Source organism: Micrasema longulum, unplaced genomic scaffold (genome assembly GCF_059751315.1).
Source record: "Micrasema longulum isolate JH-2025_06_02 unplaced genomic scaffold, ASM5975131v1 h1tg000575l, whole genome shotgun sequence".
Classification (NCBI taxonomy): domain Eukaryota; kingdom Metazoa; phylum Arthropoda; class Insecta; order Trichoptera; family Brachycentridae; genus Micrasema; species Micrasema longulum.
The window spans coordinates 1-53,677 of NW_028277771.1; the positions used below are offsets into that span (position 1 = coordinate 1).

Genomic DNA, 53,677 nt, shown 5'->3' on the forward strand with positions numbered 1-53,677 from the left:
TATGCGTTGGCACTGCCCGGAATATGTACATTATCTTCTCTCTCTTACGCACAATTCATCGGTATGAAGCATTGTCTGTCTCACTCAAATGACGATTTTAGGAGATATGATATATTTCTTACAAATTCTGGGAAAAGATTGTGCAAAACAGAATATGCACTGGGACGATTGCGCATGCGTAGAAAAAATGAGAAAATCGTCTGCTAGAATCGATCTCGCTAGATCTTTTGGCGCTAGTATTGAATATTACGATGTTTACGTGTATAATATTGCAACGAATCCCTGTTTCTTTCTGCCTACTTATAACATTTTTTTACTATCAATAAAATTACTAGTTTATTTACACAATTTTTTACTTGGAAGTCCACTGCACTTATGCACATACTAAGGAACCGCCTCTGTTAGCAACTAACAAAGCAATAGTTGTCTATGTCATATATTATTTTCATAATGCGTATGCCGTGCAATACGCGTATTTACAGATACTACGCAAAGCGTTTGTGTAAGTTTTGCGAACGCGCCAGAATTAGATAATCGACCAATACCAACCTTGTATTATAAGCAAGGTCAATAATATTGCAACTCCCATATAATTTTTTTTAAATTTATATTGTCAAGAATAAAAAAATGTCATACGTAAATATGAGAGTTAACGTGTCGGCAGAATAGTGATCACTTAAGCCAGATAACAGATCATAAACTCTGTAAATGCCTAGACTTTCGTATGCTTAACAGCTTCATTTCGATTGAAAAAACTTCTAATAGTTGAAAACATAGACTTAAGAATAGTCCAGAAACCGCATATACGCACATCAAACAGAAGGCGACTAAACTATTCATAAATTAGTAGGTTTACGTTTTGACCCATTCGTTTCTTTGCAGACGTCGCTCAGTACGCAACTCCTGATTTGAATTCAACTATGCCGTGTTGTGTCTTTTTAAAGTGTAGAAATACTGCTAGGATCTTAAAGAAACAGGATGCAATCACATTTCATGTGTAATTAGCAAATGAATGTGTATTTAACAAATGCATTACTTAAAAATTGAATTATTTTTCCATCTGTCAGATTTTCGAAGAAACAAAATGCACATTTCGTTAGTGTTGCCAGGGTAGTAAATTCTTTTGCCCTCCTTTGCTCTTCTAATGAGAGAACTAATGAAAATTGGATATCGGATTAAACAAGTCTATCGTTGACATTTGAACGACATTATCTTTGAAACATCAAATATTATTTAACATGAAATAAAATTATCCGTTTTATGTAAAATAAATTTTTTTTGTATTATTTTTAGTATTAAGTTTAAAGTTCAATAATTCAATTACTCTCATTAAATGACCCTTTACTTATCTACTCTGTTGTGTCAATTAATATTTCCGCGTGCACAATAAAATTTTAGAGAAATTAACAGTTTGCTTTTTTTTTCCTTACATTTGTGTTATAATTATATTTTTTCCCATCGTGCAACATTACGCGGCGGCATCACGAAAGCGCGCGGCGAAAGTGAGGCATAGTGGGGGAATTATTGGACACAGTCCGATGTATTTAAATATGATTCTACGCTCCTTCTGGACTATTCTTAATTCTATGGTTGAAAACTTTAAAATGGAAATATTTTGATAAATTGTAAGAACCCAAATATTTATTATTGAACATTTGTTAGTTTTGGTGTCAGCTCCGAGGGAATGATATTTTTTCAGAATAAAAAGTAAGCTTTGATACTTTTTAGTTCTCCAGCTATCCCTATGCAGAAAATCACATTGATCGGTTGCTCCGTTGCGACGTGAACGAAACACAAACAATCAGACAAACACGCTTTCACATTTACAGTATTTTCGTATGAATTGCTGGCTATCTTACTAGGTGTAAATTACATGTTCTGGGGTGATATTCCAAACGCTCTCGCGGCCGAAGAAAACACTTTTATCTCGCGTATTTTGTACGTAAATACGCGAGATAAAAGTGTTTTCTACGGCCGCGAGAGCGTTTGGAATATCACCCCTGAGATAGCTAGCGATGATTTCTTAGCTGTTATTTTTAAGTATTTTATTTTTATTTTGATGTATTTAAGTACAAAATACGCGAGATAAAAGTGTTTTCTACGGCCGCGAGAGCGTTTGGAATATCGACCCTGAGATAGCTAGCGATGATTTCTTAGCTGTTATTTTTAAGTATTTTATTTTTATTTTGAAGTATTTAAGTACAAAATACGCGAGATAAAAGTGTTTTCTACGGCCGCGAGAGCGTTTGGCATATCGACCCTAAGATAGCTAGCGATGATTTCTAAGCTGTTATTTTTAATATAATATATATACGAGTACATACATTTTTTAAATTCAGGTATAAATACACAATACACATTTTGTTTGTTCAATAAAACGTAAATATCTTGTCAATAAAAATATGTGGGTTACTTTATTCTTGTCTATGATTACTGATTACTAATAACATTTAACCTTATAACTATGAATATACTCGTAGGACATCTACATTCGCAACATCGATCTACTTGTATATATAATCTATGAATAGATTCTTTATTACCTATGTGACTTCCATACTCTTCTTGTTCCGTATTGATCTTGGCCACTAAATGTTTATTCGGTATTTAATTCATAATTAGGAAATACATAATTAGAATAATAATAATTAGGAAATAGATAATTAGTGAATTTATAATTAAGAAATTAAAAATCAGGAAATTGAAAATTAATAAATTAGTAAATAGATGAAAATAAATAAACAAATTGTCTCGAAAGTGTCGCAAAAGCTATGAAATCACCCGTCTTTCAAATAATCACAAATAAATCGTCACGCCGTTTCCCCGTGGGGTAGGCAGAGAGGTTAGAACCCAATAAAGTTGTCATTGCACACATACCTAGCTTTTCTCATTCATACATATTTTCATGCACGCGCGCTGATTTTTACGACTTTTGACATGTCCATCTTCATTTGTTGGATTTGGTCATGCCACGACCTTTCTCGGTCTTCCTTGTTTCCTGCATCCATAAATATTCGCATCTTAAATCCTTTTAGCCGTTCATTCCCTGTCTATTTGCTCCACATGTACAAATTAACGCAGCGCTGCTGTCTTGATTTTGTCGAAAATGGTCGTCTCAGCCTTACATAATGCACGTATCTAGACATTTGTGCATCTATCATACAAACATATTTTCGCCTGAGAGATCGCATTTGGACAGCGTTCAGCCTACTTTCACGCGTCCATCATTGTTTTTTCAATGACGAAGTTCAGATAATATATCATTGATCCCAAACTTTCAAAATTTGCCTTCTTTTAAAAAACACGCACTATCCTGGATTTAAACTAAAGATATTAACTATTGTTTTCTGTGATATATTTTGTTGTCCTTTAATAATAATAGGAATATTTTTGTTTTTTTTTCGTATTTTCTATTTCCTTTTTTATTTTATTTTTAATTTAGACCTCCGAATGCGCATTACTCGATGTTACGTCTTCTCAATACTTTTTTACGGCGTCGAAACGTGGACACTCACCCAAAACACTTCAAAAAAGATCGAAGCTTTTGAAATGTGGTGCTACAGGAGGATATTAAAAATCTTCTGGGTGGATAGAGTCCGAAACGATGATGTTCTCCGACGGATGGAAAAGATAAAGAGGTACTGAAGACCACAAGGAAAAGAAAACTTGGGTACTTTGGGCATGTGATGAGAGGAGAAAAATATAAAATTTTACAAGTCATTTTACAGGGAAGGATTGAAGGGAGACGCAGTGCAGGTAGAAGGCGCATCTCTTGGCTTAAGAACTTGCGCGACTGGTTCCATTGCAGCACTCAGTCCTTGTTCAGGGCAGCTGCCAATAAAATAAGAATCGCAATGATGATTTCCAACCTCCATCGGGGAGAGGAACCACAAGAAAAAGAAGAATATTTATAAAATAAAAAAGTACCTTATAATCTTTTACAGAATATTTTATTTTCTCTTTCTTATACTACACAAAAATATTATTCCCGTCTATTTATGATCGGATCAAAACTTCATAAACATGTCTTGTATACCCACGAACAAGCCATGCCTTTGTGGAATTTTTTCGTTTACTATTTTTACTGTTAATATGTATTTCATTGCTGTTTTTTTTACTCTGTCTTACCTCTTATGTATATTGTAAAAAACAAAAAAATAAATAAAAAGGTCGCAGGTCACGCGTGTGAGTCACGAGCCATAGAATGCACCCGAGTACAGCCGAAGGTAATTCGACACATCCCGACCATAGATTTCGGCTAATTTCGGCCGAAACAGAAACCGAAACTTAGGTCGGTGACTAGTATTATGTCTGCTTGTACCGCCAACGCAGTTTTGGTTGAATAAGAACCAGCATATGATATATTGTTGTACGAGTGGAAAGTTCCGATGTTTTTCCTGCTATTTTCTGCACACAAACAATTCGAACCCGTGTGAGTTTGTTTTTTTTTTGTTTATTTCTATTTTTATTCTGTTAATGAATCACGTGTTTTCAGTAGTAATGGTTGCTACCATAGCATTCTCATTGTGAATGTTTTGAATGAATGAATCGACAATAATAATTTTAAATGTAAAAAAAACTTTTTTTAGAAGCTTTTCAGTGAAATTTCATAATATTGTAATTTATTGGCATTTGTGAACTTCTTGAAATCTGTAGATAAAGTCCGGACACAGCAAAAAATAAAGACGCGAGAAAATATTGCATCACATGTTATTGTAATTGAATTAATTTTACTATGTATTTTTTATTGTTAATTATTATGGATTAGCACGGGCACAGCCTCAAAAACCTTAATAAGCTTGTGAATGTGTAAACGAATGTAATTTTGAATGAATTAATAAATTTTATTTGCTACAACTTTTATATGCTATTGATAAAATTATTATCGGTTACAATGTTGATTAGTTATTCCCGAAAATCTTTTAATAATTTTAAAAGGGGGCATTAGAAAAATCCGATTGAATAAAATGAACTAATTAAAATTGAAAGAAAAAAATCAGAATGCATCATTCTGAAAGATTCTGAAAATTTTCAAGGATTTTTACTCTATACGTACATAAATTATAACACAAATATATTGTATTTTTGTTTGTATTGAGATTACACTCCCATCTTCTTGGTTTAAATCGGTTGTTAAGCGAGTTTATTTATCGCCCCAATAAAATAATCATTTAAATTTTATTATTTTAAAATCAATAAAATTTTTAAATTTACAATAATTATAAAAATGTATGGGTCTTCTCGTCTTTGAAAAAAAAATTAGCTTTTTATCTAAAAAAAAAATATTTTTTTTTAAATCACTGAACTTCCTCATTATTTTTTTTTAATTAATAAAAAACTCATATTTAACATTTTTATTTAAATTATGTAGGAATTACGACAATACAATACGAAAATATGAAAAAAAAAAAATTAAAAAAACTTTAATTGGCTCATCTGTTAAGTTGACTACGTTTCGATTAGTAATTTTTGCTTTTCCACCGTCGATACAGAGTACAAAAATATATAAAGCAATTAATTCAATTCTGCAAAGGTTAACGCAATTTTTCTCTTGATTAATAGACAAGTTGTTATCTTTTCGGTAGTCTCGATAACGTTGTTTACATTTATCTATCTCTAATCCTAGAAAAAGTAATACGATAATCAATTTACACAATTTACGACCATCTTATCGACGTCCACCCACATTCGTTACAGCAATATCAAGGTTGAACGAGTCGATATAATGAAAAAGGTGTCTCAAGAATCGTGGGTTTTATATTATTTACTATCTGACGGAAATGACATCACGCGTTATGTATTTATTTATTAAAAGACTGTGCTAAAAAATCCCTTTGCAGAAGGTGGCGTTGCTCTAACGTCGTGTTACATAAGCAAAATACGGGACATTTTGAATTACAGATATTTACTTAAAAATAAAAATTTAACACGTTTGTAAAACCCCTTGCGGGGGTGGTTTCGGATCCTGGCTCTGCCTCTGATCGCCCAGGGAGTCCTTTCATTTCTCTTCTTTTTAACATTCTATTCTTTTTCATTTCTTGTCTTGAGTGTTAACATTTTTTTGGTGTGTGCATGGGTGTCCTACACTAATATACAAAAAAATGTCATTATATTTTGTACATACTGTTTGTTTACCCAATTAAATAAATCCATAAAAGCCACCTTGGCCATTAATAATAGATAAAGTTTGCATGCTGAGACCCTGTGTGATCATTCATGTGCTCTATCAGGTAATGTAAGTATTATATTGCCTTGTTTATTCAATTGCCTAACTGTTATATTTACAAGTCTATCAGCTACTTCCGTAGTCAAAGACGACTCTTTCATAAATCATGATCATCTTAGAGAAACAGGAATCAACAATACTATTTATTTTTGGTGAAGAAATCTACAGCTTTATAAGCATGTCGAAGACTTAGTTCCATAGATTAACAAAAAGTGGAAATTTTGGGTTATATTTTTTAATATATTAAAAAAAACAGTCGTTTTCAATTCTACAAAGGTATAACTATTTTTTTTATAAATATTGTAATTTTTAAATGTGCACAGTTCATTTGAATTCGGTTCCATAATATGGAATCCTATTTACGATTGTCACACAAAAAGAATTGAAAATATACCAAACAAATTTATTAAACATTTAAATAAAAAACTAAAAATATTTTTCCCAATAATGATGCAGCAAAGCATTAAAAAATCTTAAATTTACTGTATCGGTACGTTTGGCGTTGTTAAAAAATAGTCGTCATACCGTTCGTCTGACAGAATGATTGTATACGTTATATTATCTTTAATCTTTGCGAATTCGACCACATAACCGAATATCGCACACTACACTGGCTCAGTATTAGGCACAGAAAAAACATTCACATTCTATCACTTCTTCACAATATGTTGAATAATCCCACTTCGCCTGTTTATCTGAGAGAGCTTTTCCAACCTCTACCATAACACGGACTATCTCTTCGTTATAGTAACAAGAGAACCCTTTTAATACCCTTTCATCGCTCGAATTTTCTTGTCTCCTCTTTCACTGTAGTAGCGGCTCGGTTGTGGAATCATTTACCCACTAATATTAGAACGCACCTTCTTTATTTACATTTAAATCAATATTGAAATGTCACCATGTAAATATTTGAAATGTTCCTTTCTTCTTCTTCTTTCCTTCCTATCTCCTCTCTTCTCTTTATAGTATAGTGTTAATTTTTAATTTTCTTTAGTTAATTTTTGTTTTAAATTTCGAATATAAGATAAAGTATAATTCCTTAGAATATGTCCATGTATCTACTTATTATTTTTTGTCAAACTGAACGGTTTGGGTAGGTAGGAAGAAATTGCCTTAAGGCAATATGCCCGCCCTTATATGTATAATTATTGTATACGTATATAAAGTGTAAAATAAATTAATGAATAAGACAGCAGCTAAAACTGGATGCTTTTTTTTTGGTAAAGTAAGAAATATTGGCGTTCTTATGATTAAACCGAATACTCAATTTAAAGGGCCATTTTCAACGAGTCGTAAATAACTCACTATTAGAAAATAGGAAAAAAGTTGGGGTAGGGTGGGATTCTAACCACGGACCTTTGAGCCGTGAGTCTGAGGCACTAGCCACGGGACCACAACTCGATTCTTGGATGGTTCTTGTTATAAAATCATAAGCATCCAGGGAGAAAATACGGAAATGCGTTTGTCACCAGTCTACCGCTGCTGTCTTCTACGGGATCTGGTTTAGTGCGCTGTATCTTTTAATTTTTGAAGCACCTAAACTATCGTAAAAATTGTCATTTTAATAACTTTGAAGAAGCTGCAGTACATCACAAAAACGATTCCTTGCAATCTAGAAGAAACATCAGTGATACCTTCTTCCTTTACAAAATAGTCAATAACAACTTAGATCGCTCATAACTGCTTGAGAAAATTAACACAATAAATAGATAGGTAAACTATTTTTGTGGGATATAAGAAAAAGAAAAGAAAATATTCTGTAAATGATTATAAGGTACTTTTTTTTATATTTTATAGTAATTAAAAAGGAAATAAAAAAATACAAAAAAAACATAAAAATGTTATTAAAAAAATATCACAGAAAAAAATAGTTAATATCTTTAGTTTGAATCCAGGATTGTGCGTGTTTTTTAAAAGAAGGAAAATTTTGAAGTTTGGGATCAATGAAATATAATATATCATCTTATAACTTCAAATCACGATTTTGATAAGGATAAAGGAGTAAAAAAAATACATTTAAAAAGTAAGGAAGGACTTAAATGAAATAATTTGAAGATTTTTCACATTAAAAAAGCTTTATAAAATTATATTCCCTTAGTAAATAATCATTTAACTTTTCAGTACAGCCCTCTTTTTGTATTAAAAATTAGCCAATCGGGTAACCCCACCTCTACCTCCCCCCGCTCAATTCCCTACCAATTCTTCAATATAAGATGAAAAAATATACAGGGTGTTCATTAAACCCTGTCACATCCAAAACCACGATGATCAGTATGAGCAAGAAGACGTATTGGCACATTAAAATAATTTTTTGGAACGAATAAAATTTAAAAAAATAAAATTTCAAAAAAAGCAAATGGTTGCTTACTTCTGCAGGGGAGGAACAAGGGGGGAGGGGGGAGTCTGATACACCGACAACCGAGCTCCCCTCACTTCTCCCCTGCAGAAGTAACCAACCATTTGTTTTTTTATATTTAAAAAAAAATCTTTGTTCTAAATATTTTTTTAAATATGCTAATATGTCTTCTTGTCCATACTGATCATCGTGGTTTCGGATGTGACAGGGTTTAAAGAACACCCTGTATATTTTTTTTGTTTTATATTGTTTTTTTTTTAATAAATAAATTCAGCATTCTTCAAAACTCCATTTCTTAATTCCAATAAACTTTTCCATACTTTTTATTACGTAATCAGACATGTTGTATTAATATTTTCCGAGTAATTATGAAGTAGGAAACTTTGGCACATGTGATTTACCCGTGATATGACATGTCATTCGAATTTATGATCGTATTATTCAATTACGGAAAATTAATTTCCAGGCGCCCATCTTGACCGCAATTATGTACTTCCAATAATATTGTATAATGTCAATATTATTATTTTGAAGTCAATATTTGTCGTTTTGTGTCACGATAAAATAATTGGTTTGTGTATGAGTGAAGGAAGATATTAGCTACTATTGTTAATGATCAGCATTTTTATTTCTGCGCCCAGTAGTGCATAACCCACTGCATTGGTAAACCAAAGGCAGCGTATTTCGATCATGTGTTAAATAAAGGTTAGGTGCCAGTCCAAGAACGATGAAATATTGCAGCTAAAACGACCTTTAAAGTCAACATTTCTTGCCCGCCCTGCCAGGAATTGGACTCAGGGTCTCAAGATCTCCAAGACCGGAGGACTCCAATGTTTTTAGCATTAATAGAATCTGAATTTATTTATTTAATGCACAAAATACACAATTTTACATAGACACTATTATATGTTTGTTATGTCCCGACTTGTTAGAAAATTCCGTGTCAAGTCGGGACTCTTCGATATATAAATCAAAAATATTTATTTGCATATTAAAACAATACACAAGTAATCAAAACATTATGCAAAATAATCAAAACAGTATACAAAATAATTATAAAAAAATATAAATAATAAAAATTCATACATGTCGAAACATGGAATATAGAAAAGTAATATAATAATACGTATGACAGTGATGATATACACATCTACGTATATGGATAATAATGAAGACAGCAGCGATGTTATATATTTATTCCCGAAGCAATCTCATACAGTGGTCTTTACCCCTCGATACGATCCAATTATGGATCTTCTTCTTAAATAAAGACGTTGTTTTGGAGAACTTAATATGTTCATCCAAGACGTTGAACACTCTTAGAGCCATATATAAAAAGTGTCTCCGAGCAAACATCGTACGCGTTCTCAGTATTAAGAAGCTTAGGTTACGCGTAAATATATGAACAAAATGACATTCATAACAAAATTTCGCAAAAAATGTGACTTATCTTGCAATTTTAAGGAGCTTGTTTAAAAAATAATTGTAAAACAAACTTTATCTTTAAAAATGAGGTTTTACTCTATTAGAGAGGTAGAAACACTATTATTAATTATGTATCTACACACCGTACGTAATTCTCTTCTTATTTTGGAAAACAATTTTTATCCACACATATATTTTTAATTTTTTTAAATGTAGTTAAAGATATATTTTTTTAACATCTTTTATAAAATGAATGCTCACAGCCGGTTTCCAAGGCGCAATGACGATTATATTAGTCTCTAAAATGTTCTTCATCTCTATTGTAACTTAAAATTTCCACTGCTTGTTTTTTTATTTACGCTTTGTTTGTTTGGCAGCAAATTTATCCGAGTAATTTATTTTTTTGTTTTTTACGAGTAATTTCACTCCGAGCAAAGACCTTTACGAAGCCACCTCTGCATGTGCATTCTGGTTAAATATAAATGATAATTGTCATTTACAATCTCTTAATTTAATTACGGTTCACATAATCATTAAATTGATAACGTTGCAAATTGAATGATAAGTTAATAATACATCAATAATTATAATATTATCAAATGAAGTTGTTATTGTAGGTCGCTCATTGAGAAGAAACGCGGTCTGACATTTTTGTAAATTAGGTTGATGCAAAAGTTATGATCGTTTTTTATGATCCTAGGTAAAAAAAAATTTTCTTCAGAAATTATGTATAGTATCTTCTTTTACATGATTCCATTGTATTAAGGATGCTTTCCCTCTACTTTCTATTCAGTTTTGGCCTGGCCAGAGTACAGTGAAGAGCCCTTGTATTTTTTCAAAATGTCGGTCGATAAAGTGCATTTACGTCATTGTTTACTTTATGAATTCCGTAAAGGCAATACCTGAGAAAATCCTGCATGTCGACAAACATTTGGATATACTCAAATTAAGTTATTAAAAAAAACATTTATTTTTTATTGTGGTTTAATTAGTATTTGTTTTTGTTTTCAGTAATCTACTGTGACTATTTCCGGTCGGGAAGATCCCTCCACTTCATAGAAGACTTTGTGCAGAACCAAATACTAAATGACTATGGAGCCGCAAAGCTCTCCGTGTCCCATACTTCTCATCAGTCTAATATTTACAGGTGAGTAATCGAAAGGCATAACTTTGATGTCCCTAGAACGGGCATTATTTGCCTATTTGAAATCCTACTGTTATTTTAATCTTAATGTTTATATCTTTAAAAAAAGTATTTATTTTTTACATACCGATAATCGGTGTATAAAAGTGATTTCAACCATGTTTATCACTCGGTGACTAATTTATTATATTGTATGCACACTAGCCATTATAATTTATTTTAAAAATCGCCACCAGGGTAAAAACTTTTCTGTAAAAGTTGAAACAAAAAGTCAGTTACACGTATTATGCAAAAAGCGTAATTTAGATAAAGTTCAAATGGTGATTTCTTTGTTTTTTTTTAAAAGATTTCATTATATTGTATTAAAAAAAAAAATCATTTGTAAATAGAACCTGCAATATGTGTAATCAGAAATAAAATTGTATTGATATTGATAACATATCTTTAACTTCCTTTAAAAGTGAAATTTCCAAAAAAAATTCAAGTTATGATGTTGCGCCTTGAATCCGCAACCTATATTATGCAGGTTATGTGCAGTTCTGTTTGTAGGCACATAATAAATGAACACTGTATGGCCAACTATAGTTGTATTATATATTATATTGTGCAACTGTGTGACCAATATTCAAAAGTAGATATATTTAGAATAATATGTATTACATTTACATTTACATTTCTAGTAATATTATAAGTTTTGTATGCTTAGTTAGTTTATGTTATGTATAATTATTATGTGACAACATTTACAATAACAATATTATGTGGAAGCCTCTAATTGGACTTTATGATATGTATTTATTGTATAGTTGTATCTTATAAATTTTTAAATGTCTGTTGGCTTTCCAATGAAATAAAATAAAATAACCTTTTAATGCCCGATGTAGCATTGTCCACATATCTAGAAAATGCAATTAAAACTAAAAAAATGAAACTATTTTTTTTCCCAGTATCAAAAAACAAACATAAAAATACATTTTTAGATAGAATTAGAAAATCGGGCATTGAAGGGTTAAAATATAGGAACGGGACGTGCGGGAAAATATCACAATAGGGAGATGAGCGGAAAATGCGACATTGACTGTCTTTTATATTTGATCTTGGAAAGGTTTTATAAAAGTTTTATTTTTCTGGTTTGAAAAAAAAAATATATGTAACTAACCCAAGTGTCAAAGGACTTATGCTAAGTATACTTTTGAACTTATCGAGTTGTGACATTGAGTGTTTAAAAATTAAACCGCTCTTATGAAAAGTTGAAGAAAATCACATGCGTCGTTGTTCTACGATCATGACTAAATAGAAATGGCACATCCATTGAATTAAAAATAGTCCAGAAGGAGCGTAGAATCATATTTGAATACATCAGACTGTGTCCAATAATTCCCCCACTATGCCCTACTTTCGCCGCGCGCAATCGTGATGTCGCCGCGAAATGTTGCTTGATAGGAAAAAAAAAATCATAACACAAATGTAAGGTAAAAAAAACCAACCTGTTCATTTCTCTAAAATTTTATTGTGCACGCGGAAACATTGATTGACACAACATAGTAGATAAGTAAAGGGTCATTTAATAAGATTCAACTTAAAATATAAAACAAATTTTATTTTACATAAAACGGATATTTTTATATCATGTTAAATAATATTTGATGTTTTAAAGATAATGTCGTTCAAATGTCCCCCACGGCGTTGTTTCATCTGAGGTCTAATTTTCATTAATTCTTTTATCAGATGAGCGAAGTAGACGACTAATGAAATTTCCATTTTGTTTCTTCGACAATCTGAGAGATGGAAAAATAATTCCATTTTTAAGTAATGCATTTGCTACTTAAACATTCGTTTGCTAATTACACATGGAATGTGATACCATCCTGTTTCTTTAAGATCCCAGCAGTATTTTTACACTTTAAAAGGACACAACACGGCATAGTTGAATTCAAATCAGGAGTTGCGTACTGAGCGACGTCTACAAAGAAACTAATGGGTCAAAACGTAAACCTACTCATTTATGAGTAGTTTAGTCGCCTTCTGTTTGATGTGCGTATGCGGTTTCTGGACTATTCTTAATTCTATGGGCACATAATATATTTAAGCCATCTGAATGCCTAGACTTCCATATTCCCTTATATAAAATGATCTTCATCTCTGTCGTAATATAATCATATGAATTACTTCCAAGGGGGTTTTATCCAGTCCTTGTCTGAAAAATTTGGCTGGTCCAAGAAGTATGAAAATTGAAAATATTTTCAGGCGTTGCCTAGTATGTAGGTGAAATAATTCAATTAGATGAACGTCATCCGCATCAATAAAAGTTTCAGCTCTTTGACTTCACAAAGATTAACAGATGGAATAATTGAAGGAACACAGATGTTTAAACATGGGCAAAATGATGAATGGTGAACTTTGATATCCTCTTCTATAAAATGTTCTTTAATTCTGTTGTAATATATTCATCATCATCATAATTACCTTTCTGCACCTAATATGCATAGGGTACTGCATTGTTACACCAATCTCAGTAAATCTTGATAATTTTTGTAACATGAAGGTAAAATGAGTCAGTCTTACGCTTCAGGCACCAGTCCAGGGACTATTTGTTTATTTCAAAGTTTTAAATTGTACAGAGGTACTTAGTTTCAGGTCCTGAAATTCCTGCGTTTAGGCAGGACCTTCTATTTAAATGTGTTTTTTTTTCATTAAACATTAAAAAATAATCATAATATCAAAAACGAAAACTAAAAATAATTAAATATAAACAATTTTAGTTAGTTATTATATTGACTATGAAATATTCTAGTGTAAACATACATTTTTAAGTAAATATTTTATTTCAACTATGTCGGGAATCGAACTCGAGACCTCTTGCGTGGTAGGCAAACGCGGTGCCCACGAGGCCGATGTAATATTTTTTTCCAAATATGAAAATAAATTAAAATGTTATTTTTAAATAAGACGAAACAACGAAATTGCTCCTTGTGAATCGTCTAATGAAAAATAATAACGCATATTTTCATGTTAAATAATAAACGTGGATTTTCTCATTAACTAGTAAAAATGCCATTTTTAGTATAGAAATGAAAATGTATCTCTGATTTTCCTTATTTCCAATATTTATTGTTTTGTTTCGTTCCAGAGAGGAGGCGCGCTCGATCGTGCACGAGGCGTGCCGGTGCGTGGGCACCGACCGCGTCGTGCTCGGCGCCGGGCTGGCCCTGATAGCGGGCGCGCTGGCGGGCGCGCGCGTCGTGTTCGTGGGCGCCAGCGACGCGCGCGCGGCGGTGGACCCCTGGAGGCGGCCGGGAACAGAGGTAATGATCAAATTCGATCGTCAAATCATCAAATTAGTTTAATACGAGTGAGATGTATTTTTTATCGGCCGCGTAGTGTAATGATCAGCGCGTTTGCCTACCATGCAAGAGGCCTCGGGTTCGATTCCCAGCATGGTTGACATGAAATATTTATTTAAAAAGGGTTTTTTTACACTAAAATATTTCATTTATAATGGACTTAGTATTGATGTAGACATTTTTATCTGCACGTTGCATTTGTACAGATTTTTTTTTCATGGGTCGATTATTTGGGATAGTTGCTGAATGTGCATCTTGAGTGGTTTATGCTATGTATATGTGCCGCGTGTAATGTATATGTTTGTGTATGTTTTATATGTGCGTTCATGTGTGTGCGTGGATGGCTCGGAGTGTACATTCGGTATTTTTATTTATTTTAATTTATTACCTCCATGGAAAACGCAAATATTAACAATTATTCTTTTCTCACTTGAAATTCTATTTATTTATTTTTTTGTCACATTAAATGTTTATATCTTTTGCATAATTTATGAAAACTAAATTGGTCTTTTTATGTTAAAAAATTGTTGTTTTTAATACTTTTTATGTATGACTGTATGTTTTCTGAATAAAATAAAATAAAAAATAGTCTCTAGACTGGTACCTGAAGCGTAAAACTGATCACCTTACCTTCATATAACAAAATTGAAGAAGATATTTATTTTGATTTATTTCAACTTTTTATATACGTATACAATATTAATAAATATAAGGGCGGGTATATTGCCATAAGGCAATTTCTTCCTACCTACCCAAACCGTTCAGTTTGAAAAAATTACGAGGAACATGGACGTATTGAATCTTATAACTTATAAATTACAAAATTAAAAACAAAGATTAACTAAAAAAAATATTAACACTATACTATGAAGAGAAGAGAGGGAATGGGAAGGAAAGAAGAAGGATAAAGGAACAACTTCAATATTTAGATAGTGAAATTTCAATCTTGACTCAAATGTAAATAAAGAAGGGGCGTCTCTAACATTGGTGGGTAGATTATTCCACAATCGAGCAGCTACTACTGTGAAAGAGGAGACAAGAAAATTAAAACGATGAAAGGGTATTGAAATACGATACGATACGCTTTGATTGGTGAACCAATCCTGTGCCCTATGCACCATTAGGTGCGGAAAGAGAATGATAGTGAGATGTATTAAATATCATTAAGAACATAGGTCTCAATACCTCAAACTTATTTCGCCCAAAAAATATTTCCTTTAAATCAGTTGCAACAGAGGGAAAACATTTTTGAGAACGGAATATGGAAGTCTCGGCATTCACAGGGCTTATGACCTGTCATTGGCTGTTTTAAGTGGCCCTTTTACTTCACAAAAATCAACAGGGGGGAAGAGTTGAGGAAATTAGGATGTTCAAACATGGGCAGAATGGTGAATGTTACACAGTGTTTTTATTTTTAGTTTTATTTATTCACAATGTATTCATTTGACTTTTATTGAGACACAAGTCCCAACTCCATGGAACCAAAGTCCTGGACGAATATATGTATAAAACTTTGAAAGTCAATATCACCATATTTACTATGTATAACAAAAACATCATTAAAAATACACAGCATATCAAACATATAAAAAACATGAAATACAAAAGCATTTAAAATATACGAAAAAATAAAATTGTAATAAAACCAATTCAAATATTTGAAAAACCATCAAGGAGTTTCTCGCTCAAGTTGCTTCTTTATCCCGGTAGGTGCAAGATTAAATCCATTTTAAAGTTCTTGTATTTTTATATATATATATATATATATTAATATATATATATATATATACACAAGAGTATACAAGGGTTACGTGGGTCCTACTACGAAGGCCGGTAGTAAAATCTTTATAGTATCACCGTCTGTCTGTGTTGTGTTCTTAAATTAAGTACAGCCGTACAAATAGAACAATTAACCTTTACATGAGGGGCACAGGTCGATAGCACTTAGGTGAATTGACCTCCTAGTAACCTCACATAGCCTAGAACTTAAACCTAGACAAGGCATACCATGTTATTCATAGTAGTTAGGGGTCAAATTTCAATTCATCAATTGCTATATTCACTTTATTTTTGACACTCGAGATAATTATGGTGATCAGGCCCCATTACAAGATCCAGGGCTCTTAGGAGTCGGGGGCCCGTCCTTGGTTTTTTTTGGCCAGGGCCCTCACCTTTGATTGGAGCTTCTAAGTAAATAAAGCATTTAATACTAAATACGGCATTTTCGCTTTTTTTAATAACGTTTTTTTAACTAAAAACCTTTCGAGCTCGAGCCCATCGAAGATTCGGAGCTTTTGTCAGACATATTCGCTATAATAATATGTTAATAACTTAAAAAAAAAACTTAGACAAATAAATGTCTCTCAACCTTAAAATAAAATTCGGTAAATTTTCTGCATTAAAAAACCTTAAAAATATTTATATCTTATTTTTTCAAACATTTAAAGAAACTTTGCAGAACAATTTTTTTTTTTAGTAAAAAGAAATATTTGCGTTCTTATGATTTACCCAAATATTACATTTTTAGGGCCATTTTCAACGAGTTGTAAATAACTCACTATTAGAAAATGGAATCAAGTTGGGGTAGAGTGGGATTCGAACCACGGACCTTCGGTCCGTGAGTCCGAGACACTAGCCACAGGACCACAACCCGATTAAAGCTTAAGCATTGGGAATTGCTGGTCTAGATCATATAGAAACCCATACATTCATACATACATAAACAAACCGGCATTTTTTTCTTATTGATATAATGGCGCTTTTATGAATTGACCCCCAATAACCTCAAACAACCTAGAATTTGTACCTATAGGGAGACGAGGTGTTCCGTATTCGCAGTAGTTAGGGGTCAGATTCCAATTCATCTATATTATTGCTATATCCAGGTTATTTTAGAGAGTCAAGATCATTATTGAAATTTGATTTATTTTAGAAATAAATGACGAGAGATTTTAACTTAAATCCACAAATTTGGAATATCCAGTGACAGGTTTCATTGCTTTTGTGAGGTTTTCAAGACTATCGCTATTTAGTAAAATTACTATTCATATCATCATCATCTCTATCCGCACCCGTTGTGCCCAAAGCCCGTATCACAATGGGAAATTAACAGCTATTTTAAAATTTATCCATAAAGTAAAATTAAATTTTCGGTATTAAAAATAGGATATGCACACAATTTGGGAATAACTTTAAAAGCATAGTTTATATTAAGAGCGGATTTTTACGATTCTAATGATATAACTATTAATGTATTCAAAACAAGTTCTCATTTTTAATTTTCGGGTTTAAAATGAGCATATACAAATGGCCGCGATTACAAATGCTATCTTCACCATCAACATCGATATTTATGTACGAAAATGTGCATATTTGTATGAAAATTCAAAGTATCTTCGTCGGTTACCTGAATTGTTTAGAAAAAATCGTAAACATATTCTAATTTTCAAATAATGCTACATACCATACACCTATGGCCCGCATGTGTCGGGAATATAATATATACCGCCGAAACAATAAAATTGACATTTTTCATGATACTCTCTCAGCTTTTGCGAATTATCTCTTAGGAATAAATCTTATTCAATAAGTTCACACGTACAACTAATTTTTTATTGCATTGTATCCTGTATAAAAAAATATGTATTTCAACTTAAAATAATGTAATTTCAAAAAACTAAATTTTTAAGTGTCCTCGGCACGGGAAACCCCAGTGAGGTCACATTTTTTTTATTATTAATTATAGTTTGTAAGTGAAAAATATGAATAAATAAATAAATAAATATATATCTATTTTGTGTAATTCTATAATTGAAGATATATATGCATGGAAAATTGTATCGACAAATGCTTTCAAATTGTATGTTTTCTAGTATGTATCTTTGTTGAATTACCTATTAAAATAAAATAAAATAAATAATAAAAATTCATACGGAAAACTTAATTTTACTCTGTAGATAAAATTATAGATAAATTTATTATAACTTCCTATTAGAATACGGACCCTGGGATAACGGAAAATGGTCTGCCCTTCATTGACAATGAATTTGGGAGATTCCTCAGCCTTTTCAAAGGTCGGTCGGCGTTTCAAAGCCATTGTATTGTATATTCACCATAGCTCTAATTACAAAATCCGTCTTCTAACACAATCTATATTTAATTTTTCACCCCCAAAAAAAAAACAGGTAATAATAGGCTAGATCATCGACCTTAGAGCCCCCTCTTCTGTTTGACCCTTTTGGATATTTTAGTCATCGTGATGAGATTTGTGAGGTGTAATGTAGAAATATGTATTTTTATTTAATAAATTAATGTGTGACTAATAATGTCGTACTAAAAAGTAGCCCTATAGGCTGAATACCGAATCATCATCATCATTCCCTCACCGCACCTAATGGTGGATAGGGCACTGCATTGGTACACCTTGATTTTTTCTGTAACATGAATGCAAGATGATCAGTCTTACGCTTCAGGTACCAGTCCTGGGACCATGAAACATTCTGGTGTAAAAACACCCTTTTAAATTTATTTATTTATTTTTTATTTCACGTTTTACATGACCCTTTTGTTTTTAAATATCATATTTAAACATCATCCACAATTCCTCTTTCTTCTCTTACCCATATAGTGTCCATGCGGCTCAACTGTGGAATCATCTCCCATCAACCATCAAAGATGTTACTACATTATCTCTGTTTAAATCACGTCTGAAGAAACATCTCCTTTCTCTTCCTTAATCTCTCCTCCTTTCCTTTTTCCTCTTTTTTCCTTTTTCCCATTGACTAATAGTTTTGATTTAAGTTAATTTATAAACAAATACGTTTATTTCTATTTTTATACATCTTTAGTTTTTTTTTCTCTATTGAATATGTTCTGTAACTTGAATTATAAAAATAAAACTCTTATTTTATTGGTTGGTTGGAATAAATTGCCATTTGGCAATAAGCCCGCCAATGTACACATAACATTATGTACAAAAAGTTAAATAAATAAATAAAACCTCACTGGGCATGACCCGTGTCGAGGAATTCATTACACGATTTAATAAATACTTATGGTGTCTAAAAAATATATTAAAAATACTACATATTCATGTTTAAATCCACACAGATATATTATACATAAATAATAGTAAGAAAAAAAAACAATATTTCATATCAACCATGTCAGAAATCGAACCCAGGCCTCTAGCTTGGTTGGAAAACGCGCTGACTATAACACTACGAGGCCGACTGAATACCGAATACTAGCCAAATATTTGTGGCATCTCTAGTTATAATATATAGGTGCGCCCTTGAGGTGATTTTCCAAAAAATGGCGGTACACAAATTATCTATATTAATGTCCATGTAAAAGCCCCATGGGCGTTTATAAATTTAATGATAGGATTACGATTCATATACATATGTAGTAAAAGCCAATGTTTTCAAACTTTTGTTTTACGCAGACGGTTGTATATAAATATTGTGTAAAAACCTAACCAAAAAATAATAACTTTTCAGATAATTCGCGTGTCCGAGACTCGCGAGGGCTTCATAGACCTGAACGATCTGGAGACAAAGCTTTCTTTCCATTCCTCCTCGGGACAAAAGCTGATCGGTTGCTTCCCGACTGCCTCCAAGGAGACAGGGGTCCTCGTGGACACTGTGGCAGCCACCCTCATCCTCCACCAGTACGGAGCCCTCGCCCTCTGGGACCACAGCCTGGCTGCTGCCTGCTGGACCTTGGACATGAACCCGGAGCTGCCAGGCCTGGAGGATAACCGGATGGTGCAGAAGGACGCAGCTGTGTTTTCTTGCGGAGTTTTGGCTGGAGGCATGCAGGCCCCCGATGTTCTCATCGTGAAGCAGTCACTTCTGGAGAACGAGGCGGTTTCAGAAGAATTAAAGGTAATATTTTGTATTTCTAGGAATGTAGGACTTCCGATCAAACCTTAAAGGCTCTTAAGCTATGGTTTCCTAAGGGAGCAGTGCCCTAGTAGATGAGCAGAGCGTTGATTGTGAGCAGAATGTCAAACAGTGGTGTCGTCATTTGTAGGATGGTCGTCATAGCGTTGCAAATCTTTTCTCGAAAATCTTTTCCCGATGTGTAAAGTTTTGACGGTACAGAATATGATATACTATCGCCTGGTAACAGAAGACTTCATGGATTTCTACGAAACGCCAATATCACATAAGCACGAAACGCGCCAAAAAGTGAAAGGAAATTTCATAGAAAAAAGAGCTCTAAATGCGTATGAAGAGAGGACCAGGGCGTATATTCTCCCTCGCATAGTAAATAGACTCCCGGACGAAATAAAGAATAGTGATATAAATAAAATAAAGTAAAATTGTTTTTAAAAATCTTTTCTTTAATTCCAAGTTTAGTGTGTAAAAAAAGGGGGAAACCAAACAATTTAAAGCAGTGTCAAAAAAGTGTTTATTATTTTTTTATATATTTCGGTATCAAAAAAGACTTGATTTACTTGTATTTAATTTTTTTAAACTTTTACTTTATTGATATATTGAAGATTTTTTATATTTTTATGTAAACATTATTATATTGTGTTACCAAAATGTTTAAAGAGAGAAATCCCTGCAAAAAAACTTATTTTTCCGTTTTGCGGGAATTAAAAAAATTGTTTAGAAGAATGCTAATGTAAAAAAAATTTCAATAATAAAAAAAAAACAGTTTTTGAACATATTTTCTCTTGCAGCGGTGAACATTTTTGTGTCTAAAAATGAGTCGAAATGTGATTTGGATTATCAAAACAAACGAAATTTTCACTGATTTTTATAACGGACCCCCTCTCTTTAAGTTAACATATCTGGGGTGCTATTCTGAACCACTCTCGTGGCACGAGAAAACAATTTTGTATGTAAATACACGAGATAACACGGCCGCGAGAGTGTTTGGAATACTGAGCTGGTATTCTGAACGAAATTGTGCGTGAATAGATTGCTCTGTTAGCGTGAATTTAGTACGTAAATACGCGTTAAAAATGTGTTTCCTACGCGCGCTTTTGCGTTCAGAATACCACCCCTGGTCGCCGTTGAGACGGCCGTCTTGTTACGCCCACCACATAACGGTATAGCCCGGCCACTAGCTACCATCACTGCTTTCTTAGGGTGCCATAACCTAAGCTCTTATATTTATTTATTTCAGCGCTGAAACGATTTTTGCAACATTTTTACAGAAAAAAACAGGCGCCGTGGCGCAGTCGGTTAGACGGCCAACTGTGAAACTGGCTTCGCGGGTTCGATTCCCGCCAGCTGCAAGAAAAAAATCCAAGAAAGATTTTTTCTTATTTTTTTTTTTAATCATACATACACAAAATTATAATTTTTACAAAGTAGCTTTGACTGCCTAACTAGAGTTATTTACCTCGTTCTAAGACAGTAAAAAAATACCAAAAAAACAGTTATCAATACATAGAAACAGTTATAAAGATAGAGGACAACGTGAAAAACGGGTAACCTCAGTGAGGTCACATTATTTTTATTATTGATTATAGTTTGTAAGAGTAAAATAGGAATAAATAAATAAAATAAATATATTTATGCGATATTTTTTCGCTTATCCTTCCAGATTGACATTCTGGAGGAATGTGACACCGTGGAGGCAATCAGAGCTGGACTGGTGATGCAGCTGAAGGAGGCTGTTGGCCAAGCCGCTATCTCCAGTCGACAGGAGAGCATCACAAGGTGAGCCCTCATTAAATTGCCTTTGTGCGTTTTCAATCCCTCTGCAGATTTTTTCAATTACTTGTCATCCAAAAAATTAAAAATAAATCTGTTTTCAACAAAAGTTAGCTGTTACCATATTTTAACTTTTCCAAAACAAATCTAGCCTATTTTTAAAGCTATTGAGAATAAGGCGCATATTCCAACCATCAATAGCGCTATTGTCTAGGAAACGCTTTAGAGGTTTAGGTTGAATCTGGTTTTCTCGATTTAGTTTGAACGTGGAATTCAAATTTGGGCAGCTTTATTGACATAAGTATTTTAGAAATTATTTAACGTTCATTTTTATCAACAATGAGTCGAAACAAATAATCAACTGATAAAATAAATTTAAAATGTGTTATTATCTTACAATATATCGAGGCTATATTGACAGAATGCATTAAGTCAACAGTCTTTATAAATTTAAAATATTTCTAATACAGGTGCAAGATGTTGATTTAAAATTTTATGCTATGCCTAGAATAAAGATTACGCTTTCATAGCTTGTGGAAAATTGTGGAAGAAACAATGCGTTGAAAGAATAAAAAAGATTTAGTTGCGATTATCTCGGAACTTGTTTTAATGACTTGATGCATTTTGCTAGTAAAGCCTCGATATGTTTGTTTAATCAAATTAATTTAATTTGACTTAAATATGTTTAAAACTTGCCTTAGGTATCATTTTTAAAGAAAACAGGAATAGGAAAAACCACATATTACGAATAATTAAATGGATTTAGAAAAATTTACTGTATTTTCAAAATCAACAAGTATTTTGTGGAGAAATCTTTTTTAAAAAATAAATTATTAAAAAAATTCTCCCTGTGAAAAAGCGACATATTTGGCCTTGATAATTGTGACGTCAAGATTCGTGACAATGCACTATTTAAATTTAAACAGTCACAAACAAAGTTCAAAATTTACCCGAATCGTGACCTATTAGGTGCGTGGCCAATGCAATGGTCCGTTTTCGCGGAAATTAAAAATTATAATGTTAAAAACATTTTTTACACTACTAAGATATTTTTTTTTACTCTACAGTATTTCATAGACCTTTTTTAATTAAAAATTTTAAAACAAAAATAACGTGATATTTCCCTATTAGCTCCTAAACTAACAAACTAGCCAGAAACCAGCTGTCGAAAATATAAACAAACATTTCTGTGTAATGTTGGTTACCGACGTATACAGAAAAAAACAGAGACGTACTTTCCAGTAATTAAAAAATAAAGTTGCCGCTTAAATTTCGTGCATATTTGAATAAACACCCGGACTTAAAGTGTTAATTGTGTTTAGTAGCACTTTATCTTTTTCCATTCGTCGGAGAACTTCATCGTTTCAGACTCTGTCGACCCAGGGGATTTTTAATTTCCTCCTGTAGCACCAGATTTAAGACACTTTTTTTCCCATCTATGATGTAAGTATTCCGGATTTCTTATCGTTGTGATGTTATTTTCAGGCAAGTCCTGGCGCACGTCCGCAACACACCGGAGCTGATCCTCCTCAGTGGAGACAACAGGAAGCGCGTGCCCATCTTCCCCCTCATGGTCCGCCACCCGAGGGGAGCCTTCCTCCACCACAACTTCGTGTGCGCCGTGCTGAGCGACGTGTTCGGGGTGCAGGCGACCAGTGCCCACTGTAGCGGAGACACCTTAGGCATTGACGAGGATCTGGAGAGAGAGTATTCAAAACTGCTGAGAGATGAAGGGTAAGAGATTAATAGGAAGTACCGTCAATAAAGATGATTCGTGTTAGGGGAAATTCAAGTCAAAGAAAATCCACCCTTAGGTTAGCATAAGATACAGAAAGAGAAAATTCCTGATTAAATCCCAACACAAATTTATGGGGTCATAACTGGAAGCTCTATCGTTCTCAATTCCACCTCAATCTTGAGAAAAACTTCCTTTCCAGGGGGGTAGTTTCAGACTGGAATAAATTTCTAAGACTAGTTGTCCATTCCATTTCAATCAACCAGTTCAAAAACCGTTTGAATACTTTTTTGAAGTAAGAAGAACGCAGACAAAAGGTAGTACACGAGAAATAGGCGCATTAGCAAAGGCTGCCTGCCTATAACGAATATTAAAAAATAAAAAATAAAAGTTTTTTCTTCTGAACATTTTAACAAAGATTTTTTTCCGGTATTGAACTTAAATAGTCGATATGCACAGGATAACATACATAAGATTTATTTTCATTGAATTTACCAATGGTAAGAGTAAAAAAAATTACAATCAAGAGCTTAAACGTCACACTTTAGCTCGGAGGCTGTCGGCGTGGAAAAGAGAATAATCTCTTGTGTGTTCTCCTTTTTATAGCATTTTTGACCGCGTCCTCTGTTGTCGGTTTAGCATATTGTGCGATGTCCAGGGCTGACACCACTATCAATTTTTATAGTTTTTGGTCGAGATACTATTGAATTATCTCCCCTACTACGGTAAAATCAAAGTGAGTTTTGTGATACGGAGTCTCTATTCATTGTTACTTTTAAATGAATACAAATATTATGTTTATCAATTTACTACTTTCCCTAGATGTTCTAAATCTGTCAACGAACACCTGCGCCCTGGATTCTGCCGCATATCTCTGCCCTATTTTGTCTCCGACAGCGAGCTGGCCTTCGTCCTAGAGGCCCTGAAGATGGTCGCCACCGAGGCCTGGAAGATCCTTCCCCAGTACACAGTAGATCCCAAAACTGGTCGCTGGAGTCACCGCACTCACTCCAACATCCAGGCTAAGAAATCTCTCTTCTCCATCTCTTACTCTGAAGGAAAGATGGCGTTTAATGAAAAACCTGGTTCAGGTAATTGTATTTTAATTTATGATAATAAAATTATTGCAGAGGTTTCTAAGTTTGTCAACTAAAATTAATCAACTATAATTAGATAATAAGGGGGGTTCAAACTGTCAGTAGGGTCGCAGTGAGTCACATCTTGCTGGAGGATGTGATTCTATAAAATGCTGCGAACGCCTAGTTGCATTCCACCGGCAACACTACTGACTAGTCCAACTCGTTAGCGTCCACGTCGCGAACCCCGGGCAATGGGATTACACTCATAACGGTGTGAACACAGCAGATAACGAGAGGATGAAAGGCGAGTTTTTGGCGCATCAAAACCAAAACCAACCAGCTAAGGGAAGGTAATCCTGACAGAAAATTCACCAGAGAAGGCAACGGGAAACCACTCTGGTCATCTTTTCCCAGCACATCAATAGGCAGTCGTCCCGGCTGCGAAATGTAAAATTAGCCCAGGACAGATACATTTGCTTTCGCTGTAGTGATCGCCAACGTCGGGAGATTCGGCAAGGCACTAGAAGAAGATAATAAGAATAAAGATGGCCTACCATGGGAGATCAAAAGCATCAGGACTTACATCATGAAAAGAATGACAGAAGAGAGGGGATTTGATAGAAACTTACAAGACATTAAATGATTACTATGACTGCCCCCTGGATGAGATGTATCTATTGAATCCCAACACCAATTTTCGGGGTCTTAACTGGAAGCTCTATCATCCTCAATTCCATCTCAATCCTAAAAAAAAACTTGCTTTCCACCGGCGTTGTATCAAACATTGTTGTTGTTTCAGCCTCCGTGGTGTAGTGGTCAAGACGCTTGACTCGCACACAAAAGGTTCCGGGTTCGATTCCCGGTGAGAACACAAAAATTAAAATGTGATTTTTCTCAAGCCTGGCTGTTCTGTGATGTAATTCCCCATTGTAATTAGGCCTCTTGGCCTCTTGTGGTGCAAAAAAAAATAAAAAATAACAATTAATTGGCGAGCCTAGTTGTCCATTCCAACCAGTTTAAAAACCTTTTAAATGCTTTTTTGAAGGAAGAAAAACCCATACAAAAAGCTAAAACAAATAATAATTAAAATATGTAAAATGCAAATTTTCAGCTTTGACCATTGATAATTGATAATTTCGGTCACTGGTCAATATAAAAACTTGGTTCAAGCTGAAAATAGGCATTTTGTTATTATATAGGTACAATGTATATAATCGAAGCGTAATCCTAACATTAAAACGCCGAGAAGCTTTGATAAAAAAATACTGAAAGAAATATAATCAATACATCAATCTCAGAGGAACACAAAACCTTATCGATTGTAGCTGTACTCCATTTTTGACATAAGATTTTGCGATAATATTTTAATAATAAGTAAGGATTCACATTTTTTATACAAATTTTATTATTTTGTGTAATTTGCAGGTCCGGGGACATTTCCACAAACATTTTACGAGTGCCTCCAAACGGCTCGTAATTTATTCAACAGTGCCAGAAAATCAGCGCAGCGATATCCTTTAAGAGGACCAGACTGTAAATTTAACGCAAGAGTTGACTACTTACGCTGGTACATGCTTCCTATGGAGGCGCAAGAACTGCTTCTAGGAAATTCAGCTTATGTCAAACACATCGTGCCGTTCGATCCTGCATTGTTTAATTCGGGGAGGAAGAGTGTTTCTTCTGTACATTCCGGTGGAAGCTCTCCAATACCTTGTTCCTCTCCTAGACACTACAGCCTATCGGCAATAGATACTAGTGAATTTGCCATATTTAATTCCAAATTTAGAAGTTTATCCAGAGAATCTAGCATTGTAGAAGCAGCTCTAGTCAAACCTCAAGCTGTTAAAATTAAAAAAGTTACTCCTCCACCCGTGCATTTTGCTGTCGGCGAAGAAGTCACAACTGGAACATTCTATAATGCTCCGATCAATAAGTTAATCAAGAGTGAATCTAGAATGTCCAGAGCGAGGTGTCATAGTTTAGGTTCCGACAGCCCGCCGATCACTCTCAGTTCTCAAACTAGATTAAGCTTAGGAACCAATAACTCTTACATGAGAACTTTGGAAACCTGCAACTGCAGTAGCCAAACTGACTTACATTCCCTAGACGATTTCATAAATAACTCACCCTCATCCAGTTTCATGTATACTCACAAAGAACACGAAGGCGCTTCTAATTCGGACTGCAGCCAACTAGGACGCGCATCTCCTTCCGTGTCTGTAGCGTCGCATACTTCCGAAGACCTACAAGCTTATGTTAAAGAAATGACCAAAGAAATAGCCACCGAAATTAAGTCCGAAATAAGAGAAGTCATTTCAAAAGTGGAAGATGTTCTCGAAAATTCAGAAGCGGTAGAATTATCCAATAGGAACTTCTGTCGCAACGCTAGTAATGTGTCGAACCAAAGCTTAGATTCCAATTCCGTTTCGATATCCGATGTAGCCGAGTACCTCATGGGAGTTTCCAGAGAAATGGCTAGTGAAGTTAAACACGAGATTAGGGAAATGGTGAATCAAGTAGATGAAATGATTTCCCCAGATGTTAACTCTTCCGGTGTCAGCTTTTACTTGTCGTCTCCCAATGGATCGCGGAAAAATTCACCCCCAGATATGGTAAGAAAACGAAACAGATCCGGATCAGAAGTATCTTTACCGAGAGTCAAATCTACCCCTCCGTCGAGCCTCCAGACAGATATTATTAAAGAAGTTAAGAAACCGCTGAGGAAGTCTCCAACTAGTCCAGTTATTTTAGTGACTGAGAAGCCTAGCACGCCAAATGTGGAAGTGGATTTGGGAAAAGAAAGCCCCATTTTTTTTCGGGCCCTCCAAACCATCGGACAACAACCAGACTGTGGCCAATCGCCGCAGCATTCACCCGATAGTCTACCACATGACGTTCCTTGTGCTGGAAGTTTGTCATTCAATTCAAGCGACACTTCAAGCCCTGATACGATTATTCAGGTCTTGAGCAGTTCCGTGACTACCGTGACCCTCCCCAAATCCATCAGTTCACAGAAGCTGTCGGATGATGAGAATTCTTGCACGGAGAGTGAATGCCAACAATTGTACTGCAAGAATCGCATTTGGTATCATAATAATTCAGTTAGTTCTCAAGACAGTGGGATTAATATGTCATTCCTCGAGCATGATCCATCTTGTGGAGACGCAGGTAAGAAATATGTTGCATTGTTATTTTACAAAATCATTAACTTCATTCATTTTGAATCGATGAAAGCTTATGAAAAAATTAATAAAAATGAAATACTTCGAACTAAATCTAAAAAAAATTAAAGTGCTGTGATAGATATCCGGTTTTCAGGAAGCCAACTCACCGATCAGCCAAACTCTCCGACTAGAACTTGTGACGTCATTAGCGAAGTAATTTCAAAATTACAAAACCATTGAACTTCCCCATTAAATTATTGGCTACTAGAATAATTTATGACACAACTGTTCTCTACTAAATAACTAACCTTAAAAATCTCAAGATTTAGATATGCTAGCTTTAATCCGACTGAATTATAAAATGAAATTGTAAGAAATTTGTTTCAGTGAAGAGGCGTCCTAGTTCTGATTCCTCCTGTTACCGTCGTAAGCGAAGTTACAATCGCTCGAAGAACTCGAATACGGGCAGACAGGAGAAAAGCGAAGTTCCCGATATAATTGAAGGAGTTCCAGTATGCTCCGATGACTACAGGGCATGTTGTTCCAGAAATGATAATCCTGAAAGGAAGATATCTTCCAACAGCAGAGTGGATTTTCAGCTTCATAGAGATTGTGAAAATAAAAAGGACAACAGGTAATGTCTTAAGACTTAAATAATATTGTTGTTCTTTAGAATAATATGTTCTTTGCTAATATAAAATAAGGATCAATTTCTTGGAGAGCTGGGGCCAAACCTTGTACCTCTGATCTAAAGTTCATGACACATTTTTACCTACTTTTGAAACCCTTCTTAATTTTGATTGTATTTTTATAAAGTTTGTTAATTTCAAAACCTTATTCCAAAAGAATAATTATTGGTACATATTTAATTTATTTTATTTTATTAACTTAAACGGCATATCAGCCTTTTACAAAAATTTATAATACTAACATATTTGGCTTAATATATATGTTTTTTTTAAATATAAATTTCCTTTTACCCAAGATTTATAAAAAAATTAAATCTGAAAATTATACAAGATTCATAAAAAAAATTAACCTAAAAATTATACAACATATTCAGTAGAAAGTTTGAACAATTTAAGAATAAATGTAAAAAACCAATTAAATAATAAAATATTTTAAAGTAATATAAAAAGAAAATCGTAAGTACTGTTTCATACAGCTGGGCAATGTGAACAAAAAATTGTTTATATTATGAAATGTATAAATAATTTAATATAATTACCATTCACCATCTTTGAAAAAGTTCAAAAGGTTTGTTCTATAGGACCATATACTATACATAGGACCATGACACGTCTCGGATATCCGAGACGTGTCAATAACAATTGCCGAGTTCATGAAGTTTGTTCAATACGGCATTACAAGTATACACTATCAGTGAATTATAGCTGCAAAACGGTGGCACCTGTCTAGTCATTCTTCCAGGCACCCTGAAGTTGATGAGAGATAACAGTTCAGGGCAATCCCACATTGAATTTACAATTTGAATAAATTTAAAAGGTCTATAATTTTCCTTTTATTTGTTGTTTAGTATTTACCCTTGAAAAAAAAGATTTTTATTGCCATTTATTGGATGAGTAGGTAAACGAGATAAAATACTTCTATTGCTGTTGATTTGTATAGTTTGATCTATGCTAATACTCACCTATTCCACAGTTCCACATGTTAGCAAACAAACATGGAAACTTAGATTTATTTCATTTATCTATATACAAATTAAAATCATTACTTTTTAATCACTTCTTTTCTAAATTATAAAAATGAACTAAGTGTTACACTCGTTTTACTGTTTATGCTATGATACATCGCCTCTGTTACTTCAATACTTTTTATATTTAAACCCTTTATTTATTGTTAATTTGCTGCATACCTATGTTATAATTTCTTATTTAATTTTTCTTTATTATTTCCTTCCTTTCTGCTGATTTTATTTCATGTATCTATATTTTCTATACTGTGTTCAGGTGTTTTTTTGATTATAATTGTTTTTCAATATTATTTTATACATTGTCAAAGGCGTAAGCCGTCGAAATAAATAAATAATATATAAATAAGAATAACATATAAGCCTTCCTACTCTATCATGTTAGTTTTAATTTCAGATCTACATTTTCATCTTCTGCGGAGTGTTCAGTTTCCCAACGAACCAGTAGAGCATCCACGGGAAGTTCGGTCGACTCGAGCGAGTCCAGGAAATCTAGTGGATATAACACCGATTCATTCAGTTCTAAAATATCCGGCAACAACACTGTTTCATCAGAGGACTTTGCCAGGTATTCAATTTCTCTTTTGACATGTTCTCACTTCATTTCTGGCCATCCTTTTCCAGTTTCCACTCCATCCTACCCTCCCCCTCTTCTAACAATCACACAGTAAGGAAATTTAGTGCTATAAAAATTTGAATTAAAAAAATGTTTTCTTATACGCGGCAAGAATTGAGCGAAAACAAAATCCACAAAATGTTTGAATGAATTAACCACTTTGAATTACGTCACAAGTTCTTCTAATCAATCAACGATAGTGTTGTGATAGATTTCCGGTTTCCGGGAAGCCAACTCACCAATCAGCAGAACTCACCGACTAGAACTAGTGTCGGGTTTAAAAATGAGCATATTCAAAGCTTTGGCACTATGGCAAAGACACTTAAAATCCTTTACTGTACATTAGTGCGAAGCAACTTTGAATATGCATCTCAAATATGGAATCCTATGTACAATGTGCAGATATCACGCATTGAAAATATTAAAAAAATATTTGTAAAGTTCATGTGTTTCCGGTTGAAGCTTGAGTTTAAATCCAACCAGTATATTAATATATGTAAAAAACATCACCTATTTATTGCCTCTGCAAAAACGTCGGGAAATAGCGGATGTAGTTTATTTACTTAAAATTGCCTCTGCTTCAATTGACTGCCCTGAACTACTTTGCAAACTTTCTATCAATGTTCCTTCCAAAGTTTTAAGAAATAACCCTCTTCTTCACATACCTCTTGTTTCATCTAATTATAGGCAAAATTCATATTTATGGCGAACTTTTAATAATTTTAATGTAATAAATAAATAATTTAACATAGATTTATTTGCAAATAATCTTAATGACGTACGGCGTTCGCTTTCGAAATAATTCGTAGTATTTTTTCTTCTGAATTTACATTTAATTACTATTCATTTTATGTTTGAGATTTTTTTTTAACTCACTGTGATGCTACTTGTGAAAACCTGTAATTGGCTTATTTGTTATTTGTTTTGTAATATATATAAATGATAACTATAGCTGTTTGTTATCCAAATAAATAAAATAAAATAAATATAATAGAATTTGGAAAATAAAAAATTAAGTGTTTGTACATATTTACCTTTTTAAATTTAAAATAAAAATATAAAATTGTATTTACCCATCCTTTCTTACCCACGATGAAAATGCTTGCATGCTGTCGCTGATTTCCCCTTTGAGTTTATTATTATTCAATTTAAATATATCACTCGCATTGGCTCCAATAATGTTATTATACAAGTTGCAAATTCTTTGTATGCATGAATTTTTTGGTACATTAGTGTTTACCTCGACACAGTAAACTAATTTGGTGTGATGGGTACGTTTAAAGGAGACATGGAAATTAATTAAACTAAGTCAATTATGGCAGTCAGTAATACCATTTAAAAGCTTGCATAAAAACATTAAGTTATTTTGACATCAATCATCATGCTCAAGGGATGCGTTCTTAATAAACATTGCGTACAAGCATGGCACACCAACGTAATACATCCCGTTTGTCCCATAGGACGTGAAATGTCTTGTTTTCAGGTAATTAAAAATATGCATCTTTTAAACCTTTGTAGAAAATTTGTCCGACGTTGCATGGAATAAAATATAAATCCGTTACTATTGTAATTTAAATTTTTAAAAAGTTGTAAAAGAAACAATGAAAAGACCCTATTGTACTAGCACAAAGTAAGTTCTAGTAATATTTTTTTCTGTTGTGATGTGAACGATGTCATTTTTTGCAGATGTTCAGAGCTGTCTTGTCGCCAACACATGTCCTCAACTGCAGGCACCATGCCGGGGGAGAGCTATCGGAGTCGACTCAGTTCTGGAAGCAGCAGTGAGTCGGAGTACCCCGGAGATTGTGTTTACGATGAAGATGAGAAGTGGCACTGTCCCCCCAAGAGCGTGTGGAAGGGGACTGTCGAGGTTTGTACTATTTGGTTGAATCTTAGTGTTGAGGAGAGGAGGAGGTGTGCGGAAAAGGAAAATTTAGGAGAGTGGACTGTATTGAAGGGAACGTTGCGCAACTTACTAACCTGCTATTGTGTTGAGGCGTGATTTCCCGCTGTAAGTTTGTTGTAGCTTTTAAAATATATTTTTAAAATTAAATCTGAGGTTTATACATGTTGGTCCACACAAAGTTGCTTTAATACATTTAGTTATTTAGACCAACACTGGTCTAGGAGTTTCTTAAGGTTAATGATAGAACAATAGAGTCCTACCAACAGGACTTTGCGACCGCCCGGTATACGAAAATTTCTAGATATAGCAGAATGCAGTTTGTTTTAAAATACGTAGTACGTTTTTATCTGTCTTAGTAATTTTTTTAATGATGTCTCAACAATCAGTCTAGCTAAAAGCTACTTTTTTTATGAACTAAAATGTAAAAAAAAACGTTGTCCAAACAAACAGAGTTGTCCTGCTGGCAGTACCTATATGGAGCGGCATGGGTACTGCCAACAGAATGACCTTCATTCAGTTATACAAGTCGTACCATAAATTGAGTCTTGCTGGCAGGACCCGTTTCCCTTTGGTCTGTCGTTCCGGAAGCTCCTTCCAGAAGAATACGGTATTAGATGCTCTATCATTAATTAAACAAATATTCAATCATAATTGTTTGTCGTAATTTTGAAAATAATTGGCGTTAATTGATCAGCACTGTGATGAGTTGTTATTTGTGAATATTTTTTGTTCAGGCGATACAAGAGTTTGGAATGATTCGTCATCAAGACCGAGTGCTGGTTTGTCTCTCTGGAGGGGCACATTCCCTTAGCCTACTCCATACTCTGCATCAGTATCAATTTTACGCCAGAGCTAAAGGGATACATTTCACCGTCGGTAAATACATAAACTTTTATTACTTAAATAAATAATAATAAATTAAACAAAGAAACATGTTACATAGCAGACTAATATAAAGTTATACAAGGGTTGATTGATATGATCCATTTTTGACCTGCTTCAAGTTGACTAATCGAGCCGATGTGTACGCATTATGTAGCCCAATATGGCTACGGGTAAAGTACCGAGCGACAAGTTGAAACCAGCAATGGTTTAGTTACAACAGGCCGCTGATTACTGCACTGGGAAGGGGATATTGTTTTATCAGAACAATGCTCCAGCACACAAGGCGTTACTGTCAATGATTGCTATTCACAAAGCTGGGTTTGAATTGGTTGAACACCCTCCATATTTACCTGATCTAGCCTCCAGTGACTACTGGCTGTTAGCAAATCTCAAGGAATATTTAGTGGGAATACATTTTTAGACAAGAGGCCATGCGCTGTGTAGATGAGTGATAAACCCCCACACAACCTTTCGCCTGCGCAGTTATGCGCGAACTGAAGTAAAATTCACTGAATAAGTCTATTGAATCCTATGAGGCAGTCACCCAGTACTGAATTCACAAATCCGCATATGCCCAAATTGAGATCATTAGTATCTCTGTGGAAGCAATTTTAACAAACTAATCAATGTTTATTTTCCGTATATTGTCACTGTTTTATAACAAATTTAGCGCTTAAACTGGTTAACGCAACAATATAACAGGAGGGTAACAATATAATAATATACAGGGAGGGTCCGATGTCTTCAGGGTACCCACTGGCACAGCGCGGGTTTAAATTGTGTAACTCGGTTATACGCTTAAACTATACCCTGTCTGCGTAATCTATTAGTGTGAAAGCACTACAATTAATGATATGAATCATACACGTATAAGACATGTGAGTCGAGGTCCTGTAAAAAAATATTAAACTATGAAGTATAACTCTTTTATGCTGGAATTATGGCAAAAAAATGGTTTTTAGTTTATTTCAAAGTGCTTAATTTGAATTACTGTGTTAGTAGTAGGCACATACTTCACCTATGTACCTAGTACCAAGCAACTGCTTCCCTAATTGAAAACCTCACCGCACGCCCCTGCTATTTACGAGCGAGGAGAGTCCCAAAAAGCTTGAAGTAACAGGCACAGTTGAGGACAAATAAGCAAGAGGATAGTCATCTACAAGATAGACCGATCAAATACAGGAATTAACTGGGTCATCATTAAATTCTCCCATCAACTTGGACGAATGGAGGCGTATCATACACCTGGTGCCTGAAATACCCGGAGACCATGACTCTTAGCACTGAGCGAGAAGACTTAAGTAGTTAGTTTCTATTATTTATGTTTTTAAAAAGACATGTGTTAATAATTTTGTTTTTTTTTAGGTGCTGTGACAATTAGAGATGGCTTATCAGACGTAGACCCAATACACCTTATGTCCTATTGCAAAATCCTTGGAATCAAATATATTTATCAAGATAACTTAGAAAATACTACATCTCCGCAATGTCTTTGTAAGTTTAATGAATATGATAACATTAATCAATTATTACGATAAAATTTAAAGTATTTGGTTGTTTTTATCTTTGTTCTGGAAAACAGTAGATACTGCGAGATTTGTTATGAAACTTCTTGAAAAATGCATAATTTACTACTTAACTAAATTTTAAAGATCATGGGTCTTATCGGTTTTCCTCATACTAAAAATATTTTTTTCTTGTCAAAAACTGAGTTACTCTGTAATAATTTAAATTTCATAAACCACGATTTTTATTGAGATTAACTTTACTGCTTTCATTTTCCCTTTCACTGTGAGTTTGGTAAATTATTTGTATGGCTTATGTCAGATATTGTCATTCTATTGCCATGTTGTAATTACACAAATGGCAATAAAAATTGTGTTTACTTGTATTGAATTCAGTTAGAAAAATTTAGATTTATATATTAATTGTTTGAAAATACATACATGCAAAGATCCAGAAAGATAAAAAATAAAACACATGGTATCTACAAATTTCTTATAGGTTTCTCGGTCAGCTGACAATTTTTGTGCATATTTTCATATTAATTCTGCATCCCTAGTGACAAACTGTCAGCAGCGGATACTCAGGACTAAAGATTATATTGCTTTGTAAAGTAGGCAAGCGTGATTAAGGCTCTCGAGAGGGATTTGCAGTGTGTGACTCAGCCAGCTGAATCTCCTCAACTTAATAAGAGTTATGCGATATAATTTTGTTTTGTGTTCTTCCAGTGTCTCGCAAACATCGTGATCAGGACTTGTGTAGTTTCACCAATCATTGGACTCGTCGACAGATTTATCGCGCGGCATCAGAGCATAGTTATAATGTCATCGCTACAGGGCAGCACTTGGATGATGTAGCTCGAAGCTTCATCATATCTGTCTTCAGTAACGGCAGGCTCAAGACTATGAAGGCTCATTACTACATCAAGTGAGTGGATATGAATAGAAATTATTTTTAATGTCTTAAATACTGATGTTTATAATACTTCGTTTGTCTCTTAACTATGTTAAGCAGATGAAATGAGAAATCTCACTTTGATATAAATTGATTAACCATATTGAAGCATAAAATTATCAAAGCAACAAAACCGCTTGCGATATTGGGGAATTTTAATATTACTGCGTATTAATGAAACAACTTTAAGCAGAGTAGCGTTAAGCGGGACCTTAATGTATCTCTTAATATTATGTAGCCTTGAGAGTTAATATTCTAAATTACAATTAAAATTTTCCAGAGAGCTGAATCTCCGTGTGATTCGCCCCTTTATCTATGTGAGAGAGAAAAGTCTGGTTCAGTTTGTGGAGAGTCGCCATCTTCCTCAATTCAAGACTCCCAAACCGGCAATTACAGGACACGGTCCCCTTGAGAACTGCGTGTTCGAAGACAGTACTCCTACCATAGTTCACAACATCGAAAAGGAAGAAGAAACCCGTGAAAAGGACACTAATACATCATCATCAAGGTATATAATATTAACAAATTATTTTTATGTATGAATTATTAAAAAACCTTTTGATTTAAAGCTGCATAATACAAACTCAAAAGCTGGTCTGAATACTTATTAAATTTTGGCGCATAAAATATTGTATCATTTAAAAACACAAATGACTTGAAATCTTATTTACATTTTTTTTTTTTTTTTTTGCACCACAACAGGCCAGATGGCCTAATTACAGTGGTGAATTATATCACAGAGCACCCAGGCTTGAGAAAAATCACATTTTAATTTTTTTGTGTTCTCACCGGGAATCGAACCCGGAACCTTCCGTGCGTGAGTCAAGCGTCTTGACCACTACACCACGGAGGCCGCCTTATATATTGATGCTGAATATTAGAACACATCCCAAATTTGATTTAATTTTTCGAAAAAGCTCTTATTGCATACCTCAGAAAATGGTACAAGTTAATGTGCAAGTATTTCTTATACAGTAATTCTTGTGCCAAAACTTAGGCCATTTTACTTTCTGTTTTACAAGGGGCAGTTTCTGGGATCGAAAATTGCGCAGATAAAAATAATATATATAGAATAATTAAACTCATTAAAATAGCAATATTGCAACTTATAAGTTAACCCAAAAAGATTTTGCTAGTGATCCATAAGATAAAAAGAATTTTATTTAATTTACTTTCATACAATTTTGAATTCTCTATCCTTATCTCTGTTTTGTATAAATATGCTGAACTCCTTAATAAAGATACCAGTCTCGAAGATTTCTCGAAAACAATGAAACCGGCCACTGGATATTTCAAATTTGAGGATTAAAATATCACTCGTCTTTTATTTCTATAATAAATTATATTTATTGATTTAATAAACGCCCAGAGGTTAAAATATATAGTACAAAAGTACATAAATATAATTGTAGCAAATAAAATATAATAAAATCATCATTATTATAAACTATATATGTAATTGATTCTAAATAAAGAAAAAGGAAATAAAGTAAAGATGAACAGAAACAAACATATTAAATATGCTCCTTTTGTTGTATCATACTAATTTGGACACCTCTATACAATTCGAGCCGATTGTGTTTTGACCATGCAGATAATTGAGGCCTTATTTATTATTAAGTTTTTTTTCTTTCCAGTAGTAAAATAAACCGCTCGATGTCAGCGCCATGCGGAGGAAGGAAGGCACCTACAGCTAGTGTCCGTAACAGGGCATGCAGCGCTCCGTGTGCTCCTTCCGGTCTGCTGTGCAGCCTGCTGGAGAGTCAGGAAGTGGCTCAGCCTAGCCTGTTCGCTAGCCTCAAGGTGGCGCTGCATCCTCTCATTAGTGCCAGGTAAATATTATTATATATTATGAACCTAGTTGTGGTTCCTTGATAGTGTCGCGGATTCATGGATCAGATGGCTGAGGTTTGTACCCCACTCTTCTTCTTTCCATGTCTGCTTCTTAGTTGGAACATATGATGGCCACAAACAGCCTCCAGGTGTGTCCTCCAAAGTCAGGTCCGCGTCTTGTAGTTCTGACATGAAAAATAGTAGTGAATCAGATTCCCTGTTAAAATAGGCAAACGTAGTTAAGGCTCTCAGGAGGCATCTGTAATATATGACCCATCTAATTGTATCAAGTTCGTTCTCTTATTTCTTAATTTTTTTAAAAAGTGAAACCACCGCACATCCAAAATTCTTCCTAGATATCCTTTCTCAAAACTCAGTATTTCGCTGTTTTAGGCGTAAGTAAAGTGGCACGATTCACATCCATAGAGGAAAAAAATAGGTGTTATGCAGATGTTATATAGGCAGCCTTTGATTGGAGTGAATATCTGATATATAGACAGTCTTCAGTCTATTGAAAGTGGTGTCTGAACCAAGCTCTACCACAACTAAATTCCCATTCTCAAGCCCTCTTTATTCCCAGTTATTTTTTGAAATTTGATGTTAAACTTTAAAAAGTGCCTATAAATTGAATAATTAATATGTTTCATTTTCAGAAACATAGAAAAAGATATGAAGGAATATAGGAACCGCAAGAGATCTGTTATTCAGATGAAGAATGGTGCCCCAGTTTACAATTCTGATGATGGAACGGATGAAGAAGCAGTTCCGTGAATATGCCAAGTAAAATCATCATAATTTTCTCAATGGATGACTCTATTCGTTTCCACGTCGATGGTTGACATTGGTGTATTTTTATTTATTCACTAAAATAACTGTCCCGTGTATGAACACTGTAATTATGTCAATGATCAAACATTCAGGGCACGGAAAATGTAGTTTCTACTGACTTTTTACCAAGCTACATTTAAGTATCTCGGGCAATCTTCTCCGTTTGACATTTATTTGAAAAATATTTGTTCAAATGTTGACATTGCTCGATTTTTATTACAGTATCAACACAAGAATTCCTTTGTTATATTCTTAGTAAATTTATACAGAGTTTTTACATGGGATAGCTGTATTCAAATGATTGATTTTACACTTCCATGTTTCCATGAAAAAAGTTGGTAATGTGTAACTATGGTTCAAATAATTTTGAATATATGATTGAGGTACTTTTCCACTGTGTTTTGTAGTACTAGAATAGTTCAATCATTAATTGAATCATCACATATTTTTCCCCATTGTATGTGATTTAGTGAGCATAAATCAATTACTTATAATTAAAAAGACACATTACTAGTGTGAAAAAAATGAAATTGGAATTCGTGGGTAATTGCCTTTCGTGCCTCCATTCTCTAATAGACTTTCATCATGCTCAGACATGATGCTAGGCAGAAATATGCTGTTGTGTGTGACGAAAATATGCTTTAATTGCACTGCAACTGTGAAAAACAAAACAGATATGTATAAACAGTCAACCTTCTAATGCAATATTCTTACAAAGCAAAAATTACAAACAACCCTCCTATAATGCAGTTTCCATAAATTGTATTTTTCATTCAAAACAACATTCCAACAACGTAAATGACTTGAAAAGTGTGTCTATTGCGTTCATCTGCTCGTTGTTTGATTGGGAAGTACAAATGTCATCTATGAACAATCAGGAGATTCCCTTAAATATGAGCAAACGATAAAGCACCGAGCTCTTTTAATTTAATATAAGGTTATCTTTAAATGTGTTCAGGTGCATGTGAAGAGGACTTTTGGCCCATTGGAAAAAAAGGGTTAGGCCAATAAAATGTGACAGTGATGATGAATGAACTGCATCTAATATTTATTCTGTTTTTTTTGTCAGGAACATTTTTTTTGGTTTATGATTTTAATATGTGAGCTTATCACATTTAATAAACCTAACCTAAAATAAATAAAATTAGAAATATGCATTGCTATTTGTATAACGTTTGTATACAAATTTATTTATTGAAGGTATCCTTCAAAACTTGAACTATGAGAGTGAATTTTTTATACATCGCTGCCCCAAAGCAACAGTTAAATATCACTGAAGGACATATTCTGAGATAATCAGACTTTGAGGTTTGCAAAGAGTCCGACTGAATTAAATTATTTAAGGCAAATTGAAGATGGACATGTCAAGAGTAGGAATAATCGGCGTGCGTGCATGAGAAGATGTATGAATGTAGAAGAAGTGAGGTCTGTATGCAAAGATAGTGTGATGTGGCATTCTATCCTCTCTGCCTACCCCTACGGAAAACGGCGTGATGGTTTGTTTGTTTGTTTTGTTTTGTTTTGAAATTTCGGATTTATTTTACTGTTGCTCTGGGCTAGTGATATGTATGTAATGCAAAAAAAATCGATCTGATTTATGTTCTATTTCATTATTTCTGAAATTAGCTTAATGTGGTTTCTGATAATGTGGTACGACTAATCTGATTTGCATCTAAATTTGTTGCAACAGAGAGGGAAAACCTTTTTGAGATGGGAATATGGAAGTCTAGCTATTTACAGGGCTTATGACTTGTTATTGGCTGGTTTAAGTGGCCACTTTACACACTGTGCAACATTCATCATTCTGCCTATGTTTAAACATCCACATTGCCTCAACTCTTCTATCTGTTGACTTTTGTGAAGTAAAAATGCTTAAACCTTTATCACGTGGGTGAGATTCATCCGGCTGCACCATTTCACCTACTCAATCTAAATAACTCCCTAGGGAGGAAATTCAGCCTGTCTACAAACATTTGGACGTACTCAAAACATTGATAATCTAATTCGTATTATTTCTGAGTTTCTTATAACGAGGTTTCCATATAAAGCAGTACGAATTAATCGCGTTGTATTAGGGTTGACTGTATACTGTTTCATTCGTAAATACAACAGAATTTATGGAATAAGTATATAATTAGTTATATTTAAAGGTATATTTTTCAAAATGTTGACAGCTGCCAGCTGTAATTTCTAATTTCTCTTTCTTTGAATGATTCTGTGTGTATCGTGATATAAATTTTCTGTTTTTTCAAATTGTTGAGAGCAACACAATATTTGTTGTATCTTAGATGTAGCTAGTACAGGAGTAATGTGTCTATTTATTATATGTTATTGGATGGTCATTGGCATAAATACAGTTGTTTGACTGATTCCTTGGCGGAGTTTAATTTTTGAACCAAAACAAAATGGCTGCTCCTGTGAAAACTCACACAGAATTACACCATATTATTTTGACTAAGTTTTTCCTTTTTTTATTATTAATATCTTACTTGCATCACCTGTTGCTCATACTCTTTATATGCTCAATGAGTTATTTACAAAAGAGAACATATTTTTTGAAAAGATATGTTTTTCAATGTTCGTAATCGAGGAAGCCAAATTAAGTGTCTTTTTCTATGTTTTAATGTAATGAAGAAAGTGTGTATTGTATAATTAATGCAGGTAAATTGTTCTGAGAAATGTTTTTAGAAAAGTATTTGATGAACATTATGGTTTTGTAATTTATTTTGATTTTCAATATGCTCAATGCTGTTGAAACTAAGTCATTATTTCACATGTTCCTCATATTTAGGCGGGATAAAGATAATATTTTAGTAATTTTAATCATCAATCCTTCAGTTCATAAGTCAGACATATCCAAATTAAAAGTTTAGAGATAATAATTCAAAATGGTAATTATTGTATATTTGAGAATGCATATGAATAAATCTAAATAATTTATTATGTAAATTTATTTATTTAATTAAGTCCATTATTTTACCTGTTAACTCATTTGTAAGTCTTGACTTACGTAACAAATTAAATAAGCTGCGATTGGTGAACCAATGCAGTGGCCTATACACCATTTGGTGCAGCTAGAGGAATAATGGTGTGGAGAGTGATATTTTTTTAGTATAATTTTGAAATTATGAGTGGTGAATCAGAGAGGAGTTTCAAAACCCAATGGTGTATGGTTTTGAAAAATCTACAAAATAAGACAACTGCGAGTCACAAATTCCACTCCGCTGTGTTGAAATATCATAATAAATATTTATGTGAGTTTCGAAACCCACTCCAACTCAAACGTTTATTGGGATTTGTATGTGTTTGTTTATTCAATGGCTAATGTGTTTAACAACATTTCAAAAAAATTGTCAAACAATTGACTACCCTGGACCTTAAGTGGTAAATATGTTATTTATGCACCCGTGTATCATATATATATATATCTGAAATAAAATATAGACCACTTTTGGCTGGATAGATTTAATTTTTTAAGTTCAAAAATGCTCATACCTCGATTTTATCAAAAATGTTACATAGACCAGTTTAGTTACAGAGTAGTCAATTGCGCAATGAAACAAAATGTACAAAAAATATAAATACCTATCTAAAAACAATGGCAAATATGGATACTTTCATAAAATTAATCATAAATAAATTATACATAAAATAACAAAAAAACAATACATGAATAAAGTATTGGAGTGATACTGGCAATGTATCATAATTGAATACCTTTGTTGTAGAGCAATCGGCTCCAGAGACAATAACACAAAATAAAATAGGAATGTGTGATTTGCTCTCAAGTAGAAAAAGCCTCCAGAGGAAATATAGTAACTACAACTCACATAACTGCATACTTACTCAAATATTTTTATTTTTTTACTTGTCTGACTAATGAATTGGAAGATGACAGGTAAAGAAGGGAAATAGTATTGACATACGATGCAACATGCTACATAAAAATGTGTCAATAAGTGTTACAAAAAAATGTTTACTCATAGTTATTCTATCTTAGATTTAATTCCTCTGAACTAGTTTATATTATGAATGCCCGGCCCAGGTCACATGACATAATATTATGTTAAATAATGAGTAAAAATGTACCCACAAATCAGTAGTGTACTGATTTTTCTATCTCCTTTAATAGGCCAGAGTTAAGAACAATGCTGTGTATAATCTTTTTATATTTATTTAAGACCAATCATTTTGGCAGTGAACAAATCAGTTCCAACTTATTATGTAACCAGCAATGCTCTTAAATCTGTAATAACCATTTATTAAATTAGTGGCTTGATAAAAAAAAATATACAATTGTCAACATTGATTCTTGGCATCAAGAGGTTAATAATATTAGTATTTTTATAAAAAATCTCAGCTATCGTTCGTGACAATGGTAGTGTGTGTTTGTCTTCCCATAAATTAGTGATCTTTGCATACTTTGCTTTTGTGGTAACTGTTTCCACAATATAAGAAACGCGTTTGTATATAAAATAAAAGTTAGAGTATTGAAATAAATATCTATTTACAATGAAATTATGTATGATTGTTTATTTTACAAAGCACACAAGAAGTTTAACATATATGGATTGAAAATTTTTAATTATTTTGAAACAATTCATATAAAAATGGTTATAACAAAACAATTTCTATTTTGTTTAAGAAGATCTTTTACAATTTACAAATTAAGTATACGTATGCTTTTGGCTGTGTTAGAAGAAATTGGTGTCTTTATGAAAATATTTGTGAGTAATTGACAGGGATTTTGTAGTTTTGTACATAACTCAATTTTTTTTGGTTGATATTATTTTTTAAAAATAAATTAAGAAAGTAAAATCATTATGCACAAATTTATTAAATTGCAAATATATGAATGCACTTTATCAAATAATTATTTTATATGCTCAAAAAATGAGTTCAAACAAATACTATTTTCAAATGTTTAATACCTCTGCAGCAATACTCGGTTGAGGATATAAAATGTAATGTTTGTGTATTTTTTATAAGAGTCATATTGAATAAAATATTAATATTTATATGTAAAGAAAAGCTTTTAAATTGTGCCATTAACTATAATAAATGTCCTATAAGAATAGTCACATATTTGCACTACATTTATCGCATGTTATTGTTGAAATATTTATTAATGATATTTATGTCACAACTTTCAGTGCCCCCCGATTACAATGGGAAGTTGATAGAGTTATCTCTAGTTGTCTGAAAGTAATAAAGATTTATTTTAATTAAAATGTTATTACAGTCAGTGTCGTAGCTAGGGGCTGGCCAGGTGGGCGGCTGCCAGGGGCGCAATCCTCAGGGGGCACACTTTGTAGACCCATAGCCTTCTTTCCTCTTTCTCTTCCTAGAAAACAAGTCTTTGGGGGTGCAAAATTCAAATCTTGCCAGGGGCGCTCATGACCCTAGCTATGACGCTAAATACAGTAAAACTCCCAACTATCCGAGTTAATGAGTGCCAGACGTTATCCGTACGCAGAAATCCAGATAGTTGGAATAACCATTAAACTAAGGCAACGTTTTGAAAGAAAATTCAAAATTTAATCTAAGATATTTTTTTTTTGCTTTTGAAATAATACAGTGAATTGGAATCATATTAAAAACTTACTTAAGCATGTCCAGCATGCTTTGATGAAGAAACTCGTTTACGAGCATTTATTTTCAGGTTCAGTGCCGAAATACAGTTGGCAATCTGGATGACAGGAGTTCCGATAAACGGAGTTCTACTGTATTTGTATAAAAATTTGAAGCATCATCGGTAACGTGTAATTGTACATTTTAAAAAAAAAAATCATAAAAATATACACACTTTCGTTCAGAAAATTTGATTTTGCAATAGACAATTGAAGACAGCTCTTAACTTCCCATTGTAATCGAGTTATTTATGTACATGTACGCATTGTCAGTAAGTTTATCTAATAAAATTGTTTCAGAGTTCGGTCTTGATGAATTTCTTAATAAAAATGGCCACCTTTTTTAATATCTGTGTAAATTGTAAAGATACGGTAACTGTCTATTAAAAAAAAAAACACGTAATGTACCTATCCTAATTTTAAATTGTCTAAAGCATGTAGTGATTACATATAATTAAACTATTTAAATCAAACCTTATCTACAAATAATACAAATACTTATTTGATTACTTTTATCCGTTATCTGTCTTGCAAACATGAAATCAATTTGTAACTTTTTATATTTTCAGGTATTTTAGTATATCTCCCGATTGATCAGCATTAAAAAATAACGCATTTTGTATGTACACTATATAATTATATATACACATAAAATATTTTAATAATACACAGATTCATCTGAAATGTTTACAAATTTACGGAAAATTGAAATGAAGCAAATAATTAATGTTATAAAAACACGTAATATTATTAATCTTCTTCTTTTCCTGCTCCTACATACTGGTTCATCCAGTGTCGAGCCTCCTTGTACGCAAGCACAAGGATCTTCTGTCCTGGGTTGTCACAATGAGAACAATTTGTGCTGTAAACTCCTCAATAGCAGACCACCATGTTGCTGGGGGTCTGCCTCTACCTCTACGTTTAGCTAGGATGTTAGACACTCTTCTCACTGAATATCTCATCTCTACGCATGACGTGACCATACCACATCATCCAGGTATCTTTGAGCTTTGCAGCTATCGGTGTCACTTTGAGTGACCCTATGATATACTCATTGTGGATCCTGTAAATGCGTGATACACCACCTGCCCAGCGTAACATTTTCATTTCAGCTGTCTGGAGCTGTTGTTCGTACCTTTTGCATATTGTCCGGTATTCTGCACCGTACAACATCGCAGATCTTACCACTGTTTTGTATACTTTGCCTTTGGTTTTAATAGGCATCCTTTTATTGCAGCGTACACCGGAAAGAGATCTTCACTTTAACCATGATGTATTGGTTGGATGATATCTTATTCTATTGTTTAAATATAAATATACTATAAACGAATGACGTGTAAAATTAAGCAGACATAATACAAGTGCATGTTGGATGGTATTTCTATTTGTGGGTAGTTGTCTTCTTTTCCTTCATTCTCTAATGCACTCTTGTCAGGATTAGATGTGACGCTATGAAAAAAATGCCACAGATAAATAATAACACTGACAGCCAGTATCGGTAGTTATGGAAACGAGTTACACAGAAATATGAGCTGAGGAAATATGTATCTCTTTCTCACGCAAATATTTTCACGTGTATCGTGATTTGCTATCTCTTTTTTGTTTATCGAATTGTTGAGAGCAATGTAATATTTTCTGAATCTGAGATGCAGTTAGTAAGGAAAAATCGTGTCTAGTTATTATATGTCAGTGCTGTGAACAGCATAGATACATGTAACGAAATTAAATGATGTGTCAAAATAAAAACTAGAATTACCAACTGTGCATACTTGGCGGCCATCTTTGGATCTAAATGATGTAGATTTGGTGCTATATAAAAATATTTAGATCCTTTTTTGGTGTCGTCTATCTGACACAATCAATTTTCACATTTTGGTATCTACTGTAAATGTATATTATGTTCATTTTGCTTTGTATTTTTGATATCTTCGTATTAAATTGGTAATTATAGCATAAAGTCTAATACATGAATCCATATTCTTATACCGTAGTGTTTTTCTTCTGTACTTTGAGTAGTTGGCTCCAAAAGTAGAAATATATTTAATTATATAACCATAAACAAACATATTTTGATAGTGTAACATTATAATAAATCTATATATATACATAGTAGTGTGTTAATATACTATTGTTTCCATTTTCAGCAGTGCTGCTAATCCATTAAGAATATTTACTACATATTGTATACAATATATTCCATTAGGAATTAGAATATTTCAAATAAGTGCCAAATAAATTATAACAGTCATCTTCAAGTCTTATAACGCTTTGTACCTCAATGAATTTGTGTGATATTGGTGAACATTGTGCACAAATTACATTAATCTACAGCTCATGTAATGATATAAAATTATAAATTTGTTACGACAAATCTTTATCCACGAGAGAAACCAGATTAACTGACTCATAATGAAGAAGTATGAAGAAAAAAATGTTTTCTTATGCGCAATAAAAATTAGATCATTTAATTGTACTGCGAAGTTTCTTAAAAATGTATGAAAAAATTAATAAAAATGAACTACTTTGAAACATCACTGGTTCTAGTGAACAATAACTAATCGATTATAGTGTTGTTGTGTATTGTGATAGATTTCCGGTTTCCAGGTAGCCATTTTTTCAACGTTTAGTGTATTACTAGGGGGTTCTACTTTTGAATGGTAGCACAGCTCACCGACGACAACTCTTGATATCACGGGCGGATTAATTTCAAAATTACTACGATAATAATTAGTTACCTTCGTTTGTTAGTCTATAAACTAATGAAAAAATAAAAACACCATCTGGACTTCGTCATTCAGAGGTGCTATTCTGAACCACTCTCGCGGCACGAGAAAACAGGTTTTCTCGTGTATTTTGTAGGTTAATACACGAGATAATACGGTCGCTCTATAGAGCAATGTGTAGCTACAAAAATATAGGCCTTCACAGTTATAAAAGAAGGCCATGCAGTATGTGTGTTTGGTAAAAATTATGAGATGAAAATACCAACTAATTTGAAGCATAGAATAACAACTGTCATTTGGTGGAATATTTCATTAGGTTTACAAGTATTGCATAATATGTAATATATGAGACTATGTTAATTGCATAGAAACAAATAAAACATTTGAATAAAGCTTGTATATAGGTTTGTGATGGATAAAATTTATTTTAATGTTGCCTTTGTGTTTTCATTTTTTTTAAAGTTTTCACAACAATCTTTAAGAATAAAACACATATAAATGGACTAACGAAGAGTCTGCATTGATTTTCAAATGTTTTGTCAAGTAAAATAAACATACTTTTTGCTGTTATTAAAATAGAGAGCTGCTCATTGATTTTCTTTTGAAATATATACATATGTTGTTATGGGAATCAAACATTATTTCTTCCATGTTTAAATGCAATAATAGTTCTTAAATTGTTACACTTTATCAAAATGAATCTGGTTTTTCTTATGGTAAAATAATGATTTTTATTTCATTTCTTCAAATTGATTTATTTAAGAGTTACCTCATACATTTACAAACATAATATATGCAAATCAAATGTGATGTTATTAATGTTCTGAAAATAGGCAAGTACAAAAGTTACTCGCTTATCATAAAACTTGTGTCAAATAAATAAATATTTTTACAACGGTGGAATTGTTAACAAATGAGCCACCATTGTTGTTATCATCAGAACTTAATTGATTTGCCAAATAGAAATACCAACTATTTCTTTCATATTTTTTTTAACTTAAGGTGCCTACAAATTTTGTGCGAATGGGATGAACATTTATGTTATGGTAAATATTATTGATATTTTATAATCATTCATTTTTCATTATATTATCGCCATTAGGATAAACATTGTATTATTAAATTTGGATTAATAAATGTGATTTAAAAAACTTCTCTGATTTTATTGCTTTGATTTGAGTGCATTTATTGGATGCCTTATTTGAATGGAAGTCCAATTTAGACAACGTTATCACAAAATAACAAATAAATAGTATCCATTTGCGCAACCAGTGAGCTAGATCAAAAATGAAACAAGAATATTATTTCAAGCCGAATTTCAGGATCAAATAATCACATGTTTTTCATTTGTTCAACAAAACGGCCCTAGTTGACGCCATCATTTTATTTTGCCTTTATTTTATTTAAAGTATAAAATACACTTCTTGTTTTCGACATAATTCTTTTACCCTTTTGTCTACGCCACATAATGGTTCATAAAACACTGGATTCATACTTACTTGATCATTTGTTATATGAACGTAATGAGGAATTTCAGCCCTACGGGAAATTGGATACAAAAAATGATTTCTTGCGCAAGGTAAAAATTAAAGCATTAAATTGTAGCGCAGTTTCTTGAAAATGTACTAAGAATTTTATTTTTTTGGCAATTCATCCCATGAAGGATGATTTCTAATACGAAAAAAATAGTAAAAAAGGTTTTGATAAAAATGCACTACTTTGATTGACGCCACTGGTTCATATGAACCAACCAATGATATGAAAGCTGTGAAGGATATCCGGTTGGCTTACTGTAAATGAACCAATCGGAAGAACTAATAGATAACAACCTCTGACGTCCACGCGGAGTTATTTCAGAAATACAAAACTTTAAAAAATCATAACACTGATAATACGATATATAAAAATAGAAAATAAATTTTTAAAAATTAAAAAGGCACTGAACTTCCTCATTGGGCTTACATTTCAGATACCAATCCGGGGAAGACATTAAAAACAATGAAAAAGTTTATAGTTTTTTATTGTTTAAAATAATATTGACAATAGATAAATTATTAGTACAATTAGCAACAGTACAATTTCAATACCGCATCTTATAAATCAGAATATTTGCATAGACACCAAGGCGTAAATATAAGCAATAAGGCATACACAAAATATGAATTTATTGTGTTTAGAATATCAGAATATTCACAGCAATAAGTTTTTTGGTGGCTGCAGCGAGGCAGAAAAGAAGAGGAAGAGAACCAACACACGGAACCACCTGATCAGGATTGCAGAAGGGCTCTTCAGTGGTTGCAGCCATCCGCCTAGCAGAGTCCAGTGACAACTGGATGAGTATAGCACAGAATTGGAGCTAAAGATGTTAATTGTAATCCTTTAAATGGAGTGAGGAAGAACATTTATCTGGCTGTATTTATAAATGATTCGAGGAGTGATGGCAGTCAGGAGAAGGTGAAGATAGCCGATGATGGTTGAAGATAGTATTTACTTGGCTGGTTTCTTGCAGCAAGCATCTCCTGCAGTTTCCTTGTGTCCTTCTTCACATTTCTTGGCGCAGTTGCAGCTGGCGTCACATTTCCCTGCTTTGCAGCATTTCTCCCCGACACATTTGCAGTCTGAAGAGAAATATAATATTTATTTACATATTACCCGAAAGGCACTAAGACAAAAGTCACTAACTATTTTTTATACAACAGTTTGTGTAAAAAATAGTTAGTTTAATAAAATCATTTTTGCTGTCTCACAGTAGTTATTATTTACAAATTGTTTATAAAAAGTTAATTTATTGCGATTGGCATGCCAATTCAGTGCCGATAGAAAGATAAATAGAGAAATTAAGATTTTAATGCTAGTCAAAAATGTAGTTTTTTTTATTTGTTAATACATGTTTTTTTTATGAAGCAATAAAAATTTATATTAAACAATGTGGAGTCATCGCCAGATAAGAATGCCTACTCTGTAGTAACTGTGTGATCGAGGCATTCTTATCTGGCGACGACATTACTTCAGAACCATTTTATTTTTTTCATTGGTGCATTTACTATAGTAGAGTTCAAAATAATGCAATTATAAAAAACGGAGTTAGACAGTTTACCTACAAGTTTTAAATGTTTTTATTGTATACTTTAAAAAAATTAAAAGAACATAGGACTTTCATTCATTTGTATTTTTATGGCTGTTACATAGAATTAAGAATAGTCTAAATCGTAGAATCATATTTGAATACACCAGACTGTGTCCAAAAATCCCCCCACTTTGCCCTATTTTCAAGATTTCCCAATGTTGCCAGATCGCGAAAAATATAATCATAGCACAAATGTAAGATAATTATATTTTTATAAAAGCAATATGTTAATTTCTTTAAAATTTTATTGTACACACGGAAATTAATTGAATTGATTGACACAACCGAGTAGATAAGTAAAGGGTCATTTAATAAGAGTAATTTAATTAATGAACTTTTCAACTTAAAAATAAAACAAATTTTATTTTTTATTTAAAACTGATATTTTTATGCCATGTCAAATAATATTTGATGATTTAAAGATAATGCCGGTCAAATGTCCACCACAGAGTTGTTTAATTCGAGGTCCAATTTTCATTAGATGAGCAAAGTAGCGTAAAAAATTTACTACCCTGCCAACACTAACAAAATGTCCGTTTTCTTTGACAATCTGACAGAAAAATAATTAAATTTTTAAGTAATACATTTGCTACTTACACATGCATTTGCTACTTACACATGAAATGTGATCCTATCCTGTTTTTTTTTTATCCCAGCAGTATTTTTACACTTTAAAATGACACAAAACGGCATAGTTGAATTCAAATCGGGAGTTGTGTACTGAGCTACTCTACAAAGAAACTAATGGGTCAAAACGTAAAACTACTCCATTAAGAGTAGTTTAGTCGCCTTCTGTTTGATGCGCGTTTCTGGAATATTCTTAATTCTATGGGCTGTTAATTTACCCCCTATCAAATAATATCAAATAGAACATACAGCTGTTACTAAATAAACTTTGAACCGAAAACGTGTTTGTACTTATTTGTATAAAGTTACTTATAGTGGAATTTTAGAAGTTCATTTCAATAAAAAAAACTTTGTTTACAAATCAATGAAACAAGAAAAAAGTTGTTATAAAAATCAAAATGTTCTTTTTGAATTTCTCACTGTATTGACAATAATATGGAGAAAAAAAACAAATGACATAAAAATCTGTTTACAAATTAATTATGGGAACAATATGTGGAATCGAAAAACATCAAGTGGTAATAATTAATGTTGATTAACAATTATACAACAATATTTAACATGATTAGGTAGTATATGCAAGTGGCTCTCTGTTTTAAAGTAAACTATAAGAAACAGATTTTTCTAAAAAGGAAATCACCGGCATTTTTCCTCGGAAACCTGCATTCAAAAATTTACAACTATTTCAATTGAATTTAAGCGTGGATGTATCTTAATTAATTGTAATAAATACTCAATTTTATTAATCAATAATCTATTTGTACTCACTTTCTCCACATTTGCAAGGCATCTTGTTTGGAAAATTTCAGGATTCTGACAGATTTGAATAATGATCGAATGTTCTCACGTCAAAAGGTTCGCGCTTCTGTCGCTGTGTCGCCCAGATCAATAACTTATATTACAGAATCCCCGCTATGTAGCGTGTGCACTGAGAAATGAGTACCTAGTACCTACCCAACAGCATACAAGGTCTTACCTAGGTCATTGTGACCACCATTCTGTAATAATGAAAAAAATTTTTTTTTTCAGAAATACAGATACTATTAATCTATCTATCATGACTACACTAACCAGACGAGACATAACATGACTTGACCTTATAATATCGTCGAACATTGTAAATATTGTTAAAGAGATTAATAAAACAATGTACTTACATCAAAATGACGGAACAAAGAGGAATTAAAAATATTGTTGAAACAGAATTGTAAAATCATCAAAAACACTTTTGTTGCCGGCGCAACGATACGTAACAAAAAAAAACATTTTTTTATACTGGTATCTTCCTAAAAACCAGTACGAATCTTGTAATTAAAAAATATAATTCCATATAGTTAAAATTCGATTTCGTGTCGAAACTTCCTCGTATTAAGGCTAGTTTGAGAATGATTAAATAATGTTCGGTTTTTTTCAATTTTTCTACTTTATTATATTTCATAAATTTTTTTTAAAAAGAAAATTTGAGGAAATATTTTACATAGAAAATTAAAATAAACAGCAGTATGAACACAGTATTTCCGTAAAAACATGTATATAAATCAGAATAAATAAAAGGATTATAATGATTGTTTTTTGAAATATTTTGTTATTTTATGTATTTATCCAAATACATATACGAGTACTACAAAAAAAATAACGTATCCCTAACTCTATGAGCCCAAGAGCCCTGTGTTGAGTTGGGGTACAAAGAGACCTGTTGTTACTTAGTATTATTGTTAACTAACATTTAAATAAAATAAGTGCCTCATAATTTGATTAGGAATGGTCATCCTAAAATTGAGGCGGGTGCAACATTATTTGTTTAATTTGATAAATCTAGTATGATTGAAATCATTTGTGGTAAATAACTTTAAGCAGGGTTGACACGACGTAATGGATGGACATGTCAAAAGTAGGAATGGCTTACGTGCGTGAGAAGACGCATAGGACTCGAGGTCTGTATGCAAACAAAAAGTGGTGTGGCGTTCTTTTCTCTTTGCCTACTATTACGGAGAAGTATGGTTTAATATTATCTTTCTGTTTCTAAATTTTTGTTTAAAATGTGTTTTTTCAGACAAAACTATCATCATAATAATTTCTTTATCCGCATCCAGTGGTGTATAGGGAACTGCACTGTCACTAAACTCGCATAGTATTTAGATCATTTTTGTTACATTAAATATAAGGTGATCAGCCTTACGCTTCAGGTGTCAGTTCAGGAGCTATGAAATATTTCAGTGTATAACAACTTTGAAAGCAATATTTCACGTCCACCCTGCCAGGAATAGAACCCAGAACCTACTGCTGCAGCCAAACATACTGCAATTCGCCATAGTCGATTTTTATTTGTTATAACGTAAATATCTAAGTTATTTAAAAACAAAGCCAAGCACAGCTACAAAATAATCCGATCGAACCATTATGTTTATGTTGTCAAACAAAACAAAATGGCTACCAATTGGTTTCTAACCAACAAACCAACATCGCTTGCGTTCTATAAACCTTAGTGATAGGGCTTCACTTTAGGTTCATGCATTATTACAGAGGTTAGAACACAAGTTTTGAATATTCAGAATTACTCATCATTAGGTGTAAATATAAACTCAAAATTCTAAATACCCGAAACTGTTTGTATTCCAATTTATATTTAACTCGTATGTGGTGTATAAATGCAAAGTATTTGATTTATTTTTAATATGCCATATTTCATGTTACCTACTCAAAGAAAGTTAAACCATTTTTACTCTAATTACTAGGCATTATTTTACAATTTTTCACATTCAAATTCTATGGTTTATTTTTTTCGTGTTATGTATACCTTGAAATATGTATATATTTTGAAACGTACCTACATAAACGTATTTAATAAATCAATTAAATTATAAACTAAAGACGAACTAATCGTTTATTATTATTATAATAACCTTTTTTTACATGTACGAAATTTTTTAAATACACGTGCTTTCACGTGATTAAACAAATATCCGGTAATTATCCGGTACCCGGCCGCATACCGTATAGTAGCGCAATATCTGGCTGGATAGTAGTGTAGTATCCAGCGAATACCTAATATTCATTTAACTGTGAAAATTTCATGAAATTGACGCCACTAAATTGATTAATTGATGTCGCCCGTGTTTGGAAAAAGGGTGCAACCCTCATTATTTAAGAAAAAAATACCTTTTTGCAAAAAAAAATTCATTACT

General features: G+C 32.9%; 1 protein-coding gene across 1 annotated transcript; it reads left to right on the plus strand.

Annotated features, from left to right (window-relative positions):
• Window positions 1-11,018: 11,018 nt before the first annotated feature.
• LOC148280491 (uncharacterized) lies at window positions 11,019-39,782 on the plus strand (the record flags this gene model as incomplete). The annotated part of the gene is made up of 16 exons (XM_088228289.1): window positions 11,019-11,154; window positions 14,282-14,456; window positions 19,997-20,383; window positions 22,062-22,177; window positions 23,657-23,905; window positions 24,729-24,997; window positions 26,411-28,153; window positions 28,537-28,783; window positions 30,258-30,428; window positions 32,163-32,346; window positions 33,117-33,258; window positions 34,633-34,761; window positions 35,499-35,697; window positions 36,005-36,232; window positions 37,362-37,556; window positions 38,211-39,782. Coding segments are annotated over 16 exons (4,688 nt in total), but the record flags the coding sequence as incomplete, so codon positions are not given.
• Window positions 39,783-53,677: the final 13,895 nt, after the last annotated feature.